The sequence below is a fragment of the Schistocerca americana genome, chromosome 5 (assembly GCF_021461395.2).
Source record: "Schistocerca americana isolate TAMUIC-IGC-003095 chromosome 5, iqSchAmer2.1, whole genome shotgun sequence".
Classification (NCBI taxonomy): Eukaryota; Metazoa; Arthropoda; class Insecta; order Orthoptera; family Acrididae; genus Schistocerca; species Schistocerca americana.
Window position 1 is genome coordinate 176,164,334 of NC_060123.1, and position 72,089 is coordinate 176,236,422.

The following is a 72,089-nucleotide window of genomic DNA, read 5'->3' on the forward strand; positions in this document are numbered from 1 at the left end:
CACCATCTTGTTGAAAGTAAACTCTCGGATGGCAGGTAAAATGGATGTCTGAAGCTTCTGAAGGTACACCTCACCGATAACTGTGCCGTCAAAGAAGAATGGTCCAATCAAGCCCCGGTAAGACAACCCACACCACACATTTTACTACTGGCAAATTCACGGCTTTGTCTAGACGGACGTTCGGATTTTCGGCGGCCCAGTAGATGCAATTGTGGAGCTTTACTGTATCATCGAAATTTAACCGTGCCTCATCAGACCACACAATCATCTCTGCAAACTCTTCATCGTTGCGCACCATGTTAGTAAACCACTCGCAGTACTCCATTCTACGATCTGGGTCGTCCTCGTTCATTGTGGGATGTAGCACTTCCACTTTGCTGTCTTCAAAATTCGCTGAACACTTGAGCGACTGACTCCAGTTTCACGGGCACACTGTCTCACAGACTTCTGTGGTGAGAGAGTGAATTGTTGTAACACACGACGGGAGTTAGCTGGACTTGTTACTGTTACAGGTAGACCAGATCGTTGTTTGTGTACATTTTTAACACAGCCTTCGGCTTCAAATTTGTCTCGAATGCGACGAATCGTTAAACGTGTCTGTGGCTCTGTTTGATACTCATTTCGCCTTTGCCGTGGAACCTCATTAATGTTTTAGTACTTAAAATACCACTTCAAAACTGACTTCCTGTCATCGAATGTAAGCCTTGCGACAGCCATGTTTACTCGAGTAACTAGGTGCAACTAAGAACAAAACGCTGACTATCTGGCGACTGTGATCTGACAAAACAAAACAACGCAGTACAACGCTTGTGTGGCGATTGCCGGAACTACAAGCTATTACACTACCAAAGATGAGACAACTCCGTCAATTAGTTTTCCAGTTATGGACTTTTAAACAACGGAAACATTTTTTGGACCCCTCTGTATATATAGAACACAACCTGGAGAAGTCTCACAGGTTTACCATGGGGGTGGGTCAGTCATGTTTTGGGCTGGTCGTATGTAACTTCTCTCGTAACTTGTTTTGAGATATGTTTCTGGGGTCAACAGTCATCTTGGTGGTTTCACACCACGAGTTCCTTTCCTGTGTCAACGCCTTCATCTCAGAGTAGCAGCTACACCCAAAACTCTCAATTAATTATTGGATACATTCCAGTCTAGGCCTACACCTACAGGCTTTGGTCTCGACGATCCTTGTAGAACCATTGAATTTGTTTCCTAATATCATAAGTCCTGTCATCCCATCCCCTCTTCTAGTCAGCGCTTCTATATATTCCATTCATCGCCGATTGTGCGGAAAAACATCTTCATTCCTAATCTTATCAGTCCATTAAATTTTCAGTAGCCTGCTATAATACACTCCTGGAAATGGAAAAAAGAACACATTGACACCGGTGTGTCAGACCCACCATACTTGCTCCGGACACTGCGAGAGGGCTGTACAAGCAATGATCACACGCACGGCACAGCGGACACACCAGGAACCGCGGTGTTGGCCGTCGAATGGCGCTAACTGCGCAGCATTTTTGTACCGCCGCCGTCAGTGTCAGCCAGTTTGCCGTGGCATACGGAGCTCCATCGCAGTCTTTAACACTGGTAGCATGCCGCGACAGTGTGGACGTGAACCGTATGTGCAGTTGACGGACTTTGAGCGAGGGCGTATAGTGGGCATGCGGGAGGCCGGGTGGACGTACCGCCGAATTGCTCAACACGTGGGGCGTGAGGTCTCCACAGTACATCGATGTTGTCGCCAGTGGTCGGCGGAAGGTGCACGTGCCCGTCGACCTGGGACCGGACCGCAGCGACGCACGGATGCACGCCAAGACCGTAGGATCCTACGCAGTGCCGTAGGGGACCACACCGCCACTTCCCAGCAAATTAGGGACACTGTTGCTCCTGGGGTATCGGCGAGGACCATTCGCAACCGTCTCCATGAAGCTGGGCTACGGTCCCGCACACCGTTAGGCCGTCTTCCGCTCACGCCCCAACATCGTGCAGCCCGCCTCCAGTGGTGTCGCGACAGGCGTGAATGGAGGGACGAATGGAGACGTGTCGTCTTCAGCGATGAGAGTCGCTTCTGCCTTGGTGCCAATGATGGTCGTATGCGTGTTTGGCGCCGTGCAGGTGAGCGCCACTATCAGGACTGCATACGACCGAGGCACACAGTGCCAACACACGGCATCATGGTGTGGGGAGCGATCTCCTATACTGGCCGTACACCACTGGTGATCGTCGAGGGGACACTGAATAGTGCACGGTACATCCAAACCGTCATCGAACCCATCGTTCTACCATTCCTAGACCGGCAAGGGAACTTGCTGTTCCAACAGGACAATGCACGTCCGCATGTATCCCGTGCCACCCAACGTGCTCTAGAAGGTGTAAGTCAACTACCCTGGCCAGCAAGATCTCCGGATCTGTCCCCCATTGAGCATGTTTGGGACTGGATGAAGCGTCGTCTCACGCGGTCTGCACGTCCAGCACGAACGCTGGTCCAACTGAGGCGCCAGGTGGAAATGGCATGGCAAGCCGTTCCACAGGACTACATCCAGCATCTCTACGATCGTCTCCATGGGAGAATAGCAGCCTGCATTGCTGCGAAAAGTGGATGTACACTGTACTAGTGCCGACATTGTGCATGCTATGTTGCCTGTGTCTATGTGCCTGTGGTTCTGTCAGTGTGATCATGTGATGTATCTGACCCCAGGAATGTGACAATAAAGTTTCCCCTTCCTGGGACAATGAATTCACGGTGTTCTTGTTTCAATTTCCAGGAGTGTACATGTAAGATGCCCCAGCTCTTTTCTTTTCACTTGTCCACACAGCTCACGATTCACTACCATTCAAAGGAGTTCTCCAGAAGGGTATTCACATAATTTACTTCGTCAGTGTGAGGCCTGTGTTAGATACTAGCAGAGATCTTTTAGCGAGGATTGCTTTCTTAACTTGTGCTAGTCTGCTTTTTATATTGTCATTGCTCCGTCCGTCATCCGTTGTACCACTTCCAGAGAAGCAGAATTCATTCACTTCGTCTACGTCGTGGTTCTCAATTTTTATCTAAAGTCTATCGCTAACCTCATGTCAGCTACTCCCAACTGTGCCCTTCTTTCTGTAATTTCTCTCACTCCACATTCTGTGCTCAATGGAGTGTTCATTCCATTCAAAAGTTCGTGCCATTCTTCGCCACTTTAACTGAGGATAGTGCCGTATCAGCTGATACTACTATTGTTATACGTTCGTCCTGAATTTTCCGATCCTGAGCCTTTCTTTCACGGGCACGATTACTTCAGGAGGCAGGATTCAACCGAACGGTATCTTCTGGCTCAGATCCGATTGAGCAAGCTTCGGACCGGTGTAGAATTGCTGTGCGCCATCGCAGGAGTCCTGTTGACACACTGGATGTCCCCAGGTGGGCTGCCGTCGAAAATGTAACGACGTCTAGACCACTTTGTGGGCAGCGTGCCAAGTGGATCCAAGACTGTTACTACGGGGGGAGCTACTCGGTACAGAACGTCAGCCAGGATCAGATTTTGGTTTCACAGATGTGCAAAGTTGTGAACTTTCTAATAGATTGCCTTTATTTTGATTAGTGTTTCGTTTTTATTTCTGAGTGCAATTATTTCTTAGATTCACAAGGGTTATTCCTAATTTTGTAATAAATATTTCAGCCTGAAGTCAAACAGCTGGTATCATTATCGGTTTTGATTTATTGAAAAACGAGCATACTGTGTTCTATTCAGAAAGGAAGAAAAATGTGGATAGTCAATTTTATGAAACTATTTTAGAAATCAAATTAACTCCTACATACAGTCATACATAACTGAATACGTTGCACTGTAACTCCTCAGCTGAAAAGGCTAAGACATATGCTTCCAATGTTATTATGAGGTCCTTTTCGTTATTTTTTACGCTCACCTACTTTTTAATAATAACAATCTTTATTACTCTTTTTATCATTTCGTACAGCGAAGTTTTGTCATAATGTAGGATATAACGCAAAATTTTACTTTATAAAATGATAAAAGATGAAATAAAAATTGTTGCTATTAGAAAAATGGATGATTACAAAAAGTGATAAAAATGACTTCATAACATCATTACTATAAGATTTTGCCATGAAAATTAATTCATTACAACTAAAATGTATTGATGTGATCACTGCTTACTTGAGAACTTAGACGTATAATAAACTAAAATAATAAGTAATTAAAAAGCAAGCCATCATCGCAAAAATAACATTATGAATATTCACAATGTAAAACTCAAATGTTAGGGAAAGCCTTCACACAAAGAAAACTTGTAAGAAATTACTTAACTGCTGGTGTAGATAAGGTAAACGTACGCAAGAGTCAGGATAGATGTCGTCCTGCTTCAGTAAACTACTCTGACGGAAAAAATCACAATACCAAGAAAGAGTTGTTCGAGATAAACGAAAGTTGGTAGGCATGTTTATACATGAGAAAGATGACGTCTGTTCAGATTTGGCGCCAGTCGGATAAGAGAGGCGCTCTTGGCGGCACTATGAGGATGCAAATCAAGTTGACTTTAAATACGGCCTGTAAATGTCACGCGCGTTTGTTACCTTTGAGACTGAACGTAGTGAGTTGATGTTAGAGAAGAATGTCGGTAAAACAACGACTGCACCATTATCAACAGCTCACTGCGTTTGAACGACGTCGTGTAATAAGGATACAAGAAGGTGGATGTTCCTTCTGAGATACTGCAGAAAGACTTGGCAGGAATGTAGCCTTTGTTCGTGATTGCTGGCAGCGGTGGTCGCGGGAATGTACGGACTAGGGTCCGGACTGCCACGTGGCACTGCCGAGAGGGAAGACCATCGAGTTCGGTACGTGGCTCCGGCGCATCGCACTACGTCTGCAGCAGCAATATGAGCAGCAGTTGGCACCGCAGTGAGACATTGAACTGTTTACCAGTTTGTTACTTCAAGGACAGCTCCGTGCATTCCACTGGCCCCAAACCACCGTGATTTGCGACTTTAGTTGTGTCAAGCGAGAGCTCATTGGAGGGTGGAGTGGAGATCTACTGTGTTTTCCGATGAAAGTCGGTTCTGCCTCGTCGTCAGTGATGGCCGTGTGTCGGTTAAGAGGAGGCCAGATAAGCATCAGCACGCTTGACACGCTGGACCTAGACCTTGAGTTATGGTCTCGGGTGTCATTTCATATGACAGCTGGAGCACTCTCGTGGTTCCCCCACGTACCCTGACTACAAATCTGTACGTCAGTCTGGTGATTCGACCTGTTGCGCTGCGAGTCATGAACAGCATTCCACGGGGTGTATTCCAACAGAATATCGCTGGCCCACACACCGCTGTTGTATTGTAACCCAACATTCTCTTCGGAGTCTTGACACATTGTTTCGGTCTGTTCGATCACCAGGTCTGTCTCTCATCCAGCACGTATGGGACATCATCGGAAGACAACTTCAGCGTCATCCACAAGCGGCGTTAACCGTCTCTGTTCCGACAGATCAAGTGGAACAGACGTGGAACTCCGTCCCAAAAACTGACATCCGGCAGCTGTGCAGCACAATGCATGTCCATTTGTTTGCTTGCATTCAACATTTTGGCAGTTACATCGGTTATTAATGTACCAGCATTTCGCATTTGTAATGGCTTATCTCGCGTTTACATTAACCTGTCATCCGGCAATGTCAATCACTTAAGTATGTTACCTAAACAATGCATTCCCGAAATTTCATTTCTTGGTGTTGCAATTTTTTTCCGTCATTGCACGAAATCGTTCAATACGTAATGCCCCACATTTTTTTCTCAGAACATATTTATTGTTAAGAGTCAGAATTTGGTGACAATATACATCAACATGTCTTGTACATGTCCTGTTTTTCTATGTAGTCTCTATCAGGTTCTAGGGCCGTAGGCCAACGTTGTGAAAGAACATGTACTCCGTACTGGTACAAGCTCCTGTCCTGTTGGCGTAGACATGTTTTCACTGCATGACTGACACTCCCTTCATCTTCCAAGTGTGTTCCCCGCAGAGAAGTCCGTGGGTGCCAGGTCTGCAATTTAGCGACGTGTTCCCGTGTTCTCAAACTTGTGTGTGGGCGTGCATTATCGTATTGGAGCAGAATTTCTGTTGGATTCTCGTCGATCAAACACGTAGAAAACGATTCTTGAGTTTATTCAGAGTCTTCACGTGTGCCGTTGAATTGATGGTTGACTCTCTTGGCATCACATCCACGAAAATGACGCCATCACAATCCCAGAAGACTGTCACCATGACTTTTCCTGCAGAGCAAGTTGTCTTGAATGTCTTCTTTTGTGGTGAATGAGGATGATGTCACTCCATGAACTGCGTTTTTGGTTCCGGCGCAAAGTGGTGCACCCAGCTTTCGTCCCCCGTAACGATCTGTAACAGAAAGACCTCTCTGTCGGTCTCGAAACGCTCCAACTATTCAGAGAAAATTGCCTTTCTTAGAATCTGCTGTAAGCATTCGTGGAACCCATCGAGAGCACCTCTTTAAATATCCGAGTGTCTCGATCATTGCAGACGCACTTCCAATGCTGACCAAGAACTGTAGAGCCAATTGTAGAGTTATGATGCGCCATTTGGCACGAATAATGGTATCCGCACGATTCAGCACGTCTGGAGCAGTGGCTGTGACAGGACGTCCCGAGGGTGGCTTATCATGGAGCTCTGTTTCCGCACTTCCTAAGGCTGTATCTTCCTTCACCCATCGTCCTACTGTACTGCTATCAAAGGGAGCATCGCCATACACTGCACACGAATGTTTATGGATGTTCAACACGGTTTCTTTTTCTGCACACAAGAATTCAATAAAAGCACGCTGCTTGTAACGTGAGTCGTATGTAGACGCCATTTTGACAGTGTACTATGGCTCTGCCATGACCCGCCAGGCTAGCCGAGAGCTCTAATGCGCTGCTTGTATAGACTCGGGCAGGCGCGCCAGTCCCGGATCGAATCCTCCCGGCGGGTTAACGACGAGGGCCGGTGTGCCAGCCAGCCTGGATGTAGTTTTGAGGCGGTTTTCCACATCCCAATAGGTAAATACTGGGCTGGTCCCCAAGTCCCGCCTCAGTTACACGACTCGCGGACATCTGAACACGTTCACACTATTCCATGGATTACACTGGACACAGACAGCTGGGGTACACTAATTCCGTCCGGGGGTGGGGGGGGGGGGGGTACGGGGTGGCGTCAGAAAGGGCATCTAGCCACCCCTTAACATTAACCTTGCCAAACCCGAAACCAACAATGGCGACCCTACGAAACCGCGGGATATAGGCACCAAGTGACAGATGACTTTGCCATCTGCCCAACGGTTCAAAATTTCACTGGTACAGAACGAACATCAAATGTGAAGCACCAACAAGGACGTTTTAAATTGTGAAGCATTACTTATTGAACGACCCTCGTATTATGTGGCGATCGCAAGTGTACACTGAGCAGCCACTGTGAAAAACCCGATAAATCAAGCCACTAATTCAATACACATTTGTGAATATGCCTTTTATTTGAAACATAAGCACTTGATTGGAAATAAAAGTAGAAAGTAAGAGAGCGAGTGAAAATGGTGCGCCGGCCGAAGTGGCCGTGCGGTTAAAGGCGCTGCAGTCTGGAACCGCAAGACCGCTACGGTCGCAGGTTCGAATCCTGCCTCGGGCATGGATGTTTGTGATGTCCTTAGGTTAGTTAGGTTTAACTAGTTCTAAGTTCTAGGGGACTAATGACCTCAGCAGTTGAGTCCCATAGTGCTCAGAGCCATTTGAACCATTTGAAAATGGTGCATTCTTCATTGTCCTCAGAGGAGGGCGCGGCTCGCGCCGCTGCAGTCGCCGCCACCCCCGCCGCCCACGCCGCCTCCGGCGCCCTGGACAACAGCACGTCGGCCGGTGTGTGGGGACGGGCCCCGCGGTCGCCGTGTTCCTGCGCCGACGGCCAGTGCGGCTGCTGCACCGGCTTCCTGCTCTCGCAGCTCAACATCAACCTGCGCCAGAGGGGTACGCACTTAACTTACCTCGTGAGTTCTCATAGGCACCGCAGGCAAGTGTGTGGGAAGTGGGCATAGCCAAAGATGGACACTGCTAGCCATTAAAATTACAACACCGGGCGAGTTAGCAAATAAGGAAATTTTACTCATTTTATGTCACCTATACAGTGTAGTAGGAAGAATACAGCATTAAATTTGTATATGATTTGAAGGTATGAAGAGAGTTTGCAGTAGGAAACAATCCGTGAAAGGATAAGGAATAAATGAAGGTCATATGGACGTATAGGACAAAATCCTTTCCGTGGGGGATATATGCACTACCCACTTGAAGATATTTGAAATGGCATACCAGCATGTAGTAAGTCACACGACCACGTGGAACATTCTCCAAGACAAATGCTACTATCTGTATCAAATTTTTTCGCTGGTTCGCTGCATAGGCCAGCACGGTGATGGGATTTCTGTGATCCATCGTATTCACAGATGAAGCTAATTCTAGTAAGAGCGCTGTAGTCAACCTCCACCAAACAATCGTTGGGCTATAGAGATAGCCCACGAAAAGACAACAACGAATCATCAGCACTGGGTCAGCCTCAATGTGGGTGGAGATTACTGGCGACCGCTTCATGAGACCTGTCATAATTCTACAATGCCTCACAGGCGAGGCACATCTGCGCAGCCGGCCTAGGTGGTCGAGCGGTTTTAGGTGCTACTGTTTGGAACCGCGCGACCGCTACGGCCGCAGGTTCGAATCCTGCCTCGGGCATGGATGTGTGTGATGTCCGTAGATTAGCTAGGTTTAAGTGGTTCTAAGTTCTAGGGGACTGATGACCTCAGAAGTTAAGTCCCATAGTGCTCAGAGCCATTTTTGAACATCTGCGCTTCCTGTGGGTGACCCACCCTCCCTTGCTGCAAAATGCGCCTTTGGTGGTACAAACAGTAATGTGGCTTCTACATGATGGTGCTCGAGATCATTGCTGTGTTAAGTGTGGAGCTACAACACTAACATAGACAAATAACTCTTCTTGCTTAGTACATCCTCATCATGCTTTCATTTTTGAAGCATATACTGTTAAAGATCTTTTCTCTTCATCTTCAAGTGCGTTCACCTCCCTTGGAATAGCTTTCTGGCTGTATGTCCATGTCCCGCACCTTTTTCCCATTTAACAAAATCAACCTGCACACACTGTGAAATTACATACACAGAGCTGTCACCTCTGTCAGCAGCAGCTCCAATTGCATCGAAATGAAGTGAGCTTTGATGACAGGTATGTGTACGCTATTCCATGTCACTTCATCTCTGTGCTAGACTTCACTAACAGCTGAGTGGTGACATACTAGTCTCCTGGCAATCTATGGCCAGATGTTTTCATTGTGAAACTTCATTATTTTAAATGAGTGTGTCTGTACTTAAATCGCTGAATATAATCATGAAAAATATTCAATCTCCAAGTCGAACATGTACAGATCGTTAGCCTACGCTAACACTTCACACTTCTACCCTCCATCAATGATAGCTTCTCACATCTAACATCCATCACTGCTGGCTGTTCACCTCCAACTACCCAACAGTATTTCCATCACTGCTGGCGACTAACTTCCAACTGGCCAACACTACTGACGATTAACTTCCAACAACGAGTCCCACCAGCCACAGAGTTTCTTACAAAGAATGCGCAGTCAGAGATCCAAGGCAAAGCGCTACACAGCGCTGCCAACATAGAAGCAGCCCACTTACAAATGGATCAGAGATCTGAAGAACGTGCTGGCCAGGGTAGCACTCGAACATCCCCTACATCGAGGTAGATCAGGACGGCATGGGTTACGTGCGGTCTCCGTCACGGAGATCGCGGAAATAGGACAAAACCACCAACATCAACATGTCAGAAATTTAAAGCCTGTTATTCAAATTACCAGCTGTCCAGAGGTGAGCGTGTAATGTATCCAACTGCATCCTATACCATCACACTATGTACAGCGCCCACGTCAGAATGACGCATGCAGTCAGGCAAGCATTCCTTCATCTTGCAGCCTCCTCATGCATATTCGCCCCCATCGTGATGCTGTACGCAGAACTGAGGGTATTCTGAAAAGATAACGTGGTGTCACTCCCGCACCCAGTGTCCTCGTTGGGAACAAAACCGCCGGCGTGCGTCCCTCTGCTACCATGTCAAGACAAGCCAAAACAATGCTCGCCGCGTTGACACACTGTAAGACCTCCACATAGTGCCGCACTGTAAATCTGGATACTTGTCTCGCTGCAAACGATCCATTTACTGCCTCAAGTTATGTGACGTGGCTGAATGTTCCCACGTAGCCAAGCAAACGATTTGACTGTTCTCTCGGGCGCTAGTCGCGTGGGGCCGCTGAGATTCTGCAAGCCGTTGGGTACTGCTCTCCTGAACCCATCGATTCTATATCCAAATGTCTGGAGATATATTTACTGGAGAGATAACTGGAGTGTCAATGCTTCACAACCATTCCATGTCGGACTCCAGCACGTGCTATTCGGTATCTCCTTTGAACACGAAGCATAATGCGTTTTTCTTTCAAACAAACAACATTCAAATTTGATTTCAGAATGAGAAACCCACTGCGTAATCATTCCTTATATATAGAATATACACTGAAACGCCGCAGAAACTGCTTTAGGCAAGCGTTTTCAAATACAGAGATATGAAAACAGGCAGAATATGGCACTGCGGTCAGCAGTGCACATATAAGACAACAAGTGTCTGGCGCAACTGTTACATCGGTTATTGCTGCTACAATGGCAGTCTATCAAGCTCTAAATGAGTTTTATCGGCGGCCGAGCGATGGGACACAGCATCTCCGAGATAGCGATGAAGTGGGATTTTCCTGTACGGCCATTTCACGAGTGTTTCGTGAATATGAGTAATCCGGTAAATCGTCAAATCTCCGACATCGCTGCGGCCGGAAAAAGATCCTGCATGAATGGGACCGACGATGACTGAGGAGAATCGTTCAACGTGACAGAAGTGCAACCCTTCCGCTACTTGCTAAAGATTTCAGTGCTGTGCAATCAACAAGTGTCAGCGTGCCAAACATTCAACGGAACATAATCGATATGGGCTTTCGGAGCCGAAGGCCTACTCGTGTACCCTTGATGACTGCATGACGCAAAGCTTTACGCCTCGCCTGGGCCCGTCAACATCGACATTGGATTGTTGATGACTGGAAGCATGTTGCCTGTTTGGACGAGTCTCGTTTCAAATTTTATCGAGCGGATGGACGTTTACGGATATGGAGACAAACTCTTGAATCCATGGACCCCGCATGTCAACAGGGGTCTGTTCAATCTGGTGGAAGCTCTATAATGGTTTGAGGCGTGTGGAGTTGGAGTGGTACGGGACTCCTAATACACCTAGATACGACTCTGAAAGGCGACGCATACGTAAGCATCCTGCCTGATCACATGCATCCTTTCATATCCATTGTGCATTCCGACGGACTTGGGCAATTGCAGCAGGACAATGCGACGCCCCACACGTTCAGAATTGCTAAAGAGTGGCTCCAGGAATACTCTTCTGAGTTTAAACACTTCCGATGGTCACCAAACTCCCCAGACATGAACATTATTGAGCATATCTGGGATACCTTGCAACGTGCTGTTCAGAAGAGATCTCCATCCCCTAGTACTCTTACGTATTTATGGACAGCCCCGCAGGATTCGAGGCGTCAGTTTCTTCTGGCACTTACTTCAGACATTAGTCGAGTCCATGCCACGTCGTGTTGCGGCACTTCTGTGTGCTCGCGGGGGCTCTACACGGTATTAGGCAGGTGCACCAGTTTCTTTGGCTCTTCACTGTAGATGGCGTTACTCCAACCTGCTTTATGAGATTGCACTGAAAAGCTGATCATTTACATATCCAAGTATGCAAAAGACTTCATGCCAAATTGACGTTTGTTGCTTGCCTCTTTCGTGTATCCGTTATTTTAATGGGTAGCAGTGTACAAAATTGTCTAGGGTAACAAACGGAAGGGGACATAATTAAACAGTGATGAGAAAACAGACAATGGGCTCCTTATATGGAAACATTCAGTAAATGTTTCCAAACATCATTTGTCATTTTATATGTAGCACTTATATCCACCATGGAAAGTAAGCGAAACAAGTACCTGATAGGGCAATTTTTACGCTTTCTTAAGATAGTGTCACTAGTTTATTTCAGTCCTTTAATATTGGGACAACAGTCATGTGTACCTCACATCTAGCATAAGTTACTAGTGCCACGAAAGCTTCTACTATTCAAAATATCGATTTCGGTTGTACAAAAAAATAGATTCCTGCTTCGCAACAGCCTGTATTCTATTCGTTAAGCTCTAATAGCAGTGCAACTGCATTACTTAGTTTCATCAGTAGGTTAACTACCATCAATTTATCCGTTTTTTTCTGTTAACAGCTTGTGTAAATGTGACATACGATCCGGATGATTTTGCTATGAACATGGCGTTATACTTCAACGATCGTGTTCTTTACTCCAATACGGTGTCAGGTAAGTACAAGATATATATTTTACTAGTTATCATACAATCTTTGTAACATTACAAACTCTTCTATTACAGAACAATTTTCAGCTTTACAAAATACCTATAGACACTAAATTTGGTTACTGTTAACTATTTTTGTTACACGTCTGAGTGTGCTTTTCTGTCAACGACAGGGAATAAACGGTTCATAAAGACAGTCTAAACGGCTTGAGCAGCAAATCAACCATCAACCAAAAAGTTAATTTGAATGCAACGTCATGCACGATAGGGTGTTTAAATTTCGGTTCCAACTGGCGCTGTTGTCGTAACAGACATCAGTTTGAGATAAGTTTTGTATCGAATTCACAGTATGTTATTTAATAAACTCATGTGTTTTCGTATATGGTACACTACTGATTAAAATTGCTACACCAAGAAGAAAAAATGGTTCAAATGGCTCTGAGCACTATGCGACTTAACTTCTGAGGTCATCAGTCGCCTAGAACTTAGAATTAATTAAACCTAACTAACCTAAGGACATCACACACATCGATGCCCTAGGCAGGATTCGAACCTGCGACCGTAGCGGTCGCCCGGCTCCAGACTGTAGCGCCTATAACCGCACTGCCACTCTGGCCGGCCACCAAGAAGAAATGCAGATGATAAACAGGTATTCATTGGACAAATATATTATACTAGAACTGACATGTGATTACATTTTCACGCAATTTGGGTGCATAGATCCTGAGCAATCAGTAACCAGAACAACAAACTCTGGCCGTAATAACGGCCTTGATACGCCTGGGCATTGAGTCAAACAGAGCTTGGATGCCGTGTACAGGTACAGCTGCCCATGCACCTTCAACATGACACCACAGTTCATCAAGAGCAGTGACTGGCGTATTGTTACGAGCCAGTTGCTCGACCACCATTGAACAGACGTTTTCAATTGGTGAGAGATCTGGAGAATGTGCTGGCTAGGGCAGCAGTCAGACACTTTCTGTATCCAGAAAGGCCCGTACAGGACCTGCAACATGCGGTCGTGCATTATCCTGCAGAAATGTAGGGTTTCACAGGGATCGAATGAAGGGTAGAGCCACGGGTCGTAACAAATGTGAAATGTAACGTCCACTGTTCAAAGTGCCGTCAATGCGAACAAGAGGTGACCGAGACGTGTAACCGATGGTACCCCATACCATCACGCCGGGTGATACGCCAGCATGGCGATGACGAATACACGCTTCCAATGTGCGTTCACCGCGATGTCGCCGAACACGGATGCGACAATCATGATGCTGTAAACAGAACCTGGATTCATCCGAAAAAAAGACGTTTTGCCATTCGTGCTCCCAGGTTCGTCGTTGAGTACACCGTCGCAAGCGCTCCTGTCTGTGATGCAGAGTCAAGGGTAACCGCAGCCATGGTCTCCGAGCTGATAGTCCATGTTGCTGCAAACGTCGTCGAACTGCTCGTGCAGATGGTTGTTGTCTTGCAAACGTTCCCATCTGTTGACTCAGGGATCGAGACGTGGCTGCACGATCCGTTACAGCCATGCAGATAAGACGCCTGTCATCTCGAATGCTAGTGATACGAGGCCGTTGGGATCCAGCACGGCGTTCCGTATTACCCTCCTGAACCCACCGATTCCATATTTTGTTAACAGTCATTGGATCTCGACCAACGCGAGCAGCAATGTCGCGATACGATAAACTGCAATCGCGATTGGCTACAATCCGACCTTTATCAAAGTCGGAAACGTGATGGTACGTATTTCTCCTCCTTACACGAGGCATCACAACAACGTTTCACCAGGCAACGCCGGTCAACTGCTGCTTGTGTATGAGAAATCGGTTGGAAACTTTCCTCATGTCAGCACGTTGTAGGCGTCGCCACCGGCGACAACCTTGTGTGGATGCTCTGAAAAGCTAATCATTTGCATATCACAGCATCTTCTTTCTGTCGGTTAAATTTCGCGTCTGTAGCACGTCATCTTCGTGGTGCAGCAATTTTAATGGCCAGTTGTGTATATGCAGTGACGGAAACGGAAAGTATTATATCAAGGACACCTGGACCAAAACTTGCAAACTGATATTCCACCTCTTCCACACATGTGGGACATGTTAAAATTTCATTCTTATACGACTTGATTTTCGGTGCAGAAGTATGGTGTGAGTACATGCTGGCTATTGGATGTGTCTATCGTTACTGGAACTTCTCGGGCGGAGATCACAATATGACTTCTCCAGAGGAGGTGCATGCTCAGCTGATGCATCTCTTGGTCGTCGAGAAAGGCCAAATGATTGGCGTAAAGGGCTTGGAAGTATCATACTAACAGCAGAAGAACCACAGTACGGGAAGGTCGTAGGGTCGTTCCACTGGCTCTGACGAATAGACGGATGGTACCAACTGAGATGCGGACAGAGGTTACAGCCAGAGTGTCACCACAAACTGTCGGGAAGAGATTACTGGTGTCCGGGTTGAGATCTCGCGTTGCAGTGCGCCGTTTACCACAGACGGCAGAGACTTGCAGGGTGTAGAGCGGAAGTCAAGTGGAACATTGGGTGGCATCTGTAATATACAGTAATGAGTCTCGCTTCTGTTTGTCTTTACCAGATAATGTGCCTGTAGAAAAATTGGTGAAACGTGCGGGCTTTCAAATAATATAATGAAATGATGTGATGTGTGGCCCTTAACTACGTACCCTCCTACTCAACGTTGGCTGGTTTCGTTGTCTAGGGGCTGGGATACGTAGTTGCCGCATTACAGGCCAAATACTGCTGAGTCTACAGTATACGATAAGAATACACACGTGAATCGAATGGACGAAGGTTTCTATCACTCGGCAATTGCGAATTATGAATGTAACATATAAATTTATAAATGAAAGATTGCAATTAAATAAAATCTGCAGGTACTATCTTAACGACTTTAAATGATGAGTACGATAGTAGCAGTACTTTTGAGAATGCGGTATATTTCTGCAAAACACTTACTGGTGTCAATGGACCAGCAATTAAGTAAAGTATAAGTTTAATAACAGGGAAACAATATATTCCTACTGCAAGTAATTAGCTACAACAACATAGCTCGCGAGATATTCACTTCTAAACACACACTACGTCTTCACTGTAGAAGCCACGGAAATCTCACAAGTGCACAAGTCGGCATTACGAATATTTCTATCTCTCGCGACCACGTGCAAACTGCTCCTCTCCAAGTCTTTCCCACGGCTCCGTGTCCTTCGCGCCGTCGCGTCCAGCACTTTCCGTGTCCTGTGCCGTACTCCCCGTCCAGAACTGCCCGCCCCCCCCCCCCCCCCCCCCGAGTTCTCGAAACGATCCTCCTCTCCCACTTCCATACAGTCTCACAATTAACGAGCGCTGCTCCACTCCAAGTCTTTCCCACGGCTCCGTGTCCTTCGCGCCGTCTCCTGTGCCGTACTCCCCGCCCAGAACTGCCCCCCCCCCCCCCCGAGTTCTCGAAACGATCCTCCTCTCCCACTTCCATACAGTCTCACAATTAACGAGCGCTGCTCCACTCCAAGTCTTTCCCACGGCTCCGTGTCCTTCGCGCCGTCTCCTGTGCCGTACTCCCCGCCCAGAACTGCCCCCCCCCCCCCCCGAGTTCTCGAAACGATCCTCCTCTCCCACTTCAATACAGTCTCACAATTAACGAGCGCTGCTCCACTCCAAGTCTTTCCCACGGCTCCGTGTCCTTCGCGCCGTCTCCTGTGCCGTACTCCCCGCCCAGAACTGCCCCCCCCCCCCCGAGTTCTCGAAACGATCCTCCTCTCCCACTTCCATACAGTCTCACAATTAAACAATTAACGAGCGCTGCTCCACTCCAAGTCTTTCCCACGGCTCCGTGTCCTTCGCGCCGTCGCGTCCAGCACTTTCCGTGTCCTGTGCCGTACTCCCCGTCCAGAATTGCCCCCCCCCCCCCTCGAGTTCTCGAAACGATCCTCCTCTCCCACTTCCATACAGTCTCGCCATTAACGAGCGCTCCCTCCATGTCTACAAGCGAATGTACACTCACAAACATATTTAAGCAAATATGAAATACTGGAGTTACATTTAAGTAACTTGAAATTAAGTAAATATTCCTATGGCTGGACCATAAACATGCTCTAACACATATTATTAGATACATGAACAAATTAAATATATATCAAAGGAATAGAACAAAGGGTAGGCCAGTAGCCTAATGTCTCTGTGCTTTCTAAAACACAGTAAATATTTAACCAATTTCTTCATGAATAGTTTATATCGGATATAAACAAAGACATAGATGAATAAATATATTTATGAGTACGCTACTACCGTTTTTCGCGTAACTGTGGAGTACTTATGGTCTGACGCGATCGACAGTAATCGGCCACTTTGACCTCCAATAATTCATGTACTATTTAAGTTACATGCCTGTAATTCATACCAATTTAGGTTTACACTAATAGCTTTCTAAAGCCATGGCAATCGACAAAATCGGATGAAGCGTTTATATTTTGGAAATTCGTTGCTGGGTGTTACCTGTATAATTTACTGTCAGATACTAGACTTTAAACTAATAAAGATATTGAAAACCTGATTACACCATCAGAATTGTTGTGCAAATAATAGCAATGCGCATGTTTCTTTTTGAGGTATCATGATTCATCTGGCTGCTATTAATTTCTATATGAACTGTGAAATTTCTGTCAAGATGGTTTTACAAAGTCCGCCATCTTTGGCCCTCTCAGCAGACGAGTCTCTTTCATCGACACAGCGTCACCATGGAATTCGCAGCCACGCGGTTCCCGGACCCCGGCTAAAGTTCGGCACCATGCCGGGCCCTGCCTTGCCGATCGGCCTGTGCGGCCACACGAACTCCGAACTTAAAATATTTCCAGGGCGTCTCAACTCGCCCGTTACCTCACACTCTACAATACCAGACATTATAATAGCGCGTCTCGTTATTTTTAAGCATATGAAGCGCCTCACATCAATATGATATTCACTATTAGAGATTTGTAGTAAGTACCCATGAAAAGTAACTGGTCCTCCTTTCTTCTCTTTAGATCTGTAGCAACAACAATACTGCACCGTGGCTGTTATTACTACTAAAACGTGTAGAAACGTAGGTAAAAACAGGTGAATACGTGTAATATTGAAGTTTCGCTGTTACCACAAATTGCAGACAAACAGCGACGTCCCAGTACTGCGAGACTAGCCCAGTTTGATGTTGAGAACAGGCGCAGTAGGCTACGCTCACTCCTCAGGTATTTATACTCTGTGATTTTAGCCATGGAAAACACCCCCATACAGTAGCACCACCTCACTGTCGGCAGTACAAACGGCGGCAGGTAATTTTCTCCAGGGATTCGCCAAACATAAGCTCTTCCATCCGATTGCTACACGGTATAGCGTGATTTCTCCAAATCACTCTTTTCCGGTCGTCCAGTGTCCAATGGCGCCGCACTTCACACCACCTCAAGTGCTGCTTAGCGATGTCTACAGAAATGTGCACCTTATGCAATGAGGGTCTGCCCGACCACTGTAGCCCACTGTTTTTAACTCTCTTCGCACTGTCATTATCCTAGATGGACTGCTTGCAGCAGTTTCGAAGTCATGACGTCTGCCTGCTCTTGGTTTAGAGTGACTGTCCTTTCGTGCTCCACTTTACAGTCACATCACCAACAGCCGACTTCAGCAGCTGTAGAAGGTCTGAAACGCCGCTGATGGATTTGTTACTCGGATGCCATCCAGCGACCACCCCACATTCGAAGTCACTGAGCTCTCGTGACCGACCCATCAGCTGACAACACAGTACTGGGTACCTATTCTGTATCTTTCCGCCATTGTGCCGATAGTTTCCGTACTCAATAGCACCGAACGGTCTAGTACTCGAATTAGAGTCCCTGCGTTATTCAGTAGCGATACCGTTCGGGTCTAGAGAACTGAAGCGCTGTTGTCGGTTCGTGTCGCGCAAGCCAATCAAAAGCAAGCGGCCGCAGATCCGCGCATGCCCACTGCAGCGTTCACAGCGACACAAAGCAGCTAGCAGACGACACAGGCACGCTGTTCTTCCAAGTACCGAAAATTGCGTTTACGTTGCCGTAACGCATGACGCCGCATTCCATCGGGCTGACGTGCCCGCCTTCATCGCCCTTGCCTCCTCCTTAACAGTATCAGGTGCAGTATATTCATTTCCATAATTCTCAGCTGAAATGCAGAAGAATTTGTACAGTTTCTCTGACCGCATGTTTCCCTGCATGCATAATAACGATCGCGTATTTGACTGTATTCTGCAGATTGTCGTAAATCCCGCATTACATAAGCTTATTCTCATTCGCACTGACATCGTTTTTGGATTTTACGTTTCGGAAAATGAGTTAGTAATAGTGTGTAGTACCACATTGTACTAATACATCTATAAAAAGACCCGAAAAATTGATTCTGAGAGTTTCAAAGAATAAGAAGATAAACAGAATGTGGTTACAACACGCTCCTAGAGATCCAAATGCTTAAGTAGCCCACTTCCCTATATGATACGTCAACGATTTGGGTCTTGAAAACAAAATTGAAAAAAAACCTCATTTTCGAGAGCTCCTGCAGTTTATAACATGCATCTCATGAATGAAAATGTTTCATATATGGTGCTATAGTCTAAAATATTACGGCAGAGATGTTTCACCTCTGTCTACTGTGGTTGAGGATTCGATTGCAGATAAATACTTGTGACAAGCAAGATTATGAAGATGACTGCTCATAGCTACATTCCTAGTAATTTAAGCCGTGCTCTTAGATTCCTGTCTAACCGCATGCTCGGAAATCGCTACATATTCGGAAAAAATTGTGAATTATTCCTGACAAGAAAAAATATAAAGGTCACTGTCGGTTGTTTAACTCACAGCAATTTCATCTCCAAAAATTTCATATTTCATATTTTAAACAAACAGGAATCACGAAATCATTACTGAGGAAGTGCGCTCTTAAGTGTAAGTAATAACGAATATTGCAGAAATATTAACTTACACGAATAACAATGTCTCAGAACGTGTTGCATATATGACGAGGAAAAAAATTTTCCATCTATCCATGCGCGAACCTATGACCTTTCGTATCGCATTCCCGCGCGCTAACCACTTGGCCACGTCAAACAAAAGAGACACAGTGCTCATTTGTTTTAGTATCGTGTAGAGGAACGTAGGATGACTTCGTTGCCAAACGGTGGTGCGTAAATCATAAATGCGTGATAGTTTGGAAGGTTTCCACGTAATTGCTTCCCATTGTTACTTGAAAGTTGTAAACACGTTTCGATAATTACTAACTAACCCATTTGTGGGAAAAAGTACACAAAGGCACTAGTAACGTCAGTTCACACTCATGTAATATACGTAGGCAGAGCCGATGTCTTGATGTTTAATGATCTTTAAACTCATATTTGCATAAAAATAACACGTATTTTGAGAGAATATTGACCGAAAACTTTTTTTAAATGTAATCATTCACAGTAACAACCTAACCTAACCATATTTCTAATAAAGGAAAATAGTCTATTACGAACTCACTGGATGCGTTCTCTGGTGATTCTTTAGTACCACAGTCGCTAAATCCAAAGCTAAAACCGCTAAATATGTTTAAAATAACAAATTATATGTGTACATAAACCACAGCCTACCGATCGACAGGGCCAGACCGAAATCCAAAACCTCTCGGTACAATTGTCGTAAAATCGGTGGGAGGACCGTTCGGTAACAAGTCTCAGAAGCTTACTGAATAGGATATATTGGATAAAGAACCGAAAATGACGTCACTACCGAGACTAACCTACTACACCGATCGGTATGAACGATACAGAATAGGGCCCCTGTCTGGCTCCTTTTATAGTGGCGGGTCCGCTTCTCGTGACATCTACCGGTCAATTCCGCATTACACAGCGGTGTCCAGATCCTTTAGATCAGATAGTCTATCTCCCTGCAAACAAATAAATAATTAATTAGGATACTTTAGTTGATGGAGATGGTAATCAAAACTTTATGACTGCCGCTAAACTGAAGTGGCAGCTGCAGCAGGTTGCAGCGATGACTAGCCAGTGTTCTCCGACAGGGAAGAACCCGCGGCCGGTGTGCGTGTCGGTGCCGCGGCTGCCGATCCTGCAGATGTGCGTGCGCTTCTCGAACGTCTACCCGGCGGGCCGCAACATCCACGCGTGCGTGTCGCTGCTGGCGCGCTGGGACGGCGACCAGGTGTTTCGGCGAGACCTCGACTGCGTGCGCCTCGGAGCCGACGGCTTCGCCGTCGTGACGCCAGAGCAGGGCGGCGGCCTGCCGCTCGGCAGCACCGGCGGCGGCGACGACGAGGACGTCGACGACTACGACGACCCCGAGGACCCGGACGCGCAGAGCGCGGCCGCCGACGGCGACGACGACGACGACGATGACGACGACGACGACGACGATGACAATGACGACGATGACGACGACGACGACGATGACGACGACAGTATTTTGTAGACTCCCTGTTTTGCTGGAAATGCTCTCGATCAACTGTGCAGCTGCGGCTGCGTTATACATCTCAGTCAACATGATTGTGAACAGGACTCCAATATCATCGTGGCGGTGTTCAATCATTTTTCAATAAAGAAACGTGTGGCGATGTGACTATTGTAGTGTCAAGCTGTTTTAGAATGTGAAGGCAGAATAGCACAAGTTTGGGTTTGGTTGTAAAGCAGATTATTTTGTTTCTTCTGTAGACTTCATACAGGGCGAACACCATCGACAAAATTGTCCGGCGGTATTTTGCGAATATAATAGACCCCTTGTCCACAGTGTTTCTACTAGGTAATTAGATTCCAGTTGATCTCGTGCTCCATTTTTGTATATGCATTACACTACAAGTACCTGTACAACAGTGTCAATGTCGACTGTATGCACTTTGTACGTCGTTTCGAAAAAAGTTTTTCCAGCCATTCACGGTACTTGCTGCTAACATCGGTAATGTCCACTGCACTCTTGAACCTTGCATTCGGTGCTGTTCAGTTTTGACAGGGGTTTACTTTTCTGTTAACAGAGATACAAAACTCATAGATACCCTCCTCGTGTATGGGTTCACTGAGTGAGTGCAATGGAAAAGCTTCGCAATGCACGACATGCAACTCTATCCCTCAGCGCGGCAACGACGTCACAATACTTTTGCATCTGAAGGCTGTCGCATTCATACACAATTTGTGTTGCACTTTTTGGTGAATATATATTTCCGACTTTTTCACCGTTGTGAAGCTTTTTTCACAGAAGCGAAGTTAATGGGTTAACAAACCGAGTACATTATATTTACATTGTCATTGATTAAAAGGACACTGGAAATCATGGGTCTCTTATCCAAATATAACCTTACTAATATCTTTGAGAAATTTATGAAATTTTCTCGGTGGAGTTCGAGTTCTCCCAGTATATTACTTTGGAAATCTGAGCTCGAATCGTCTCAGCAGACAACTGTAGTGTTGTGATCGAAAGCTCCTTTGGCAAATGCGTTACGCGAAGTATGTTAAAAAAAATAGTCGAATTTTTAGTTGAACTGTGTCTCCCCCAGAGTAGCCCTCCACCACCACAACCACCACCACTCGCCAAGTAGTCTACTCATACACTTCCCGCGTTGTTTCCACTTCGCCACACAGCTGAAAACCTTAATGTGGAACGTCCTTCAGTACCCTTCTTTTTGTCGGGCACAAAACTCGCGTATCGTTAAAGCTAAGTGATGCAGGGCGTTGTCATGGTGAAGGGACTACAAGTTATTGCAAACTTTGTAAAAACAAAATAGCTGAGACCCTAATCTCATCTGGAATTTCTCTGATAGACGAAGAATACTTCCACCAGTGTCTTAATTTTCTGAACGTGATTACTACTTGTTGAGGTGGAAGACCTTCCTAGTCGAGGGTCATCTTCATTTAATACACAACAACCTTTTTATGGGGTGCATCATACGTAACACCGCGTTCGTTTGAGAGTATCGTCTCCGTAAGCTTACTTCTGAATCTCAGACATCTTTGTGAAGTTGCAGAGTGAATCTCTCACCCTGCAGCGGAGTGTGCCCTATTTTGAAACTCGCTGGTGAGAGCAATGCTCGAGGCAAGTAGGATTCCAGGTTCGAATCCCATTCCGATGGTTTTAGTCCCCGCAAATATTTTCCCCACTTCCGCACAAAAGTTTGCGTTGCATCTTGGTGCTCTTGAGTCTGACACTGCAAAAGCCGCAGATACTCTACCACCTATCACTCAACTGACAACTGTTCGGAAACCAACGAAGTAACGAACGGTGTTAAGCAATGTGATTCTTGAAGTTTACCCGGAGGATAGAATATTCCACCATCTTTCGGGTGTGTATCCGGCGCAGCAATATTTCTTCTTCCAGTAGTTCTGCTGATGCCTTGAAGATTGCTGTGCGGTTATAAGCTGAAATATCGGAAGAAAAAGATTTGCCGTGACGGATGCACACCCAAAATATGATGGAATCGTGTTACACAATCTGGCCACTCAGGGATTGTCACCAATTCAGTGCTACCAACGAGACGTCAGTCATTTTTTTGAATAGAGTTGGTTGGCATTGTTCACATGTACAGTTAAATGTATCATTCAGTCCCAACTTGTGAACGAAACTTATGAAACATTTCGATAACCTGAATTTAATGCTATATTTAAAAGACATTTTACAATGTAGTGACGAAAAGCGCATAATGATAATGGTTGATGTAGACACTGCATTCTATTTAAATTAATTTATTTATATATTATTTATTGTCTGTGGTTGCAATTTGTATCATATCTCTTGCTAGTAGGCACATACATTGAAATCACATTGTAGAATCATTTTGACGAATAAAGTCACCGTCATAATTAACAATTGTTCACAAAATGTCGAGTAAAAAACCTCCGTATCATGTTCCAAGTGTAAGGGGCAGCCAATGGCGATTAGTTTTGAAATAATAAACAGTTTACTTACTTTTTTCAATCTGTCTCGTTTTCTTTGACTGTCCGTCTTAAATGTGTAGTTCTGTTACGTTTTTGTAGTGTATCACACTCTCTGTTGTTTGGTATAATTGCGTGACTTCTTTTTCAGATCCAGAAGTTCTAATTGGGTTATTATGTGATGCTCTCAGTAATGACTAATTCACTTGTCACATGCAAAGACCATATAGACGGTGCAACCCAAGGCCCAGGAGCACACACATTTCCATTTCTCCAACAGTGGCACTTGATTAATGCATTGCACTTATGACGATGTGTGCCGCCGCTTGGCAGTCGTACGCTACTCAGTGCATTTCGTAACGATGTATATCGTGTCATGGAACTTTCATATTAGTAATTTAAACGTCTGTACCTCTTACAGGAAATTTTATACACAGGGTGTTCATAAAGTCCGAGAACACTTGCAATTATTTATTGCACAAGAACCAAGCATTGCACAGATATCATACATATGTCATTTTGAAGAGAAACCCTGAAAGTTTGGTAATTTGCCGATAGTCAGCGCTAGTCGCAAACAGGGTGAGTTCAGGTGTGGGGCGAGCTTTCTGTGTGTTGGAGTTCGAGAAAACCAAATTTGCTACAGCTGTTCAACCGATGGCTGATGCCTCAAGTGTAATCGGACTCTCCGTTCATCTTTCAGCAGGATAGGGCTCCACACCATTTTCATAACGAAGTTCGTGGGTACCTGAACACGGAGCTGCCACATTGATGGATCGGCCGTGCTACAGAAGGGGACAGCTGTTTTATGAAATGGCTTCCCCACCCACCAGATCTCACTCCGTGTGAGTTTTTTCTGTGGGAACTCATTAAAGATCTAGTCTATGTACCGCCTCTACCACGTAATGTAGCAGAGCTCCCGGAGAAAATACGGGAAGCGACTGCCACAGTCGACGATGCCGTGCTGGGACGGGTATGGCAAGAATTCGATTACCGTATTGACCTCTGCCAGGTCAGTCATGGTTCGCATATCGAATGTTTGTAAAAAAAGACTTTCAGAGTTTCTCATATGTATGACGTCTGCACAATGTTTAATTCTTGTGCAATAAATAACTGAAACTTGTGATGGCTTGTAGATAATCCGAAAGGAGTAATAAAATGAAATTGCATTTGCGACCTTGACTATTAATATTTTTCTGAATGCACAGCTTTGACTATGTCAAATAATAAGATATTATACACTGAAGTACCAAAGAAGCTGTTATAGGCATGTCTATTCAAATACAGAGATATGAAACAGGCAGAATACGACGCTGCGGTTTCCAACCCCTATATAAGACAACAAGTGTTTGGTGCAGTTATTAGATCGGTTATTGCTGCACGTTGGCAGGTTATCAAGATTTAAGTGAGTTCGAACGTGGTGTTAGAGTCGGCGCACGAGCGGCGGGACACAGCAGCTCCGAGGTAGCGATGAAATGGGGATTTTCCCGTACAATCATTTCACGAATGCACCATGAAGATCAGCAATCCCGTAAAACATCATATCTCCGACATCGCTGCGGCCGGAAAAAGATCCTGCAAGAACGGGACAAACGACGACTGAAGAGAATCGTTTAACGTGACAGGAGTGCAGCTCTTCCGCAAATTGCTGTATATTTCAGTGCTGGGCAATCAACAAGTACAAGGGTGCCAAACATTCGACGAAACTCATCGATATGGACTTTCGGAGCTGAAGGCCTACTCGTGTATCCTTGATGACTGCATGACACAAAGCTTTACGTCTCTCCTGCGCCCGTCAATACTGACATTGGACTGTTGATGACTGGAAACATGTTGCCTGCTCGGACGAGTCTCATTTCGAATTGTATCAAGCGGATGGACGTGTACAGGTATGGAGACAACCTAATCCGTGAATGTCAACAGGGGACTGTTCAAGCTGGTGAAGGCTCTGTACTGGTGTGGGACATATGCAGTTGGAATGATGTGGGACCCCTGATATTGAAACTTCTTTATTTAAATGTGTGTGTCTGTACTTAAATTGCTGAATGACTGAGAAGATGAAACTTCTACGTTATTTGATTCTGGAACAGCTGAGTAAAACTGAACGTACTGAGCCTACTTCCTCTTTACTTTTTCTTATCATGTCAACACTGATCCACAATTTTCTAGCGCAACGCAGTCTGACTGCTCAGAAAAATTACAACTTGATTTCAAATAATTAATTCAAAAGAATGGCTCTGACTAAAAAAAATTCTTAACAATGACCTATACATTTCATTAAGCACTTAACTCACAAAAATCTTCATTATGCGAACTACTACAATACATCGAGCGTCAATACTGCCAACTAAATAAAAGATTCTAACTGCTGAAGCCACTAACTACTAATAGGCATGTGGTTAGCAAAGGAAAGATTTTGTTGCAAACCAAATAATGTATTTTTTTACCTTAATAATGCGACATCCAGTTCAAACACGAATATAAATCATATTTGACGTCCAGTACAAAGATATATAATCATGAATAATTTTCAATCTCAAGGTCGGGTACTTCCAGATTGTTAGCCTACGCCTAGCACTTCAGACCTCTACCCTCCATCAATGCTAACTTCTCACATTTAACATTCATCACTGCTGGCTGTTCACCTGTAATTGCCCAACACTACTTCCATCACTGATGGCGACTAACTTCCAACTGCCCAACAGTACTGGAGATTAACTTCCAACGAGTCCGACCAGCCACAGAGTCTCTTACAAAGAAAGCGCATCAGAAATCCAATCCAAAGCGCTACACAGCGCTGCCAACACAGAAGCAGCCCACTTACAACACATCACCTGCATTCATTCATGTCCATTGTGTATTCTGACGGACTTGGGGAATTCCAGCAGGAGAATGCGATGCCCCACATGTCCAGAATTACTACAGAGTGGCTCTAGAAACACTCTTCCGAGTTTAAACACTTTCGCTGGCCACCAAAGTCCCCAGACATGAACATTATTGAGCATATCTGAGATGCCTTGCAACGTGCTGTTCAGAAAAGGTCTCCACCCTCTCGTGCTCCTATGGACTTACGGACAGCCATGCAGGATTCATGGTATCAGTTCCCTCCAGCACTACTTCAGACATTAGTCGAGTCCGTCTCACGTCGTGTTGCGGCACTTCTGCGTTCTCGCGGGGGCTCTACACGATATTAGGCAGGTGTACCAGTTTCTTTGGCTCTTCAGTCAATTAGTAATGCCATCATATGGCCTACCTCAAGGACGGTAGTGGCAACAGAGCCATTAGCACTAGTCGAGTGATCATCTTGAAGAACAGATTAAGGCTACAGTATTCAATGCTTCAAATTCACCGATACTTACAACAAAAATTTTCGAAAAATGCGTCGTCTACTTTAGTTAACTCATAGCTATGAGGAACAGATTAGGACTACAATATTTAGGGGTCAATATACGAATACTTACAATAGCTGTTTTCAATTAAATGTGTTACATCTGGTGGATTAAATATGTGTGGAAAGGTTACGTAAACTAGCAATAAATACTGCGGTAATATCATCTATTGGAAAACTATGTAAAAATTATAGTTCTTTAAAGTACAATAAATAAAGAGAGAATAAGGTATATACACTCCTGGAAATGGAAAAAAGAACACATTGACACCGGTGTGTCAGACCCACCATACTTGCTCCGGACACTGCGAGAGGGCTGTACAAGCAATGATCACACGCACGGCACAGCGGACACACCAGGAACCGCGGTGTTGGCCGTCGAATGGCGCTAGCTGCGCAGCATTTGTACACCGCCGCCGTCAGTGTCAGCCAGTTTGCCGTGGCATACGGAGCTCCATCGCAGTCTTTAACACTGGTAGCATGCCGCGACAGCGTGGACGTGAACCGTATGTGCAGTTGACGGACTTTGAGCGAGGGCGTATAGTGGGCATGCGGGAGGCCGGGTGGACGCACCGCCGAATTGCTCAACACGTGGGGCGTGAGGTCTCCACAGTACATCGATGTTGTCGCCAGTGGTCGGCGGAAGGTGCACGTGCCCGTCGACCTGGGACCGGACCGCAGCGACGCACGGATGCACGCCAAGACCGTAGGATCCTACGCAGTGCCGTAGGGGACCGCACCGCCACTTCCCAGCAAATTAGGGACACTGTTGCTCCTGGGGTATCGTCGAGGACCATTCGCAACCGTCTCCATGAAGCTGGGCTACGGTCCCGCACACCGTTAGGCCGTCTTCCGCTCACGCCCCAACATCGTGCAGCCCGCCTCCAGTGGTGTCGCGACAGGCGTGAATGGAGGGAAGAATGGAGACGTGTCGTCTTCAGCGATGAGAGTCGCTTCTGCCTTGGTGCCAATGATGGTCGTATGCGTGTTTGGCGCCGTGCAGGTGAGCGCCACAATCAGGACTGCATACGACCGAGGCACACAGGGCCAACACCCGGCATCATGGTGTGGGGAGCGATCTCCTACACTGGCCGTACACCACTGGTGATCGTCGAGGGGACACTGAATAGTGCACGGTACATCCAAACCGTCATCGAACCCATCGTTCTACCATTCCTAGACCGGCAAGGGAACTTGCTGTTCCAACAGGACAATGCACGTCCGCATGTATCTCGTGCCACCCAACGTGCTCTAGAAGGAGTAAGTCAACGACCCTGGCCAGAAAGATCTCCGGATCTGTCCCCCATTGAGCATGTTTGGGACTGGATGAAGCGGTGTCTCACGCGGTCTGCACGTCCAGCACGAACGCTGGTCCAACTGAGGCGCCAGGTGGAAATGGCATGGCAAGCCGTTCCACAGGACTACATCCAGCATCTCTACGATCGTCTCCATGGGAGAATAGCAGCCTGCATTGCTGCGAAAGGTGGATATACACTGTACTAGTGCCGACATTGTGCATGCTCTGTTGCCTGTGCCTATGTGCCTGTGGTTCTGTCAGTGTGATCATGTGATGTATCTGACCCCAGGAATTTGTCAATAAAGTTTCCCCTTCCTGGGACAATGAATTCACGGTGTTCTTATTTCAATTTCCAGGAGTGTATGTGAAAAGCCTGTTTGGTCAGTTCTCGCAGGCCTCAAGTAGCGGGTGGGTTTTCCGTCACTGAATATGAAAGCTAGAAGTCGTTAAGAGGCACGTGTCTCTGAGGCAGTGTTGTTTTATACATGCTAGTGGTTCATAAATGTATGACACGAATACATTGAAGAAATACGGGGCATTGCAAAAAGCTTATATCTTCTACACGAATGAAGACGGAAACGTGGAAGAATTTTAATTTACGCCTAGGGCTACAAGTTTCTATTTTCAAGAGAACCATTCGATTTTACAACGGTAATTTTTTTACACGGAAACACAAACAGCCGTATGCTATTTTCAGAAATGTTGTTTCGGATAAAAGTTTTGTCTCTCACAAGTGTTCAATGTGCCCTCCATTGGGCTCACACCAGACATTCAGATGATAGTCAAACTCTCGCCACATTTTATTATATAAGAGACCTTGGATGCCAAGGGGACCTTAGATGCCAGTAGAGCAATACGAGACCAGGGCTCACCTACTGGTGCCTTCTTCGAATGCTTTAAAGTGTGGGACGTGAATTGCTGTGCCCCGACGAACGTCACGTCGGCCGGCCGGGGTGGCCGAGCGGTTCTAGGCGCTACAGTCTAGAACCGCGCGACCGCTACGGTCGCAGGTTCGAATCCTGCCTCGGGCATGGATGTGTGTGATGTCCTTAGGTTAGTTAGGTTTAAGTAGGTCTAAGTTCTATGGGACTGATGACCTCAGATGTTAAGTTCCATAGCGCTTAGACCCATTTGAACCATTCTGAACGTCACGTCGCGGCGCAGTTGCAACTGATCTGCACGTGTAGAAACGGAGAAAGCGAAACTCCTATTGTTGCTGCGTTACCGCCGTCTCCACTTCACGCACACTGGGCTACGAACGCGGTAGCCAGCTAGCTGCACCTACCGGTAGCCACGTGGACCAACAGCTTGTAACTGCTGCCGAGCAAGCTTTAAGTTTTTACTCGCAACTAAAAATTCACCCCACTTTTCCCTCACCATTCATGTGGAAGATGTACTCTTGTGAAATCGGATGATTTTTCTAATCATTCCGTATTTGACCTCAGTTAATCATGCCAACTTAGACGGTTTTTTATGGGATTGAAGCATTCATTATTCGACAGCCATACGTGTGAACATTTACTTGTTTCCTCATTGTGAGCCTAAGGCGTAAAATAAAAGCAGATAGTTACTTACCTGAATAACAGTAGGGAGCAGTATAAAAACTATAACACGTCAGTTTTATGTAGACCATTAATATTAAAGGTTGGCACGACGTGGAGAACCGCGCGCTATTCCCTGTATCAAAATTGAATTAAACAAGCAGTGCATTATATGCCTTTCAGTTCCCTTCAATACTCTACCATTGTATGAAACTGCGTGTAACATATAAATTCCATACTGTCTCACAAGACAAACGAAGATTACGTAAGAGGATTGCTTCTGGCCATGATATGATTTGTAATATGAACTGTAATTCAAAATTTGGAAAGATGAGGCTGCCTTTTCAGTGGAAAGATTTCTTGATATTTTAAACATCTTGTGGCTGTGAGCTCAGCAACCGTGTATGCAATTATATAAAATGTAATAGTCAGGCAACCGGTTGCGCGCAATTTAATTTTATTTAAAAAACACATTAACCAGGCTTCAATAATTCTATCTTCATCAGAATGGTGATTTCATGTAACTTTTACCATTCCGATGAAGATAGTCTTACAACTATCGAAACCTGGCTAATGTTTTTTTAATAAAAATAAATTGCGTGCAACCGGTTGGCTGAATATTACACTTCATGTAAACAAAAGATTTCTACTAGAAAGCAATCACAATGAAAAAGAATAACTTTAAAATACATTAAACCGCGCGATCCGAGTATAATGCATTAGTTTTTTAAAAAATATATTACAAGGCCACGGCTTCCAGCTGCCGTATATGGCCATTTTGTCATACTGTCAGAATGAAGAGTTGTGATTAAACAAGTGTGAGAAGCTGCTGAAGAAATTATTATATGGTACGAATATGAAAGCACATAGAGATTGAAACCAGCAACCTTGTAATAATTGTAGCGATTTAGATGTATTTCAAAAAAAGTTATGGAAATGTATAATGTACATGACAATTCTGTTGTTGTTGTGGTCTTCAGTTCAAAATGGCTCGGAGCACTATGCGACTTAACTTCTGAGGTCATCAGTCGCCTAGAACTTAGAACTAGTTAAACCTAACTAACCTAAGGACATCATACACAACCATGCCCGAGGCAGGATTCGAACCTGCGACCGTAACGGTCGCTCGGTTCCAGACTGTAGCACCTAGAACCGCACGGTCACTCCGGCCGGCGTGGTCTTCAGTCCAGAGACTGGTTTGATGCAGCTCTCCATGCTACTCTATCCTGTGCAAGCTTCTTATCTCCAAGTACCTACCGCAACCTACATCCTTCTGAATCTGCTTAGTGAATTCATCTCTGGGTCTCCCTCTACGAGTTTTACCCTCCACGCTGCCCTCCACTACTAAATTTGTGATCCATTGATGCCTCAGAAAGTGTCCTACCAACCAACCCATTCTTCTAGTCAAGTTGTGCCATAAATTCCTCTTCTCCCCAATTCCGTTCGGTACCTCCTGATTAGTTACGTGATCTAATCTTCAACATTCTTCTGTAGCACCACATTTCGAAAGCTTCTATTCTCTTGTCTAAACTATTTATCGTCCATGTTTCACTTCCATACATGGCTACTCTCCACATAAATACTTCCAAAAAAGACTTCCTGACATTTAAATCTATACTCGATGTTAACAAATTTCTCTTCTTCAGAAACGCTTTCCTTGGCATTACCAGTCTACATTTTATGTCCTCTCTACTTCGTCCATCATCAGTTACTTTGCTTCCCAAACAGCAAAACTCGTTTGCTACTTTAAGTGTCTCATTTCCTAATCTAATTCCCTCCACATCAACTGATTTAACCATTAACCTCGTTTTGCTTTTGTTGATGTTCATCTTATATTCTCCTTTCAAGACAGTGTCCATTCCGTTCAACTGCTCTTCCAGGTCCTTTGCTGTCTCTGACAAAATTACAATGTCATCAGCAAACCCGAAAGTTATTATTTCTTCTCGTTGGATTTCCTACTCCAAATATTTCTTTTGTTTCCTTCACTGCTTGCTCAATATATAGATTTAATTCTTTCATAACCTTTTCAAATAAACTAATTTTCAGTTTGAGGTAAATTTAAAGAAAAATGTGACACACACAAATCAGAAAAAAATACATGAAACAAATATAGCCCTACTCATTTATTAACAAACTACTGTATACCAGTTGGACATTTACACACGTTATTAGAGACGCAGTTCCACCAGAGCTCTACATCCGAGGAAAAGAACCATGTAATAGCCTTTGGAGGGCCTTTCGTGAAGACGTTTCTTGAAATCGTCTTATTGGTAATTCACTAATAATGTGTATAGGATAAACAAAATTCTGTCTCCTCATTTCCAACCTATCGCAACCAAATAACATGAAGAACTAAATTTTTAGTTAACGGCATTCTCATTGTATTACGTCGCCTCTATGAGAAATAAATTAATGTGAATAAAAACTGTTGACTGAATATTGATTTTCCCTACTCAGATTAAATGTTAACAACTCCCAGTATTAATATCTGTACACACCCATGACGGAAGTGGTTTGGATTGTCTTATTGGTTAAATTGTATTTGCAAGTTCATAGTCCGACATTGTCTCAGCGGCAATGATGGATCTTCTTATGTTTTTACATGCAAACAGACATGCTCTGACCAGACTCGACCACTTTGTTTTTACATGCAAACAGACATGCTCAGACCAGACTCGACCACAATCAACAGGAAAGCATACACTATCTGATCCAGACAACTGTTAGCGGGCATTAATAAGGGCTGTGTCCATCATTTGCCTTCACGATGGCTTGAAATCTGCTGGGGACACTTTCGATGAGGTGTGTGAATGTCTGTGGCGTAACTACAGGGCATTCTTACTCAAGAGTGCAAACCAGAAAGTCTGAACGTTGGGATCTGGACCGAAATCGACGTTCTAATTCATCCCAGAAGTTCTGCACTGGGCTCTGGTCGGGATTCTGGGCTGGCCAGTCCATTTCAAGAAAGTTTCTGTCCACAATCCTCTGCCTCACAGGTGCTGCTTTGTAACACGGCATACTGTCATGCTATTACAGTCATCTTCTCCGAACTGTTACTCTGCTACACCCAGTACACAGCCCAAATTTTAAGCTTCGTTTTCAATAAATCGTTGAATCAGGACAATAGTAGAAACCGTCATTTGACCATCGGACGGACTCCCTTATGGACGACATAGCAATAAGCATCCCTGGCGTAGAGAAACAACTGAAAGATTTGAAAGAAAATAAGTCCAGATGAAATGCCAATTCAGTTTTGCAATGAGTACTCTACGGCATTGGCTCCTTACTAGCTTGCATTTATCGCGAAGCTCTCGCCCAGCACGAAGTCACAATCGACTGGAAAAAAGCGCTGACTTCTGTGCGTAAGAAGGATAAAAGAACGGACTCGTAAAATTGCAGACCACTATCCTTAACTTCGGTTTGCTGCAGATTCCTTGAACATATTCTCAGTTAGAATATAATAAACTTTCTTGAGACTGATAAGTTTATGTCAACGAAGCAGCATGGTGTTAGAAAGTATCGTTCGTGCCAAACTCAGCTTGCCCTTTTCTCGCATGATATGCTGCGAACTATGGATGAAGGGTAATAGGCAGATTCCATATTTCTAGGTCTCCGAAAAGCGTTTGACGTGATGCCCCATTGCAGGCTGTTAACGAAGGTACGAACACATGGAATAAGTTCACAGATATGTGAGTGGGTCGAAGACTTCTTCAGTAATAGAACGCAGCATGTTGCCCTCGGCGGCGAGTGTTCATCAGAGACAAAGATATTGTCAGAAGCGCCCTAGAGAAGTGTGATAAGACCAATTTTGCTCTCTGTATACTCGCACATAAATGATTTGGCGGACAGGGTGGGCAGCAGTCTGAGGTTGTTTGCTGATGATGCTGGGGTATACGGTAAGGCGTCGAAGTTGAGTGACTGTAGGAAGAGGCAAGATGACTTAGATAAAATCTCTGATTGGTGTGATGAATACAGTTAGCTCTAAATGTGGGAAAATGTAAGTTAACGCTGATGAGTAGGAAAAACAAACCCGTACTATTCGGGTACAGCATTAATAGTGTCCTACATGACACAGCCAAGTTGTTTAAGTTGTAAGACGTGTATATTTTAATTGTCTATTGTCAAACCACAATTTATGAAAGATGTTTATATTTTATTAATAGGATTAAGTAGGAATAATTAATATTTGTCATGTTGGAAATAATTGTGGTAGCAGGGAATGTCTGCACCAAAGTATTGTTGGCAAGAGAGACCGCACATTGATATAAATTTTAAAAGGGCGGGAGAGACAGCGTATGGATACATTTTAAGAAAAGAGGGGGAAATACCGCGCATTGATACATTTTGTAATGGTAGCAGGGATTGTCTGGACCAGAAAGCATTGTTGGCGGGAGAGAGCGCACTTTAGCGTTCGTAGGAAGTCAGTAGTAAGCGAGAAGTGAAGCGAGTCGATATAAGGTCTGAAGCGAGAGGTTGAGAGGAGCGGTGTGCCTGCCAGCCACCAGCTATGATTTACAAGAGATTATAAACGGATGTACAGAGACATCAGCTAACTATTATCATAAGAGGAACTAATAGTATTGATTTTTTTTTTTTTTTTTTTTGAGAAACTCAAGACTATTGAAGCGCAATTGCAAAAATAAAGTCCCATTTGAACGTTTCTAAAATCATTTCATTCAGAATATAATTAATTTTGCCAGCAATGTTGCATTACTGATTATAATTCATCCCAAAAACCATCAACGTAAAACTTTGCAAAATTTTATTGTTGTCAAGAAAAAGTTTAACTATGAATTACGTAACGTCAGTCAAATTAATTAAAGAATAACGTCAGCTTTGCTATTAAAGAATAACGTCAGCTTTGGTAATAAATACAGCCATTTATTATGATAGCCCACCAACAGCTAATAAAGTATAGTATAACAGAGTAAGTATATTCATGTCGCTGTTCGATGTAGCAGTCAGATGGCGATCCAGTAACAGTAAAAAAGGTAAGGAACAGTTTTGGGTTATTCAGATAACGACTGAGGGCCACGACGACGACGCATTCTATGTTTCGTCGAAATAATTAGAGAATCACTTTTAATAAGCAGCAATTAAATTTGTATGCGAAGATTGAGAAAGAGAATTAATTTCAGAGGGAAGATTTCATTTGTTATTATTAAGCAAGAGGTAGACATTCAAAGGGAAGGTTTCATAGGTTATTGTAAAAGGGAAGGTTGCGTAACAAAAGAGATATAGAGGAGAGGGGAAGGTTTCAGAGTATCTAGGCATAACGTTGCAAAGCGATATGAAATGAAACGAGGATGTGAGGATTGTGGTAGGGAAAACGAATGGTTGACTTCGGTTAATTGGGAGAGTTCGAGGTAAGTGTGGTTCATATGTAAAGGAGACCGCATATAGGACGCTGGTGCGATCTGTTCTTTACTACTGCCCGAATGTTTGGAATCCGTACAAAGTCAGGTTGAAGGAAGACATCGAATCAGTTACGAAGTGGGGTGTTAGGTTTGTAACCGGTAGGTTCGAAAAACACGTAAGCGTTAAGAGATGCCTCGGGAACTGAAATGGGAATGAGGCTTTCTTTTCAAGGAACATTTCTGAGAAAATTTAGAGAGCCAGCATTTGAAGTTCACTGCCGAACGATTCTACTACCGCTAACATACATCGCGCATAAGACCACAAAAGATAAGATACCAGAAATTATGGCTTACACGGAGTCGTATAGATAGTCGTTTTTCCCTCGCTCTATTTGCGAGTGAAACAGGAAAGGAAATAACTAGTAGTGGTAGAGGGTACCCTCCGCCACGCACCATACTGTGACTTGCGGAGTATCTATATAGATGTAGATTTGTATACTTAGCGTTTTCTAAAACGCAATAAGGGGATTGCACCCTAAGCACGAGGAACATCACCATACTGTAACACTACCTCTTCTATACTTCACTGTTGGCGCTATACATGATGGCAGGTAACATTCTCCAGGTTTTCTCCAAATCCAAACCCTTTCATCGGATTGCCACAGGGTACAGTGTCATTCATCACTCCTAATCACTCGATTCCAGTCATACACTGTGGCGTTCGCCTTTTCGCCGCCTTGAGTGTAGCTGAGAATTGACTATAGAAGGAAGTGAGACATCTCATCAGCAATGAGGTTATTCGAGACCGTATTGATTACAGAAAAATGTGGCTTATGAGGAGCTGCTCGACCTTTGCACCACATACTTCCTCTCCCAGCACTGTCTGGGCTGGTGGCAGCACTCTGGAACTCACGAGTGATGATTTCATGCGACTTTTTACAATCACCCTCAGCAACGCTCGGCAGCCCCTGTCCATAAGCGCATGACGGCTGTTTGGTTTAGCTGTGACTGTTCCTCCGCGTTTCCGGAAATTTCGGAAATTTGTGGTAAGGTCTTATGGGACAGAACTGCTGAGGTCATCGGTCCCTAAGCTTACGCACCACTTAATCTAATTTAAACTAACTTACGCTAACGACAACACACACGCCCATGCCCGAGGGAGGACCCGAATCTCCGATGGGGGGAGCCGCCCGGACCGTGACAAGACGCCTCAGACTGCAGGGCTACCCCGCGCGGCTCCGCATTTCCACTTCACAATCACATCGCCAACAGTGGACTCGGGAGGGGTTGAAATACTCCGATGGATCTGTTAGTGAGGTGGAATCCAGTGACTAGACCAGTCCACATTCGGAATGACTGGGCTCTCCTGACAGACACGTTCCGGGTTACTGCCTCGCTACTGACAAGATGTCTCACCTCCTTTTACACTGCCGGAACCGCCTCTTGTGATAACTAGTGCTCATTTCAGTATTCCATAGCGGAGTATGGGTATTTTTAATCAGATCTGAACACCTAGCTGGTGATCAATTTTGTACATGTTGCGCACATTTATCATATCAATTTTGTAATGGTTAATACTGTGATGTGAATCATTGTTAGATGCTAATTGGAGTTAGAGCAGATATGTTATTTTACAGTATTTAACGTTTTAACAAAATTAAATAAAAATGTAGGTTTTTACGGAAACTGAAAAGCAACTTTCCGTATGTTCTATAGATATACACTCCTGGAAATTGAAATAAGAACACCGTGAATTCATTGTCCCAGGAAGGGGAAACTTTATTGACACATTCCTGGGGTCAGATACATCACATGATCACACTGACAGAACCACAGGCACATAGACACAGGCAACAGAGCATGCACAATGTCGGCACTAGTACAGTGTATATCCACCTTTCGCAGCAATGCAGGCTGCTATTCTCCCATGGAGACGATCGTAGAGATGCTGGATGTAGTCCTGTGGGACGGCTTGCCATGCCGTTTCCACCTGGCGCCTCAGTTGGACCAGCGTTCGTGCTGGACGTGCAGACCGCGTGAGACGCCGCTTCATCCAGTCCCAAACATGCTCAATGGGGGACAGATCCGGAGATCTTGCTGGCCAGGGTAGTTGACTTACACCTTCTAGAGCACGTTGAGTGGCACGGGATACATGCGGACGTGCATTGTCCTGTTGGAACAGCAAGTTCCCTTGCCGGTCTAGGAATGGTAGAACGATGGGTTCGATGACGGTTTGGATGTACCGTGCACTATTCAGTGTCCCCTCGACGATCACCAGTGGTGTACGGCCAGTGTAGGAGATCGCTCCCCACACCATGATGCCGGGTGTTGACCCTGTGTGCCTCGGTCGTATGCAGTCCTGATTGTGGCGCTCACCTGCACGGCGTCAAACACACATACGACCATCATTGGCACCAAGGCAGAAGCGACTCTCATCGCTGAAGACGACACGTCTCCATTCGTCCCTCCATTCACGCCTGTCGCGACACCACTGGAGGCGGGCTGCACGATGTTGGGGCGTGAGCGGAAGACGGCCTAACGGTGTGCGGGACCGTAGCCCAGCTTCATGGAGACGGTTGCGAATGGTCCTCGCCGATACCCCAGGAGCAACAGTGTCCCTAATTTGCTGGGAAGTGGCGGTGCGGTCCCCTACGGCACTGCGTAGGATCCTACGGTCTTGGCGTGCATCCGTGCGTCGCTGCGGTCCGGTCCCAGGTCGACGGGCACGTGCACCTTCCGCCGACCACTGGCGACAACATCGATGTACTGTGGAGACCTCACGCCCCACGTGTTGAGCAATTCGGCGGTACGTCCACCCGGCCTCCCGCATGCCCACTATACGCCCTCGCTCAAAGTCCGTCAGCTGCACATACGGTTCACGTCCACGCTGTCGCGGCATGCTACCAGTGTTAAAGACTGCGATGGAGCTCCGTATGCCACGGCAAACTGGCTGACACTGACGGCGGCGGTGCACAAATGCTGCGCAGCTAGCGCCATTCGACGGCCAACACCGCGGTTCCTGGTGTGTCCGCTGTGCCGTGCGTGTGATCATTGCTTGTACAGCCCTCTCGCAGCGTCCGGAGCAAGTATGGTGGGTCTGACACACCGGTGTCAATGTGTTCTTTTTTCCATTTCCAGGAGTGTATATTTGGTTGTTAGTCAACCATCATCCATTTATTATTCTGCAACATTGTGATCACGATTATTAGAATCTGCAATATATAATTATACAAGGGCTATTCAAATAGAAACCTTGAAAATACTAAAATATTTTAAATTTTTAATTGTAACAATGAACAAAAAAAATTAAATGTCATTTTGTCCTAGTCTCCCAGACGTTGAATGCACGTATTTCTCCACTTTGGAAGTGCTTCGATACCTCGGTCAAAGAATTCTTTTAGTCATGTGTTTGGCCAGCCATGCGTTGTGGTTGTCACCTCTTCATCATTTCTGAAATGTCTGCCTCTCATTGCTTTTTTGGGTGCAGTGAACAGATGAAAGTTACTAGCAGCGAGGTCTGGTGAATAAGGAGGATTTATCATACATTCAGATTTAATTTCCTGAATAGTCTCAACTGTCTTACAGGTTGTATGTAGTTGGGCATTTTCATGCTGTTGCAATTATCGTGAAATCACAACTTCTCATCGTTTACTCTTGACTGAAAGGTGAAGCTGATTTTTCAGCGCATCAGAATAAGAAATACTGTTTATCATCACTCCCTTATCCATGTAATGCCCCACAATTACTCCACTGGCACCCAAAAAGACACTGTGCATGACTTTTCCAGCAAAGGTTCAGTGGGGAATTTTTTTTAGTTTCGGCGATGAGCTGTGGCGCCATTCCTTGCTTGAACTTTTCGTTTATGTTTGGTGATAGTGGACCCAAGTCTCATTGTCTGTAACATTTTTCCCAGAAAAGCATCGTCTTCGACATGGAAATGATGTAGAAGTTCTTCACAGGCACTGACGTGACGATCTTTCAATTTGGCAGTCAACTGACGTGGCACTCATCTTGCAGACAACTTGGAAGTGCAAAAAATATTCTGTGTTGAACCAATGCTAATTTCAGACTTGTTGCTATTTCGTTCAAAGTTACGAATCTGTTCTGTTACTAGCTCCTAGACTAAAAAAATGTTTTCATCTGTCACTACACAGTGAGCTTGCCTTGGTCTTGGGGCATACTCCACAGAAGTTACACCACTTTTAAACTTCCTCCGCCACTCTTACACTGCCTGAAATGACAGAAACGAATCACTGTACTATTCTATCTTTCCGCGATGAATTTCGGTTGGTTTGACACCTTCGCTACATAAAAAACACTTCACACATGGCTGATCAATCGCTATGGATGTTGTCAGTGGGGCAGCCACCTTGTTGTGGACGCTGCTGACTTCTCTTGCGGTGGAGCATCATTCTCCATACCTGTCGGTCACTTCCTGAACCTCAACGAACACTGCTGCCTCCTACCAATCCCATCACACATCTTTTCGAAATTTTATGGAACTTTTAAGGTTTTCATTTGAATCACCCTCACATCAGTCAGTCAGGAGTCTCATGGGAACCCATGTCGATGTACGAACTGAACGCATGCGCGTGTTTAAACTATTCTGACGCGAAAATAATCTAAAATGAAATCATATTTATCAAAAGAATGTGGAAACAAGGACTCGTAAAATTTTTAATGTTTCCTCTGACTGTGAAGTATTAGGAATCTCCGTCTATATACAGTTCGAAACATAAGTTCCACACGGCGAACATTTCGGAAATTTGGTTACTTAAGTTAGAAAGTGAAGTCAGTTAATTAGATGGGTACGCGAAATAAAAATAATCGCTGACAAAAGCGTGCAACAATCTTCTCTAAAAAGCCAGAATTCATTGCATTTTTTTTAAATTAAATGTAATTGCTCTGTTAACGAAGTATAAATATTTTCATTAAATAATCATCAATGCATTGTGTACCCATACTCACGTTTTGACGTCGTTCGCAACTAACAAGGGGAGCACATAACTAATGGGTCGCGGCTGCAGTACATACTTGCAATTAGATGTATTGCTCTTGTATGATCCATTTCTCAAGAATATTCGAGAAATCTAAGTTCAAAGATTTGCGAGCGTGTTGAAAACCATACGACAGAGCTAGCCGTCGAGCGTTGACGTTAGTACAACTTCATTTGAGTGTCGTCATTTGTTTTGTTAATCTTCTGCAAACATTTGTGTCGCTACAGCTAATCATTTTTCTTTGGTAAGGTACTGAGTACTCGATTCTCTGGAGGGTTATTGAGCATTTCTTACATTTAGTGTCTAAGCATCACTGAAGTAACATATGGGTTTCTCTGAGCATCAAGTTAAAAAAACTTTAATTTCTTCCCCATTTCTGTTTTTTTCTTTTCATACGTGCCTGATGACAACTTCAGGACGCGAAACTGGTTGTACTAATAAAGGATTATTCAACAGCTGCTGCAATTTTACGAATATATAATAACAATGATAATAACAGTGGTACATTCGTGAGGAGGTGTTATCCATGTACAATAATGAAACGAACATTTATTTATCGATACGTTCATGCGCATATTTAAAAGTCTCACAGGTGAGTAATTACAGTTATAATTTTTCGTCGTCATTGAAATGCACATTATCTCCAGCCAGTCATCACGCAGTATTAAAAATCCAAGATGACGGAAATATTCCAACTGTACTAGCGGAAAATTAAAATCCTCTGCACTCCCTGTATCTCCAACCAACCACAGCGCAGTGTTCCTCATCTAAAACCAGTCACAGCGCAGTATTGAACATCTAAGGTGTTGGAAACAAATCAGTTGTCCTATAAACTTCACAGCCCCTCTTCCCTCCTCTTTCCAGTGCAGTATTAAAAATCCAATTGATGGAAATAGACCAACTGTGTGCTTTATACTCCCCTCTCCCCTTTCCTCTTTTTCCAGTCAAACAACCTGAGTGTAATGTTAGAAAATGGAGCCACATATGCTGTCAAAATTATGTAGCCTCAACTTGAAAAGCTTGTTATTTCGTTGAAAGTCAAAGATACGCATTATTTCAACCATAAAAAATATATTATGTTACATTATTTACGTACACATACGTATATCTGTCACGTAATATTACACTGATCTCAATGTCAAAGCTATGCACGTATACAGTATAGCTCTGGCTTAATACTGAAATGACTCCAAGGTCCAAGATAAGCATAATATACACTCCTGGAAATGGAAAAAAGAACACATTGACACCGGTGTGTCAGACCCACCATACTTGCTCCGGACACTGCGAGAGGGCTGTACAAGCAATGATCACACGCACGGCACAGCGGACACACCAGGAACCGCGGTGTTGGCCGTCGAATGGCGCTAGCTGCGCAGCATTTGTGCACCGCCGCCGTCAGTGTCAGCCAGTTTGCCGTGGCATACGGAGCTCCATCGCAGTCTTTAACACTGGTAGCATGCCGCGACAGCGTGGACGTGAACCGTATGTGCAGCTGACGGACTTTGAGCGAGGGCGTATAGTGGGCATGCGGGAGGCCGGGTGGACGTACCGCCGAATTGCTCAACACGTGGGGCGTGAGGTCTCCACAGTACATCGATGTTGTCGCCAGTGGTCGGCGGAAGGTGCACGTGCCCGTCGACCTGGGACCGTACCACAGCGACGCACGGATGCACGCCAAGACCGTAGGATCCTACGTAGTGCCGTAGGGGACCGCACCGCCACTTCCCAGCAAATTAGGGACACTGTTGCTCCTGGGGTATCGGCAAGGACCATTCGCAACCGTCTCCATGAAGCTGGGCTACGGTCCCGCACACCGTTAGGCCGTCTTCCGCTCACGCCCCAACATCGTGCAGCCCGCCTCCAGTGGTGTCGCGACAGGCGTGAATGGAGGGACGAATGGAGACGTGTCGTCTTCAGCGATGAGAGTCGCTTCTGCCTTGGTGCCAATGATGGTCGTATGCGTGTTTGGCGCCGTGCTGGTGAGCGCCACAATCAGAACTGCATACGACCGAGGCACACAGGGCCAACACCCGGCATCATGGTGTGGGGAGCGATCTCCTACACTGGCCGTACACCACTGGTGATCGTCGAGGGGACACTGAATAGTGCACGGTACATCCAAACCGTCATCGAACCCATCGTTCTACCATTCCTAGACCGGCAAGGGAACTTGCTGTTCCAACAGGACAATGCACATCCGCATGTATCCCGTGCCACCCAACGTGCTCTAGAAGGTGTAAGTCAATTACCCTGGCCAGCAAGATCTCCGGATCTGTCCCCCATTGAGCATGTTTGGGACTGGATGAAGCGTCGTCTCACGCGGTCTGCACGTCCAGCACGAACGCTGGTCCAACTGAGGCGCCAGGTGGAAATGGCATGGCAAGCCGTTCCACAGGACTACATCCAGCATCTCTACGTTCGTCTCCATGGGAGAATAGCAGCCTGCATTGCTGCGAAAGGTGGATATACACTGTACTAGTGCCGACATTGTGCATGCTCTGTTGCCTGTGTCTATGTGCCTGTGGTTCTGTCAGTGTGATCATGTGATGTATCTGACCCCAGGAATGTGTCAATAAAGTTTCCCCTTCCTGGGACAATGCATTCACGGTGTTCTTATTTCAATTTCCAGGAGTGTACATCCATACACACATGTGTCTATATAATATGTCAATACTGATTTTTCTGTCCCCCCCCCCTCTCTCTCTCTCTCTCTCTCTCTCTCTCTCTCTCTCTCTCTCTGCGATTCCATTTCTCACAGCAATTAAAAATTATCTCCACTTTTTTGTGTCATGTTAAGAAAAAGTATAAATACTCGCATCTGTCTTTTTTTCAGCTACTCATAGACACAAGTAGAATACACACGTCAATGCAGCGTACTCTTGTTACCATGTGGCAGATAAAGCTGAGGGCAGAGAGAGATACCTCCACACGTTTCAGCTATCCTGGTAAGATACAGTGCAGCTGACATGAGAGACACTCGCTAACATTGTGTGAAAGAAATAAAATATAGAAGTAGTAGAAAATATAATACAAACACAAGAAATAAGCTACATACATAATTTATTACAAAAAGAACTGTTTATCCATACAATATTTTTTCATAGAGTTGCATTATTTTCACATTTTACAATATACACATTAATTTTTTTAAAGTACTTACATTAGACAATCACCATTTTTAAATTATTTACATTATGTATACATTTTTCAGATACTTACATTTTACAGTAAAAATCAATCGCATATTTACATTGTACTGAATCTAATCACCACTTTTTTCCAAGTATTTATGTTATTTATACATTGGTTCAAGTATTAATATTATTACAATAAAAACCAATTCGGTTTTTTACATTGCACACAATCACATTTTTGAGGTATTTACATTTTTACAATTAAAACCAGTTATTTACAGTCGTCTTTTTTGATGTGGTTATGTCCCCAGGGCCAGTGTATTTACCGTATCGGGAAATATACACCGTTAGTCATTCGAAGCAGATAGATTTTAAGTTTAGTAGTCAAAACCGTGCTGCTTCGAATAAATGGCAAACTGCTGAGTAGTTTTCACTTCCGAATCTAAAACTCACTGCTTGTAATCGTCAACGGTGCGCGTGTTTGCAAACGATTGTTTTGCGCTTTTTGCTCTGCGCATTACGTATGCCGACTCGATTTCATGCGCATACATTTTTGCGTGAAGGCCCGCAAATTCTACGCTAGGCTCATCATCCAGTTCGTCTTTCATCAAACCAACCACTTTTTTATTCAGCAAGGGAATACTGTAGGCTATTTGTTATTCGCTGAGAATCCCGAAGTCTCGAACCACGTGTGCATATTACCCCTGATATCCTCATAGATTTGTTAGTCTTGATGTGGTATATGAGACTATCAGTATCAGTGTAGCACAGTTTTTCACAATTTCGTAGGAATTTGTTTAGTATATATATCCAAAATAGCAATCAAAAAGGAGCGTTACCGAATTACTGTGCCTGAAACTGCCATTCAAACTGCGTCTGGTTTGTCGAAGATATTTTGTCGGAGGAGTTCAGTGGCGACAATATCTGCGTTAAAAATAACGCACGTTTCAAAAATGGTACCTTTTCCACATTAAAATTTTTATGCACCTCAAGGAGGCCATTCAAATTTATATAAGATGTATATGTTGAAACATCCCCCAGCTATACAAACTATTCACATCAATGTATGTTCATCGATGTTTTCATCGTAATCGCACGTCAATTGTTGGTAACTGCATGTCTAAAAGAACAGTAAACAGTTCCCTATCTCGATGGTGTTGAACCACAGTCATGCAATACTTTTTAAAAGAGTAAAGCGCCATTCGACTGTGTATTACTACATTTATCTTCTGTACTATCCAGATTTCGGCTTTTACGCCATTATCAAGTACAATGTTAAGGTTCTTAGGCCATTATTAAGTCATATATATTAAGGCAGTCCTAAGCCTCAACACAGTCAAATGGAGGTTTACTCTTAAAAAAAATTCCCCCTTGATGTCTCGTTCCACAAGCTGGTGTTGTTTGATATAGTTCTTCTTCAGACATTTTCGGCTGAGAATCCCACGCCAAACCAAGTGCGGTACAGTTCATATGTCTTAAAGCAAAGACGGCGAAAGTTTGCTAACATGTCAGCAAGGAAAAGCACATCAATTTTTAAATATAAATCATAGTATAGTATCCTCCCAGTGCTTTGCGCTTGAATGCGTTTCATAAGCTGCACTCTCTTTGGTACTCAGCTTCTGTTACCATTTCGCCCGTTAGCAAACACATGGACTTTTCGATTGAGGACTGGTGATCTTCCAGAAGAATGTTTTCATTGTTGACGCACTCTCATGGGAAAATTTCCTTCTGGTTACGAAATTAAAATCAAAATCGTCTTGGGTATTTTGCTTCTGGTTTCCGGTAAGATGCACACTGTTAAAGGAAACAAGTAAGAAAATTTAGTGATATAATAAAACGGAAATTCATGTTGCATTTCTTCTCCTGGTGTATTATTGAAATACTCTTTGTGAAAGATTTATATTTTTCGTGTTCGATGGTACCATGTAGAAGAAACAAAATCTGGATGTAATGTAATTTTTTCATCACAAGTAGTCTTTTGTTTACGCAGGCTCGTGATCAAGAAATGCCCGTCATAACTGCTCGGATTGTGGAACACGACGTGCACAGTAGAGTGATGCCTATGATTCACACTGCAGCAGGGATGTGCTGCCCCTCGGTATACACCTATGAGGCGACGATGATCCCGGTGCTTCACATCGTCTTCCGGAAAGGGTTTCTCGCAAACATGGCAGACTTTTGCTGGACGAAACGCTGATTCTTCGGGGCTTAATATAATCATCTGATTTTGTAATAAAAAGTTATTCACAGTCTCAGCAATTGCGTAGACCTGTTGAATAAACCATTCCACGCAGTCGCTGTCTCTGTACAATTTAAACTGGGAGTATTCCTCGTCATAGCTGCATTGTACGTAGTAGGCGACAATAAGTGGTCTATTCAAATGTGTATGATCAGAATGTTATTGTTGTTGTGGTCTTCAGTCCTGAGACTGGTTTGATGCAGCTCTCCATGCTACTCTATCCTGTGCAAGCTTCTTCATCTCCCAGTACCTACTGCAACCTACATCCTTCTGAATCTGCTTGGTGTATTCATCTCTTGGTTTCCCTCTACGATTTTTACCCTCCACGCTGCCCTCCAATACTAAATTGGTGATCCCTTGATGCCTCAGAACATGTCCTACCAACCGATCCCTTCTTCTAGTCACGTTGTGCCACATACTTCTCTTCTCCCCATTCCTGTTTATTACCTCCTCATTAGTTATGTGATCTACAGCATTCTTCTGTAGCACCACATTTCGAAAGCTTCTATTCTCTTCTTGTCCAAATTATTTATCGTCCATGTTTCACTTCCATACATGGTTACACTCCATACAAATACTTTCAGAAACGACTTCCTAACACTTAAATCTATACTCGATGTTAACAAATTTCTCTTCTTCAGAAACGCTTTCCTTGCCATTGCTAGTCTACATTTTATATCCTCTCTACTTCGACCATCATCAGTTATTTTTCTCCCCAAATAGCAAAACTCCTTTACTACTTTAAGTGTCTCATTTCCTAATCTAATTCCCTCAGCATAACCCGACTTAATTCGACTACATTCCACTATCCTCGTTTTGCTTTTGTTGATGCTCATCTTATATCCTCCTGATCACAATACAAACCAGAATCTGTATGTTGAGTTCTGAATCTCTTTTTCAAGTTTTAACTAAAGTAGGACTTAAGGGATATCTACAGAATTGTTTCCCAACACCAAAATTGATTATTAGGGACATCTCATTGATGTCCATGACACTCATCCCTTGACTAAGCATTTAGAGAACATTCGGAGATTATCTTCTCCTAAAAATGTGCTGGGACTACCAGCAGTTCTTAGAGAACTTACCTACAACGATAAATTTATTCCTAACGCAGCTCAAATCTCTGCTACTTTACATAGCCTCCAGCATACAAAATGTTACTTTCCAAATGACTAAAGAATGCGATCATTTCTAAGGTTGAACAGTGCATCACTTAGTCGACCATGTCTTATTACGATCCATAAAAACTGGTAGCGCTTGGCATTGATGCACCATCACATGGCATACGAGCACATCTATCTCACAAGGTTGTAAACGCTGATCGCCCCATAGTATTCACATCTAAGACGTTCAATAATGCCCAAATCAGCTACACTCAGCCAGTTGTGGTGGCCGACCGGTTCTAGGCACTTTAGTCCGGAACCGCGCGACTGCTACAGTCGAAGGTTCGAATCCTGCCTAGGGCATGGATGTATGTGATGTCCTTAGGTTAGTTAGGTTTAATTAGTTCTAGGTTCTAGGCGACTGATGACCTCAGAAGTTAAGTCCCATAGTGCCCAGAGCCATTTGATCCACCCATTAACTACACTCAGCTGGAAAATAAATCCTTAGCCTATGGGGTCAGGAAATTTCATCGCTATCTGGATGGCAGAAATTTTTTTTCTCGTGAATGATCATAATTCACGGTCTGCTCTTTTTCATCTGACCAAAGATGCGCCTGAGCATGTAGCACAGAAGCTGCATAGTTGGTCATCACGTCTTTCGGATTACCAATATGAAATTCTTTAACGTTCCACGGCACAGAACGCAAATACAGAGGCTCTGTCTGGCTTACCTATGGTAAGTGATCCGGAATTGGATGCTTCTCGCCTTTAAATTTGTTACGACTTCTACACCACTCGTTAGCAGCAGACACAGTGGCTGCGCCAAAGACTGAGATGGCATGGAGTTTTACAGTTATTTACTGAACTTTCTTTACAATTTCTCCCTCGTCGTCGCTGCCCAGCCCTGCGGATCCCTCCGCCTGGCTGCTGTTGTGTAGATTTTCCGACAAGCGCCGCTGATCGCACTCGGATGCCTCTGGCCACCAGTGCTCCGCTGAAGCCAGGATGCCCTGTGGTTGAGATGAACTCGTCGCCGCTCGGCGCCCGATGTACAGGCACGCCCACGGAGCCGCGTCGCCGTGAGGTCAGCTGCCGACGCCTGCTGCACCGGCGGCTGGGAAGCCGTCAGTCGCGATGTCCGCGAGGTCCCGTCATGGACAGACCACGCGCCGTGGGGCCGGGTTGCCGTGAAGTCCGGGCGTCAGTTCCCGGCGGCGCCTGAGGCCAAGACCGCACTGCGGCCGGTCCTGCTGAAAGTTCTCACTGTAATTAGTCAGCCATGGTGCCGACCGAACTCAGGCCGACCTCCAGAGCTAAAGTTGACATCTGGCGGCAAACGGATGACTCCTGCGAGCTGGAACAGACTTCTGGAATTGTCACCTACAAAGATTGAACATTTGTACACCGAGACACGGAACGGGGACACGGACCACGTCCGTCCTCAGATCCGAACTGCTTCCTAATGGCTTCTCTCTGCCTGCGCTCCACTATTTATATCTCGCAGGAGGACGTTTTCTACCCTCGGTGGTGGCTTTTTTTTATTACTCCCGCAGTATATTGCAGCGTAACTTAGCATGCTGGCCTCACTTCCCCTTACTCCGCACTCTCCAGGCTTCGCTCGGTGCTCGGTCTGTGTGCATCCTTGCGTCAGCCTGTTGGTAGACTGCTGCTGTCAGCAAAGGCTATCTGTGCATGCTTACTTCGCAACGCCTCGGTCGCCGGCGTGCCTCTGTTTCGCCATTCTCCATTGCTTGAAGTAACGCTTACTATATGTGGCCGCAACAAATTAATCAGGCCGATTCGCAAGCACTGCAGGCTTTTCTGACTGACTGTCAGTGGATCGCACAAGATACTGAACGCAATCTGTCGCTACGCTCAAGTATTACATTCAGATATGTTAGCCTCGTAATCCGAAATCGACTTTACATGCAGCAGTGTGCAAACACCACGGACACCACAACAGCCTCTCTCTTGAAAATGCTGTGACTTTACTGCATATTGCTAAAGAAACAAACGTCATGATTCCTGCATCATCCTAACAAAACGTTTTGACACTTTGACACAGAAGGCAGTGGAAAATCGTTAAGACAGAGCTGCTAGCACAGCTCACTGTTGAAAAGCACTTTCAACAGATGACTGCTCATTACAATCGTTGCGTGGACGACCAGGAAGTGCTTTGACTGGCCCCGACTGTCGGTCCTTGGCAACGTATCCACATTCATTTTTCTGATCCTTTCTGGAACACACGATGGCTTATTATCGTCGATGCGTACAGCAGACATCCATTAGTCATCCCAATGACTGGCTTGCCATGAAATATCGTTCCAGACGACAGGACGCAGTTTTCTTCATTGGAATTTCAACAGTTTTGACAAGAAAATGGGATTCAACGTGTATGAATGACACTGTTCTTTCTTCAGTCAAACGGTGGAGCCGAACGTTTCGTTCACACTCCCAAGGCCCAGATGTCCAACCTTCATTCTTCGCACTCGAAAGAAAATGCTTTGTTATTAATAAAATTTTCTCGCCCTTCCAGCGTGTCAGGTGGCTAAAAACCCATTGTCAGATGGTGAATGACTGCCGTGTCGCCGTGGCCTCGCTGCTACATAGCCATTCTGCCTGCTGTGACGTCACTGATGCCCTCTTCCTCGCCAAATGTGGTACTGTTTTCGTCCCGCATCCGGCGTACCCGCTTCAACCCCATGATGTGCAGAGCTGCCAACCGCCATCCTTATTGATGGCGTTGTCAGACATATTTATTTCTACCGCTTCTTTTATGACGCTATCCCAAATCCCTTCGACCTCATAATGACAGATGTTTTGTCGAATAGAATTCGGAGACGATTTTCTAAACTGTGTTCCGCCAAGGCTGAATTTTCAGGACAGCTTGGGTGTAAGCACATCTCGTGTTGCTCCACAGCCAACGTAGCAGCAGCCACAGTGACATAGTGCGTATTCTGTACACTCCAGGCGTTCTAAGCCCTAGATTGTTCTTCACAGGCCGCATAAACTGCCAGATTTTTGCTGGGGGCCTGAACGCTGATGATACACAACTGGCCATTGAAATTGCTACACCACGAATATGACGTGCTACAGACGCGAAATTTAACCGACAGGAAGGAGATGCTCTGACATGCAAATGATTAGCTTTTCAGAGCATTCACACAAGGTTGGCGCCGGTGGCAACACCTACAACGTGCTGACATGAGGAAAGTTTCCAACCGATTTCTCATACACAAAAAGTAGTTGACCGGCGTTGCCTGGTGAAACGTCGTTGTGATGCCTCGTGTAAGAAGGAGAAACGCGTACCATCACGTTTCCGACTTCGATAAAGGTCGGATTAATCGCGATTGCGGTTTATCGTATCGCGACATTGCTGCTCGCGTTGATCGATATCCAATGACTGTTAGCAGAATGTGCAATCGGTGGGTTGAGGAGGGTAATACGGAACGCCGTGCTGGATCCCAACGGCCTCGTATCACTAGTAGTCGAGATGACAGGCAACTTATCCGCATGCCTGTAACCGATCGTGCAACCACGTCTCGATCCCTGAGTCAACAGACGGGGACGTTTGCAAGACAACAACCATCTGCACGAACAGTTCGGCGACGTTTGCAGCAGCATGGACTATCAGCTCGGAGACCATATCTGCGGTTACCCTTGACGCTGCATCACAAACAGGAGCGTCTACGATGGTGTACTCAACGACGAACCTGGGTGCACGAATGACAAAACGTCACTTTTTTCTGATGAATCCAGGTTCTGTTTACAGCATCATGATGGTCGCATCTGTGTTTGGCGACATCGCGCTGAACGCTCATTGGAAGCATGTAATCGTTATCGCCATACTGGCTTATCACCCGGCGTGGTGGTATTGGGTGCCATTGGTTACACGTGTCGGTCACCTCTTGTTAGCATTGACGGCACTTTGAACAGCGGACGTTACATTTCAGACGTGTTACGGCCCGTGGCCCTACCCTTCATTCGATCCCTGCGAAACCCTACATTTCAGCAGGATAATGCATGACCGCTTGTTGCAGTTTCTGAATGGGTCTTTCTGGATACAGAAAATGTTCGACTGCTGCCCTGGCCAGCACATTCTCCAGATCTCTCACCAACTGAAAACGGCTGGTCAATGGTGACCGAGCAACTGGCTTTTCACAATACGCCAGTCACTACTCTTGATGAACTGTGGTATCGTGTTGAAGCTGCATGGGCAGCTGTACCTGTACACGCCATCCAAGCTCTGACTCAATGGCCAGGCGTATCAAAGCCGTTATTACGGCCAGAGGTGGTTGTTCTGGTACTGATTTCTCAGGATCTATGTACCCAAATTGGAAATGTAATCACATGTCAGTTCTAGTATAATATATTTGTCCAATGAATACCCGTTTATCATCTGCATTTCTTCTTGGTGTAGTGATTTTAATGACCAGTAGTGTATGTTGTGTCTCTTCAGGAGCGCCTAATCTTGCTCGACGCCGGCCAGTGTGGCCGAGCGGTTCTAGGCGCTTCAATCTGCAACCGCGCGACTGCCACGGTCGCACGTTCGAATCCTGCCTTGGGCATGGATGTGTTTGATGTCCTTAGGTTAGTTAGGTTTAAGTAGTTCTAAGTTCTAGGGGAATGATGACCTCAGCTGTTAATTCCCATAGTGCTCAGAGCCATTTGGACCATTTTTTTTTCTTTCTCTACACTTTGCCACGGAAAGACAAAAATGCAAGTTTCTTGTCGTCTTCTTTGGTGTTGTTTGTCCTGCGTCTCTCTCCATAAGTGGCCTCCTGTGATCCCTGGTCGTGATTGTAGCCATTTTCCCGGAAGACTTTTCGGCCATGACTAGTTCTAGTGGCAGACTTTTAACGTCTGAGACGACTTTATCACGGCGGACGATGGTGTTCAGAAGGCCATGTTTTTGTGCCGGATGGTGCTGGCTAAGAGAGTGCAAGTACTGATCCGTGTTTGTAGGCTTGCTGTAGACACTGTGGCTGATGTGTCCATTTGTTTCCCGGCGAACGAGGACGTCAAGGAAGGGCAAGCACCATATATGTCTACTTCCGTCGTAATAGGAATGTTCGTGAATGCCATTCAGGTATTCTAAGATTTCTCCCAGTTTTTCACTTCCGTGGGGCCAGATGATAAAAGTGTCGTCAACGTAACGATAAAAGCAACTTGGCTTATCAGGAGCATGTCCAAAATGACGTCTTCAGATTTCTCCATAAAAAGGTTGCCTATGGCTAGAGTTAACGGACTTCTCATCGCCACACCGCCCAACGGGCTGAAATACTGGCCGCCAGATAGGAAATACAATGATGTCAACGTGTGCTCAAATCGTCCCAGAATTGTGCGATTGATAAAACCATCGGTGTACTTGATGTGATGCACTCAGCGACCCACATGCAGCATAAGGAGGCCGGCCAGACGTTTTGCCAATTTGTAAGCTGTTGACCCAATATTGTTGACAATGAGGTGGAGAGGAGAACCCATTTTGTGGATCTTTGGTACCCAATAAAGCGTACGTGGTCTCGGCGCCTGCCCGAGGATATTTCATTCATGTCGTGGCGAGACCATACATGTTGGTTTGTTTTGTTATGTTTTCCAGCACGTTTCCCACTCTGCCTTTCCACGATGGTTCCCGGCAAAACTGTGGCATCGTCCTCGTCACTGCACTTTGCGTCCTCGACACTCTGCTTCAGATGCCGACTTCTCAACGAAATCGTGCACAGGGGACAGAGATCTCTATCGCGCTATAACAGACCTCACATCTGGGAACCATGCGTTGTCGCTGAGACGGTTGGCCTAGCTTATTATACATTCGCGGCAAATTAGGCACGAACGACGGCACCAAAACCAACTTCGTTGTCCTGATCGTTGTGATCCTGCCATAGATTTTCCGTTTTCAGAAAAGCTGCCTGCATCCCAGAGTGTTGCCCCTGAGCAGCCTTTGCCAGTGCCTGATGATGGGGCACTTTTGGGTCAGCAGACGACTCTGGCACGGATGTCGACCTCCGCCCGCCTGCCGCAGCTACGACGTCTGTCGCCATTCACAGCGGCGTCAGCCACGGACAGCGAGCCCGCCTCAGGCGTAGCGCCACTCACTGCTGCACCTATCTGTGGCGCTGGGTAGACTCTCTACATCTGCGTTTTTTTTGTTTTTTTTTTTGGGCAGAACTTTCCAGTGGTTCGTAAGGCAAATAATGTCAGGACGCGGGTTGGCGCCATCTGCCATCGCCCACACCCAACTCCGTCAGCTGCACCACAGAAGGGCCCTTCCCCAGGACATCGCCCGCATCCCCACTATACGAGGGAGTAGAGGAAGGGATGCGATATCGACGGTGTCTGTGCCGACCGCACACATTTTCGCAGAAGATGCATCATTTAAACACCCCGCCAGCGGGTGGCACCGCCATCTACGGGGCTCGCTGTGTTTCTCTGGATGGCGTTACGGACCCACCAGAGTAAGCCGCCTATGTTTCTGCTCACTGCGTGCAAATGTATCTGTCGACACATCTATTTAGGATGCTGCACACCAAATCTTAGTATGCTGTACATACTGTAAATAAAAGTCCTGATTTTTTAATTTTAATTTTAATAACCAACAGCCTCAGTTGCACCGTTTACCTAGAACTTACCTAGGTTTCAGAAGGGCTAACCCAAATTTCTTCAGAATAGCAGTAACTACTGTTTGTCCATAGTGGACATCGTAAAGCTAAAACTACAAATCCATAAATTATCGTCAGATTGTAAAAACTTATCTGAAACTGCCTCGGCCCCACATCGCGACCGCGATGCGGCAGGCACGATTTCCAGTACAGCGCTCGTGGCTGCCACATCGCGGTCGCGAAGTGGGGCCGAGGCAGTTTCAGATAAGTTTTTACAATCTGACGATAATTTGTGGATTTGTAGTTTTAGCTTTACGATGTCCACTATGGACAAATGGTAGTTTACTGTTATTCTGAAGAAGGTTGGGTTATCCCGATTGAAACCTAGGTAAATTTCTAGGTAAACGGGGCAACTGAAGCTGTTGATTATTAAAATTAAAATTAATATTTGTACAGTTGCTGACAGGGCCGAGAAATGTTGAAGATATTTATGCTGATTTTTTAGTCATTTCTTAAATGTTCGGAGCGTTAAACGTTTGCCCAACTACCTCGCACAAAATACGAACACAACAAGACCTACACATCATCTCCTAAATCTTCACACAGAGCTGTACAATTCGCTGTTCCGGTTCTTCAACTGTATTATGAGGTGCGGCTACATGTTATGTGTCATAATGCGGAGTGATCTGATCGTAAACCAGTGATTTTAATCTGTGATTCTGGTTAAGAATACGCAAAAATGGGACTTGAATATATTAACTTAATAATCCCTATTGCTTTTTTATAATATCCACTGATGCTGGTGTCACACCCCATAAGTGCAGTCGTCACACTGTGGTTAAATAAAGTAGGAGAAATTTCTGCTATAAAAGTTCCGACGCAACCGAACCAAGTAGCAGAGTGCAGCTTTAGGGGGGGACCAAGAAGAGCAGTACCTCATGTAATTCTCAACCTGTTGCCTGATGGACCAGAAAATGATCTAGGAGGTCGCCTGATGGGCCAGAAAATGATCTGGGAGGTGTTAATTTAAACCTTGAGATTTATTACAATTACTTGTACATGAATGAAGTTTAATTGTGTAAAAAACAACTTTGTTACATGCTACTGTCCCTTGCGAAATGCAGACTTGACAAAGTGGTCATTATGGGCGGTGGGGGGGGGGGGGGGGGGAACAAGGGAAAAGATTTTATAAGCTTGTGCGTGATCCAACATGCTGTAACAGAGATTAGCATGGCTGAGGGCAAAGCACAAGAGAGAAAGTTGTTATTACTCATTCACACAAATTCGCGCTGCTCATGAACTGAAAACTTCTCTAACCGATTTGCATGGGACGAGAGAAAAATTGATGCTAATTACAGTAATCAAAACGAGAGAAGAGCCCACTGCTCAAGCCAAGACAGGGTGGTGCACAGAATTTAGCTTACGACACACGTGGCAAAGATTTCGCCGTTCTGAGAGTGTTTGATAGAAAGAGTTGTGACTGCTAACAAGCTCTGATCGTGACATAACTAATGGTACGCCAGCAAGCAGTTGCATTGCGTCTCACCAGCATTACCACGTGGTACACCTGCACACCGTGTCCCCATCGGCCAACAGCATCTCCAGTGTGTCCCGCCCGTAGCACATCCAGTATTCCACTGCCCATTCACTCTCCTACACCTTTGAGAGGACCCAATTTTTGGCGCACCTGCCGGTCAGTTACAACCTTAGCTTCTGGGCGCAAAACAAGGGCCCAATCAGCTTCGCGTCCAAAGTTAAACTTTTGGTGGTAAGTTCCTATGGTACCAAACTGCTGAAGTCATCGGTCCCTAGGGTTACACACTGCTTAATCTAACTTACGCTAAGAACAACACAAACATCCAGGCCCCAGGGAGGTCTTGAACCTACGACGGCTGGAGCCGCGAGGACTGTGGTAAGGCGCCTCAGATCGCGCAGCTACCCCGGCCGACATCGCATCCAAAGCGCGCCCTATGGATTCGTTGTCTACTTATTTTAACGGACAGACTCTCTCGAAAGATCTCGAATGTTCTACAGCTAGCTTCCAGCAACCAATGGAAACACACGCCCACGATTTCGATGAGAAAGATCGTTTCCCAAGTCACGTACGCCAAGACAGCGAGTGCTGGTGTCCTCTGCCACGACCACTCTGCTGGTTCTTCTATTCCCTTCCCTGCTATTGTCGTGTGCATTCCAACGGCTCACCCCTCCCCTCCGTTTCTAAGTTTGGGGAGAGCAGAAAATTCGACTTACCCCACAGCCAGTCAAGAGAATGGATTTCTTGCAAGACAGGGGTTGTTCATGAAGTACAGGCTCCTGATCACGAAGGAAAGATAGGATTAAATAAAACGCATACTACACATAACACTTCCTATAGGCATGGGTCCGAGTAGAAAATGGTAAAGATGGCGCACGAAAATGATAAAATATCATATCTAGTTCATAGGCTAAGACTCTAATGAAAGATCTACTCAGACAAAACGGACGTCTTCCAGTATCAACTGGAATGCTAAACACTTCATTTTTGAGATGACAGCAAACAGAAAAATCCAGAGGATTGAAGTCAAGCGACCTTAGAGATGTAGGTCAGACTGTGTTCAGACTATTCCTCTGTGACCATACGGATGCGTCAGATATCTTGCTTGCACCACATTTCCAAAGTTAAGCAAGATAAGGCCATGGGTAAAATACGACCACATGTGGAGACGGACTGACAAATGAAAAGTGCAATATTGTGTGTGTTCTATATTATTAATTAACTTTATTAATCATTTTTCAGCTTATATAAGACACTCATTAGACTGTAACTATCGCCATAAAAAAAATGCACTGAAAACATGTTACGCATGAAGAGTGAGGTACCAGCACAGAGTAAACGTAATCACTCGCAGTGCAGTGTTTGTTCAATTAAAAATGTTAAACACTAAATAAATATTAAGGGAACAAACTAGAAAAAACTGACAATAAATTCGAAAAAACGGTGCCTACGAGATGTGTGAGAAAAGTTATAAGACTGACAATGCTTAGAGCGATCTGGCACGCTGTGTTGTTCTACTTGTGTAGAATGGAGTGTTCATTCCTTCTAGATGAACCTGCGAGTGTAATCTTTGAAAAGTTGAAATTCCCCTATAGCGAACATTCATAATCAAGAGCACAAGTTTCTCGCTGACACAAATTATTTTTGGAAGGCCGAGGACTGAAGACAAACCTCGCTCAGTGAGACCTTCAACTTCGCCGGCCGGAGTGTCCGTGCGGTTCTAGGCGCTGCAGCCTGGAACCGAGTGACCGCTACGGTCGCAGGTTCGAATCCTGCCTCGGGCATGGATGTGTGTGATGTCCTTAGGTTAGTTAGGTTTAATTAGTTCTAAGTTCTAGGCGACTGATGACCTCAGAAGTTAAGTCGGATAGTGCTCAGAGCCATTTGAACCAGCCTTCAACTTCAAAAACCGTGGGAAAGGTCGAACGTGTGCGTGTTCTTGTGAGATCAGACTGACGTTCAACAACAAGGGTGATGGGTGACTTCTTAATCACTTTCACCGTACGTCAAATTTTGATCGAAGTCTTGCACAAGCGAAAAGTTTGTGCCAAAATAGTTCATAAAACCCTCACAACTGACCAGAAGGACAATCGAAGACACGTGTGCGTTGGTCTGCTTGAGAGGACTGCCAATGACCACGACTGGTTCACTCGTGTGGTCACAGGTGATTTTTGGGTACGATCCTAAGAAAAAGCGGCAACGTGAGAAGTGGCACGCTGAGACATCACGTCGACCGAAAAGCTCGAATGAGCAAATCAAACATCAATACAATGCTGATTCGTTTTTTTTGACAGTAGGGGTATCGAGCATGAAGAATTTGTTCCTCCAGGACAAACTGTCAACGAAGTGTTTTACAAATAAGTTCTTGATAGTCTCAGGAATAGGATGAATCGAGTGAGGTCGGACATTGCAGACACGTGGATGCTGCATCATGACAATGCCCCATGTCACATGGCCACTTCCATCACGGAATACTTGACCTCAAAAGACATTCCTATTGTTCGACAGCCCCCCTGTTCACCTGATATGAGTCCTTGTTAATTTTTCTTTTCTGGAAATTGAAAAATCTCTTAAAATGACATCATTTTGGGATTTTGGAGAACATTCAAAGAAAGTGATCCACATGTAAGAGGCCCTACTAGTTAAAAGCCTTCCAGCGCTGCTGCCAAGACTGGGAGCGACGACTCCATCGGTGTATGGCTGCCATGGGGAACTGCTTTGAAGGGAAACAATATTGTTGTTTGAAAAAAATAAAACCCTTGTTGGATAAAATATCAATTTCATTACTTTACTCGCACACCTCGTACATAAAGTTAAATTAAATTGACGATTCCAAAACAATAAAGTTAGTAGGTGACAACAGCACTGAAGAATAGGTTCAGGAGGTATTACATATGTAAGGTGTGAGTTAATGAGCATTGCGCTCTCATTTAAGTATATAGATGGAAGAGACAGCCTTCAGGAATTGTGAAACGAGTCCTGTCGTCCAGGATAGATTGCCACAGAGGCGTAGATTCGCCACGAGATAGGGAAACTCACAGGCGTCTAGGCGTCTATTGCCTATTGAGGCCTAGCTGCTGTAGTGTGTGAGTGAGACAGACGAGAACCTACGCCATAGGGAAACCCAGTAGATGGCTTTTGTGGGAGACGTAGCAGTGTTAAATATGGCAGACCTAAGATCGGCCATAAAGGGAAACATTTATGAAAACTATTTAATTCTGTAATAATGCAGGGAATCAAGACACAGTAATTTTAATCTGCCATCTTCCATAAATTTTCATGGTGATCCCAATAAAACTTGAATATTGATCATATCTGTAATAGTTTCTAAGATTCTGCGTGGTGTCTGTCTGTTGCCGGCCGCGGTGGTCTAGCGGTTCTAGGCGCGCAGTCCGGAACCGCGCGACTGCTACGGTCGCAGGTTCGAATCCTGCCTCGGGCATGGATGTGTGTGATGTCCTTAGGTTAGTTAGGTTTAAGTAGTTCTAAGTTCTAGGGGACTGATGACCACAGTAGTTAAGTCCCATAGTGCTCAGAGCCATTTGAACCATTTTTGTCTGTTTGTTCTATATCGTTATCTCCCTACCACTTTCACGCAACGACGCTCTGAGCGTGTTTTTTAGGGAATTGACTAGTTTGAACCTGGGACCTGTTGCTGGTAAGGAGACGTCAGGCCACACATGACATGTAGAGTTCAGAAGAGTTCAGTGAGACTAGCGATGATATAACCAAATACTTAATGATTTCAGCGTCAGCTCCACTGCACTCCCTGTAAAAGAATCTTAGTACTAACTAAATTTAGTGGAAGGGGTTCAAGGCTTTCCTATTTTTAGTTAACTGGTAAAATAACGTCGAAAAAGCAGTTAAGTTTACCATTGGAAATTTTATTTTGCTCACAAAACATTGTTTATAAATTGCACTATTGATAAAATGAAATGTTTTAATACAGGATGATAAAAACCAACTGCATTCAACAAAAATGTGAACGAGTATTCCCTGAGTGGGTTTCCAAGTTCTACAATGGATCGAAGGATGACCTATGCCATATCACGTCTATAATCTAGGTTTAAATAAAGTTTCACAAGAGAGAAAACTATCAAAATGGTCTACAGTGCCCCTCAATTATCTTTAATTACTTATCTAACTTGTCGTAAATTACAGTGGCTGATGTGGCTTCTCAATAACTATATAACAGAAAAATCATGGCGTTTCAGATTTTTACTTCAAGTGGCAAATGTCAACACAATGAGCTTTAATTGACGATCGACACTAGTATCACGCAAAAAGGGGATGTAACAGATGAGACTTCTGCAGTTCTGAGTGAAGCTTTATGCGCTGTTATGCAGCGTCGCGTGCGTTCATTACCTTGTCAGTGTTCGTCAGGGGGCGGCGGACAGCACAGCTCCGCTCACCTCGTCGTCTCGGAAGCAACTCTCTCCTAACTTCTCCTTACTACCATTTATCGAAGTTGGTTTAAAAAAACTATCTGGCTGTGTTTTCATCTGACCAATCAGGGCCTCAATGTTAACAAAAATTCTGTCTATCCAATGAGAAACATTATACTTTTCGTGGTGGGGCAAATGTTTTTAAAGTTTGCAACGTAACAGAGAGGCGAAAAAGTCTCACGCTAAAACTTGCAGCTGGTGTGGTTCTTTTAGTGTTATCCTAACATCTGTACTGTTCTTCTGGAGGCTCTATCTTTTAACACGGGCTGGGTGGTGGTCCTGACGTAACAGAGACGCGAAAAAGTCTCATGCTAAAACTTGCGGGTTGTGAGGTCCTTTTTGTGTTATCGTAAGATCTATACTGTTCTTCTGGAGTGCTCTAGCTTTTAACATGGGCTTGGGGTGGTCCTAGCGGTTAGCTGGCGACGGGGTGTCCGTCCCTTATCGTAGGGCCTTCCAGCTTAACACGGTTCTGCTCTCGGCTTCTGTTCTCGTTTCTCCCCTCGGAACTGCGTCTGCCTCACGGTGGGAAGGTATGACATGCATTTAGACATTCTTGTGTTAGTCTGTGGTATTCCATTTGCTCACTCGTTACTCGTATTACTTTGGTTAATTTAATGTTACGATTTATTCGGAGCTATGTGACATACTACTGGATTTGCTTCTCATGTCAGGGTTTTCATGGAAGGTGTTGGATTTGCCTGACACCTTACAAGTTTAAGATTCACTATTAAAGTGAAATTAACAAGTTTTGTAACAAAGACCTGAATGCTAAAATATGAACGCTTTGGTCGATCTTAACGATTGGTATTTCATATAGAAGCGCATCATTAAAATGGCAAACGTGGTAAGCATCAACTCTGTAACCTTATTTGTTTAAACGATATAGTAAATTTAAATTGTCAGTATTTACAGTTAAGCAACAGATCGTCGTTTCCTCCGCACAAAACACACAGAACGGTGACAGCATGACATCTTATTGAATCGTAAAAGCACTCCGTCTTCAGGCCACAAATGGCCCATCGGGGCCATCCGACCGCCGTGTCATCCTCAATAAGGATGTGGATGGTTTTCGTTGACCGCAGCCGCTACTATTCGTTCGAGTAGCTCTTCAATTGGCATCACGAGGCTGAGTGCACCCCGAAAAATGGCAACAGCGCATGGCGGCCCAGATGGTCACCCATCCAAGTGCCGGCCACGCCCGACAGCGCTTAACTTCGGTGATCTCATGGGAACCGGTGTAGCCACTGCGGCAAGGTCGTTGCCACTATTGAATTATAAGGTAAGAGAACATTTGTTATAAAGATTAGTGCATAATAGTTACTTTTGTTCTTTGTTTATTTATCAGAAAGTAAATGGCTCTGAGCACTAAGGGACTTAACTTCTAAGTTCATCAATCCCCTAAAACTTAGAACTATTTAAACCTAACTAACCTAAGGACATCACACACATCCATGCCCGAGGAAGGATTCGAACCTGCGACCGTAGCAGTCACGCGGTTCCGGACTGAAGCGCCTAGAACCGCACGGCCACCGCGGCCGGCTAAGAGCTAAGGAATGTGAACTATGGCTGTAATAACAAAACAGCCGTACTTCGAAAGTTGCATTTACCACTTGTAGTCATACTATGGAAAATTCATTCATTGCAGCAAGGATGTGCATAATGTCATTCTGAGTTGCACAACACATTTTTGTTTTTGCAAAAGCATCTCAGAGTCTGCCATTTTTGCTGGCAATTACATTTGAAGAATCCCTGCCCACTTCCCATCGACTGAGACGCCGCAACAGTTTTCTGTGCTGGAACTTCCTCCCCTGAAATTATTCTTAGGGGCCAAGTACTGAACTGGGACCAGAAACTGCTACGGTTGCAGGTTCGAATCCTGCCTCGGGCATGGATGTGTGTGATGTCCTTAGGTTAGTTAGGTTTAAGTAGTTCTAAGTTCTAGGAGACTGATGACCTCAGATGTTAAGTTCCATAGTGCTCAGAGCCATTTTTCAACCTTAGCTCTTGGCTATGAAGGTATACTTTCAGTAGTGATAGTGTACTATCCCTAGTCAATGTTTATTGTTTGACAGAACTGGAATCAGTAATCCACTAGAACTAAATAGGCTAGTGAAGGTGCACTGTCACCAGTGACGGTATAGATTCAGTGATCCGAAATTACAACCTGATGTGATTAAATCCAGGGTTCCAAACGAGTTATGAAATAAAGTTAGAAAATATTGACAAAAATTATTTCCTCATACTCCCATAATGTTAGGTTGCATCTAAAAAGTAAAAATCTGAAATAGCAAAAAAATGAGAGTGACTGATAAATGCTGCTGGATATAGTTACAATTCCACATTAATCATAATATTAAACAGGGAATAAATGTTAAAAACCGCATATTCAACTTTGATGTCATCTGTGACACTTTGTCTGCTTAGAAAACTTCGCATCGATTCACATTAATGGGTATATTGCATTGCTTTCGTGATTTATATTCCTCAGTGTCGACTGACATAACTAAAGTTGAAGAAAATGTGCCCGAAAGCTACATTTTTTGTGTCGGTTAGGTTAAACGTAGCCAGGGCCAATATACGACCAAATAAATGTGGGAAAAATCCGAAAACCATTATCCAGTTCGCTGGTAGAAACAAATTTTAACTGCCTAGGACTGCACCGCGGTAATCCTCGCCTCTACACTGGACTCGAATTTGGGAGGACGACGGTTCAATCCCGCGTCCAGCCATCCTGATTTAGGTTTCCCGTGATTTGCCTAAACCGCTTCAGGGAAATGCCAGGATGGTTCCTTTGACTGGGCACGGCAGACTTCATTCCCCGTCCTTCCCTAATCCGATGAGACCGATGACCTCGCAGTTTGGTCTCCTCCCCCAAATCAACCCAACCCAACCCCCTCGCCTCTCTAGTTAGTCACGTTATTGTATAGCCATACGAACTGGAAAGCAGAATTAATAGTCGGGGTGTGACCGCAAGGAGCGCTGTATTGCTCCCGTAGACTTTGAGATGATCACATTCCTGGAGAGAACGGCTTTTAACCTTGGAATTTCATACTTTTTTCCGTCTCTTCTTGCACACAAATAGCATATTCTTTATTCGCCTGATGTGGTTTGGAGTGAGAGTAAAGAACATACCTACATTATAGTATCACTTTGTTTTCCCGAGTGAAATACAAAAGCTCTGTCGTGTACAATTGAATTCAGAATCAGTAAGCCAGCATGCTGATGTGATTCCGCCGTGCATCAAGGAGAGGGGGGCATCCTTATGGGAATTGGGAACGCATGACTGCCACATATGCAGTTGCCGTTTATTCGTCTAGGGAATCAGTGATGGAAGCTGTGTGAGATTCACTCCTTTCTTTAGCACGAGAAGGGCTAAACAAGAAAGCGAGGGCAAAAGAGTGAAGATATTATTCTGGCACTGTTCTGTAAATGTTCCTATCCCTTTTGAGTACAGATCAAGCTGCAGCGTGTCAAGGAATCGGCATAACTTTGCGCTAACAAAGTGAAAGCTTAGAGAACCCAAGATATACGGGGTGTTTCAGAGTCTTTGCATCAAACGACTAGGGATGATAGATCACGTCATGGAGAACAACGTTTATCAGAAGAAAAATTTTGGCTGACGCGACACTTACTAGAGACACGAATTGGAGTGTCAGTCATTAACACAAAGGCACTTTTCGCTGCGGTAGGACCTACTCATGAAAAGTCAATCACCAAATTTTTCCACAGAGTGTGAAAATATTTTGTTGGCGCACACCTACATAGGGAGCAATGATCATCACAATAAAGTAAGAGAAATCATGGCTCGCACGGAAAGATTTAAGTGTTCGTTTTTCCTGCGTGCTATTCGAGAATGGTACGGTAGAGAAGTAGCTTAAAGGTGGTTCAATGAATCCTCTGACAGGTACTTAACTGTCAATTGCAGAATAATCGTGGAGATATAGATGAGAACTAATAGGGTCTACTAATCCAGTATGCTGCGTCCTACCTACCCTAGTAAACTGATAGAGTGATTTTCAATAAGAAAACCTTAAGCATCTCTCTAAACAGAGAAAGATATTTTAGAAGCTAGTCATAGTCATTAATTTTGCTGCACCTACCCCGTTTCATACGGAACAGGTGACAGGGTGATATGTAACACACAAAAGATACACACTGGTCCAAAGACTTTGAAAAACCTTGTATAATGACTGCTGAACTTCTCGTTGCGGTAGTCAATGTTTAATCTGAATTTTCGTTTAGTCGCAGACAATGATTCTTAGAAATTCGAGAGAATTCTGTGATGAATCAATAACCAGTATTCAGATCCCAAGAGGGGATAAGTGCCCCTTCTTGCCCTCCCCCTTCTCTTTCGCGGACTCACAACAGAATGCAACAGACAGTGTGGGAAGAAAAGGAAAATTGTGTTTAGTCATTTAATATTAAATCAGGAATGTTTTAGCAAGTAAAACACATCGCTCCTTCGGTATTCTCAAACTGAGAAAATTCAATTAAATCAGAACTTTATGTCGTATATTTCGGGATTTCCATCGTAAGTTTGGCATACGGGGAGGTCAACAAAATAAAAAATAGCATCTGTATAGGTTGACTCTTACAGAGAATATGACGCAACCAGTCACTTTTTACAGTGCTATTCATTTATTTAAACAGCGGCGTTACCAGTTCATCATCAGACGGCTTGTTCTCGTTAAGATATATTTTACATTAGTTTTCCCTTTTTTCTTCCAAATAATGAATTTTCTTTGGGATAGTGGTGCCCTAAACCAAAACAAGATGTCTAGTTAATCTAATTGTGCCTCACAACGATTTTAAACGAGGTTAACAAATTTTTAAAGTGGAGGTGTTCTGGTTACTTACGCTGACTGCTTGTGTTCATGCAGCACCGAATACTGTGTGAAGCACTTTCTATATGTATACTGAGACGCCCTGCTAAACCCGCAAGGCAGGACAAGTAGTAGGAATTGTGGAAAGGGGCCAGAATGAGCGGCTGTCAGTTACACTCCAAATACACTCCTGGAAATGGAAAAAAGAACACATTGACACCGGTGTGTCAGACCCACCATACTTGCTCCGGACACTGCGAGAGGGCTGTACAAGCAATGATCACACGCACGGCACAGCGGACACACCAGGAACCGCGGTGTTGGCCGTCGAATGGCGCTAGCTGCGCAGCATTTGTGCACCGCCGCCGTCAGTGTCAGCCAGTTTGCCGTGGCATACGGAGCTCCATCGCAGTCTTTAACACTGGTAGCATGCCGCGACAGCGTGGACGTGAACCGTATGTGCAGCTGACGGACTTTGAGCGAGGGCGTATAGTGGGCATGCGGGAGGCCGGGTGGACGTACCGCCGAATTGCTCAACACGTGGGGCGTGAGGTCTCCACAGTACATCGATGTTGTCGCCAGTGGTCGGCGGAAGGTGCACGTGCCCGTCGACCTGGGACCGGACCGCAGCGACGCACGGATGCACGCCAAGACCGTAGGATCATACGCAGTGCCGTAGGGGACCGCAACGCCACTTCCCAGCAAATTAGGGACACTGTTGCTTCTGGGGTATCGGCGAGGACCATTCGCAACCGTCTCCATGAAGCTGGGCTACGGTCCCGCACACCGTTAGGCCGTCTTCCGCTCACGCCCCAAAATCGTGCAGCCCGCCTCCAGTGGTGTCGCGACAGGCGTGAATGGAGGGACGAATGGAGACGTTTCGTCTTCAGCGATGAGAGTCGCTTCTGCCTTGGTGCCAATGATGGTCGTATGCGTGTTTGGCGCCGTGCAGGCGAGCGCCACAATCAGGACTGCATACGACCGAGGCACACAGGGCCAACACCCGGCATCATGGTGTGGGGAGCGATCTCCTACACTGGCCGTACACCACTGGTGATCGTCGAGGGGACACTGAATAGTGCATGGTACATCCAAACCGTCATCGAACCCATCGTTCTACCATTCCTAGACCGGCAAGGGAACGTGCTGTTCCAACAGGACAATGCACGTCCGCATGTATCCCGTGCCACCCAACGTGCTCTAGAAGGTGTAAGTCAACTACCCTGGCCAGCAAGATCTCCGGATCTGTCCCCCATTGAGCATGTTTGGGACTGGATGAAGCGTCGTCTCACGCGGTCTGCACGTCCAGCACGAACGCTGGTCCAACTGAGGCGCCAGGTGGAAATGGCATGGCAAGCCGTTCCACAGGACTACATCCAGCATCTCTACGATCGTCTCCATGGGAGAATAGCAGCCTGCATTGCTGCGAAAGGTGGATATACACTGTACTAGTGCCGACATTGTGCATGCTCTGTTGCCTGTGTCTATGTGCCTGTGGTTCTGTCAGTGTGATCATGTGATGTATCTGACCCCAGGAATGTGTCAATAAAGTTTCCCCTTCCTGGGACAATGAATTCACGGTGTTCTTATTTCAATTTCCAGGAGTGTATAACAATTTATTTAGTTGTACAAACATTACAGCGCAGCTTCTAAGCTTGACTATCGGCTGAAGACCCATGAATTAAATACAACTGCTATTTTTTTTTTCTTTTTAGTCAGAAGGCTCTAAGTTTTAACCTCACATAGTATTTAAGGGCAAGCGATGTAAGACGTGACTAGTCAGATAGATTAAGTTTTTTAAAAGCGGCTGAAGGACCATAAATCTAAAACAACATAACTACAATAACCTTTCAATAGGCAGAAGGCCCAAGCTTTATGACCAATAAGAAACCTTACTTCAGACGGCTGAAGGCCTTTGTTTAAAAAACAACTGCAACCACTTTTCCAAGGCAGAAGGTCCAAAGCTTTTAACCTTAAATAGTATTTAAGTCCAAGTGATGTAAGACCTGAAAAAGAAGAATCCAAAATGTTAAAGGCCCATCATTTTAAGAATAACACAACTATACAACTACAATAAATTTTCAACAGGCAGAAGGCCCACAGCTTTATCTTGAAAGAATGTAATACTTGATAAATAAAAATGTTAAAACTTAAAGCGGCTGAAGGCCGATGCCTTTAAAAACAATACGCTACAATAAATTTTCAACAGGCAGGAAGCCCACAGCTTTATCTTCCAAACGGTAATACTTGATAAGTAAGATCCTTAAAATCTAAGGCGGCTGAAGGCCTATGCTTTAAAAACAATACAATAAATTTTCCACAGGCAGAAAGCCCAAGCTGTATCTTCAGATAACGTAAGACTTGCCCAATTTAGAAAACTTACTTTTAAAATGGCTGAAGGCCTTGGTGTTTAAAAAACGCAATTACAAGTATACAAATACCAGCCATCGGCTATGAGTCATTAAAAATACACAGTTAAACGCTAACAAGAAGGCTGTATAGGTAACGGCACTCAGAAGTTTCCATGGGGCTCGGTCTGCCCTTGAAATCTTAACGTTCGCTTAGGTGAGACAAGAAGTCGGCCCAACTATACTCAATCGCCGGCAACACAACCAAGAGACAGTCAGGGACCCACCGACAAAACGACTTGCTGACCACCGGCCTGTGTACGAGAGTTCCAAAGCCAAAACGTTACAGACATAGCCGCCCACAACCAAAAATACATTAAGCTGTCAAAAACTACACACCATGTTGGACAGCAACAACAGTTGAGAAAAGGACACTGCCTGAATTTACGTCAGCGACCAGGACGGATAACCGGAACACTAACGGCCACAAGGCCAAAATTCCGCTGGTGCACTTGAATTTCAAACTGACAAATATACACTCCTGGAAATGGAAAAAAGAACACATTGACACCGGTGTGTCGGACCCACCATACTTGCTCCGGACACTGCGAGAGGGCTGTACAAGCAATGATCACACGCACGGCACAGCGGACACACCAGGAACCGCGGTGTTGGCCGTCGAATGGCGCTAGCTGCGCAGCATTTGTGCACCGCCGCCGTCAGTGTCAGCCAGTTTGCCGTGGCATACGGAGCTCCATCGCAGTCTTTAACACTGGTAGCATGCCGCGACAGCGTGGACGTGAACCGTATGTGCAGTTGACGGACTTTGAGCGAGGGCGTATAGTGGGCATGCGGAAGGCCGGGTGGACGTACCGCCGAATTGCTCAACACGTGGGGCGTGAGGTCTCCACAGTACATCGATGTTGTCGCCAGTGGTCGGCGGAATGTGCACGTGCCCGTCGACCTGGGACCGGACCGCAGCGACGCACGGATGCACGCCAAGACCGTAGGATCCTACGCAGTGCCGTAGGGGACCGCACCGCCACTTCCCAGCAAATTAGGGACGCTGTTGCTCCTGGGGTATCGGCGAGGACCATTGGCAACCGTCTCCATGAAGCTGGGCTACGGTCCCGCACATCGTTAGGCCGTCTTCCGCTCACGCCCCAACATCGTGCAGCCCGCCTCCAGTGGTGTCGCGACAGGCGTGAATGGAGGGACGAATGGAGACGTGTCGTCTTCAGCGATGAGAGTCGCTTCTGCCTTGGTGCCAATGATGGTCGTATGCGTGTTTGGCGCCGTGCAGGTGAGCGCCACAATCAGGACTGCATACGACCGAGGCACACAGGGCCAACACCCGGCATCATGGTGTGGGGAGCGATCTCCTACACTGGCCGTACACCACTGGTGATCGTCGAGGGGACACTGAATAGTGCACGGTACATCCAAACCGTCATCGAACCCATCGTTCTACCATTCCTAGACCGGCAAGGGAACTTGCTGTTCCAACAGGACAATGCACGTCCGCATGTATCCCGTGCCACCCAACGTGCTCTAGAAGGTGTACGTCAACTACCCTGGCCAGCAAGATCTCCGGATCTGTCCCCCATTGAGCATGTTTGGGACTGGATGAAGCGTCGTCTCACGCGGTCTGCACGTCCAGCACGAACGCTGGTCCAACTGAGGCGCCAGGTGGAAATGGCATGGCAAGCCGTTCCACAGGACTACATCCAGCATCTCTACGATCGTCTCCATGGGAGAATAGCAGCCTGCATTGCTGCGAAAGGTGCATATACACTGTACTAGTGCCGACATTGTGCATGCTCTGTTGCCTGTGTCTATGTGCCTGTGGTTCTGTCAGTGTGATCATGTGATGTATCTGACCCCAGGAATGTGTCAATAAAGTTTCCCCTTCCTGGGACAATGAATTCACGGTGTTCTTATTTCAATTTCCAGGAGTGTAGTTAATTCCACCACACGGCGTCTAAATCTTCACCAACTCGAACACTCGCTGTTGCTCTCAGGAATACCGCCAACAACGAACCGCCACCAAGGGGACAACATGAACAGATAATTAAATGAACAGGTAATTAAATCAGCACTCAACTTTCATGTCCTGGGTCGGTAAGCCACGAACCTCGTAACACTCGGAACAGCCCCCAGATGCTCCGACACTGCGTACAGACCGCCAGCGGGCCCGGCCGACTTCCCCGCGCGGAGACTTGCTTGCTGATCCGCTCCAACCGACCGACCGACTGCCAGTACGCCGACAACATTTGAAACCATTTCTCAGTGGAAATGACACCAACTACACACACAGTTTGACAAACACTTGCACGAAGACGTGAAAGACACTCAGCAGTGGCTGTGCAATCACAAAGACAAAGCGGGAATCGATACACACACACAGCCAACCCATAAGCGATCGGCGAGCCAACTCATATCGTCCAGTATGTCGACCGACCGACGATCCACGAAGACCATCCCCGGCTCAAGTGATGCATGGCAGCAACGGTTGGGCGAGCCATGGACATCCAGGCCGCACTGCTGCTCCAATCCGACTGAACTAGTGCCGCATTCCAACTCCACGACTGGCAGGTCCGAACTGCCCTTCTGGCACATTCCAACTGACTCCACCACGGACGACATACAGGAAGTAATAGGAGTGCAGCAAAGATAACATGTGGGGGCTATATCGAAAGTCGCTGCTGCTGCCGCTGATGGGCAGACAAAGCAGCAACTCAGTGACAACAGAAATTGAAACTAACATAACGAGGTGGCAACACCAAAAAAAAAAAAAAAAAAAAAAAAAAAAAAAACACGATGTAAAATAAGAGATGGCACACATAACCTAAAGCACCTCTCGGACACCAAGAAGATTTATCACATGGATTTTGTATACAAAGATGGCGATATCACAACCATAACAATGCCAAAGACTTCCACTCTCAGAGATGTTTCGATGTGTACATAGACATGACAGTAGAAACTTACAAACTACCAACGTTCCAGTACTTTCTATTAAAAGAAGCCCGCCCGGCTAGCCCAGCAGTCTAACGCACTCCTTCCAGAGCGGGAAGGCGTGCTGGTCCGCGGCACAAATCCGCCCGGCGGATTAGTGTCGAGGTCCGGTGGGCCGGCCAGCCTGTCCATGGTTTTTAAGGTGGTTTTCCATCTACCTCGGCGAATGCAGGCTGGTTCCCCTTTTTCCTTCTCAGTTACACTGTATCGGCGATTGTTGCGCAAACACTGTCTCCACGTACGCGTACACCATAATTACTCTACCATGCAAACATTGCGGTTACACTCGTCTGGAATGAGACGTTTCCGGAGGGAGGGGGGTCTACTGATCCATTGGGGACCGAACCACACAATAACCCTGTGTTCGTTGTGGGGCAGCGGTGAGGTGAGTGGACTGCTTTAGCCTCCTGTAGGGTTGTGTACCACTGAGGCCTAAGGTGGGGACAAAGCCTCTCAGCCTTTTCTAGGTCCCCAGTTCATCACATACATACGTATATTAAAAGAGAAGTGATTAAAATTAATATGAGTAAATAACACAGCCAGTTAGTTATAAAAGTGTTATGGCAGTGATATATAAATATCATGGTATGCATTGGAAGAAAAATAAATGACGATGGATAGATATATATAAATTATTTGTCTGTATGTAGCAGGATCATGGAGCTTCCAACGTTATCCACTAGGTAATAATAATTACTCCGTAATGCTCAACAGTGTGTTACAAGTCTTTCAAAACAAAATGGCTCTGAGCACTATGGGACTCAACTGCTGTGGTCATCAGTCCCCTAGAACTTATAACTAATTAAACCTAACTAACCTAAGGACATCACATACACCCATGCCCGAGGCAGGATTCGAACCTGCGACCGTAACAACAGCGCGGCTCCGGACTGGAGCGCCTAGAACCGCACGGCCACCGCGGCCGGCCAAGTCTTTCAGCTGGACGTGACTTAGGTTACGTGCATGTCTCTAACCCACCACCATAACGCTACTGGGAAAAGAGGGCCTAGAGTTTAACACTGAACCCGAACCACAGGTCGTTCACATCATTAAGGAGTGAAGACTAGATCAAAGGTAGAATGAAACAATCTGACCAGGCATGCTTCAACACTAGACCACCAGGCCCGATGTCAGTATAACAGGTGCCCATCCCGAGCTCCATCATGCGCAGGCGCATTTTCTCTGATGTTTCATCAGATATTTGCAGTTGGTTTTTGCGATGTGTGGCTACGGTCAGTCCAAATAAATACTGCTCATCACGATATTAAGGCGACGCCCGCTGTCGACGAAAAGTGTCGATTTGTGTCACAAAATTATTTTTGACCCGGATTTTTACGTGCCCATACGATAGAGCGGTACCAAATTAATGTAGTGCGATATTCGTTTTACCTGCGTGTACGAACAGGGACAGCAAAACACGAAGAATAATGGGTACTCCAGCAGCGACACCACCTCCCCGGCCCTCACTGACGGCCACACCACGCAGCAGCTCTGCTCACTGCTGGTTATTCTTCCTGTTAATAGTTATCAAGAAAACGAATAATGGCACGTAGTATACCGTTTTAAAATCATTTTGATTTGAACGAATACTAACCGACGCTTTCCGCTGACGTTGGGCGTCGCATGGATAACATGATGAGTAATATTTGCTTGAGCTGGATATGGCTGCATATAGCAAAAACCAAATTTAAAATATCTGTTGAAACACCAGAGAAAATTCGCCTGACGACTCTTAGGACGGACACCATGTACACAAGGTGTTCCAGGACGAATGATCGGTATTCAGCGATGTGACAGTAAAGAGCATTCGAAGCAAAAAAGTCTGGTGAACGTGGGCTGTGAAGTGTACAATATTAAGAGCTGCGGTCACTTGCCCAGTAAAAGAGACGTGTTTCACAGTCCAGACATTGGATGATGTCGTCCAGGATACCGAGCAGCATTCATAGCACAGGTCCGTTGGGCATTTTGATCACAATAGCCATACATCAACACGATATCGACCTTTTCCGCAATTGATAAATGGTCCATTTTAATACGGGTAATGTATCATGAAGCAAATACTGTCCGCACTGGCGGAATGTTACATGGTACCATGTGCTTATGAGTTTGTGACCATTACAGCGTCATCTATCACAAAGCGAAAAAAAGTGGTCCAAATAAAACATTCATATTTCTTTACATGATACACGAATATGTAACAAAAAATGGGGGTTCCAATTTAAAAAAACGCAGTTGATATCCGTTTGACCTATGGCAGCGCCATCTAGCGGGCCAACCATAGCGCCAAGATATTTGGCCTGGTCACAATCAATGGACCACCATGTGTATATATATATATATATATATATATATATATATATATATATATATATATATATATGAGACAGAGAGAGAAAGAGAGACATGTAAACTAGTAGCAGAAATCATTATCATTTCAGTCACCTTGTTCACAATGTATCCCGGTGCCAAGTAGGTACACTTGACAGCAAAAAAAGTGGGTCGCTTCCGAATACAACCAACATAACATAGCTGTGTTGCAGGTCCTCTAAACACCAAAACCCAGTGGGGTACAGTCGTTTGACTACACACAATGGGTACCGCAAGAGGCTACTAGAGACTAAAGGTCTTTATGGCAGTCAGTCTAAGCGCCAACTAATATCGTCACACAAAACATATTAGAAAACACGTTCTTAGCGATGAGACACCCCATAACACTCATCAACTAACCTTAATTACAACAAGTGACATTCCAAAAGTTCTGAGAAAACGGATTATTTTACATATATCGTACAGTAATCCTTAGTCAAAATTAAATACTTTAGACAATATATAGAGTTACAAAGCT

The 72,089-nt window shown here is 45.2% G+C and overlaps 1 protein-coding gene and 1 pseudogene across 1 annotated transcript; one reads left to right on the plus strand and one right to left on the minus strand.

The window, feature by feature from the left end:
* Positions 1–7,779: 7,779 nt before the first annotated feature.
* Positions 7,780–52,598, plus strand: LOC124616257. The gene is made up of 4 exons (XM_047144560.1): positions 7,780–7,999; positions 12,414–12,506; positions 20,565–20,861; positions 52,375–52,598. The coding sequence occupies exons 1-4, from the start codon at positions 7,780–7,782 to the stop codon at positions 52,596–52,598; spliced, it is 834 nt and encodes a 277-aa protein (XP_047000516.1).
* Positions 52,599–60,200: 7,602 nt separating this feature from the next.
* On the minus strand, positions 60,201–60,318 carry LOC124617032 (annotated as a pseudogene).
* Between the last annotated feature and the right edge of the window lie 11,771 nt (positions 60,319–72,089).

Coding starts and splice junctions, on each gene's coding strand:
- LOC124616257 (XM_047144560.1), top strand. CDS start 7,780: ATGGTGCATTCTTCATTGTCCTCAGAGGAGGGCGCGGCTCGCGCCGCT. Junction 8,000..12,413: donor CATCAACCTGCGCCAGAGGG/GTACGCACTTAA, acceptor TTCTGTTAACAG/CTTGTGTAAATGTGACATAC. Junction 20,862..52,374: donor CGAGGACCCGGACGCGCAGA/GCGCGGCCGCCG, acceptor TTCCGTTTTCAG/AAAAGCTGCCTGCATCCCAG.